Raw genomic sequence first — 72089 nt, 5'->3', positions numbered from 1 at the left:
TTATCTAATCTACAAGATAGTCAGGAGGAGCAAAAGAATGTGTAAAAAGGCACTTTGAATATAATTAACTATAGTCACTTCTCGAAAGTGAATATGCTTTTAAAGGAAGAATTGCAGAAAAATTATACCTTGGTAGACCAAAACTCATTGGATTCTTTGAATGAATTGAGGGTTCTCATGACCCCATGGCTGAATAAAATAGAACTCAATGTGAGGCAGGTCCTTATTACATGCTGGAAGACCTTAAATAGCTAATAGTCTCAAATGACCCACATTCCCATACTACAGTGTGTGTGTCCTTTCACTGGCATTCTACACTAAAATAGTAGTGGTAAAAGCCACTACCTTTTTCTTTTAGTTTAAAGCTAAATCCAGACAAGAGAACTATACAATTAAATACTAGATAGGTGCACAAAAACTATTTAAGTGTGACAAGTGAAATGAGAAATAGAAAGACAGCAATGTTGCAACATATGGTCATTCAATAATCTCAGTTAATGCCAGACTAGAGTGAATAAAAAAATCTGACTTATTCATTGGCAACCTTATTTAAAATAATACTGCTTCCTTCCCCATCACACTCGCTATTCCATATCCTGCTTTGTTTCCTTCATAGTATGTGTTCCTACCTGTTTATCTCCCCATTAGAATGCAGACTCATGAAGGCAGGGATTTACTGTTTACTGCTGTATCCTTTAGCGCCTAGGATCACACTTGCGTGACACATAGTAGATGCTTGATATATTACTTATTAGATGCAGTGGGCAGGTAGACTATTACATGGAATATTAGTATATCTTTTTGGCCACTACTTAGAAAAGGAAAACTTGTGCTTCTGAAATTCTTTATCTAGGTTCCCTGGAATATAGATCCTGTGACAAAATTTAGGCATGTTAGTTTACTGGGGGGAGATGTGTGCAAGACTAGGGCAACAAGAGTGAGGGGATAAAAGGTGGGGCAGGAGAAGGAACACAAATACAAGGTTTTAGGCGACTTGAGCTGATCACAGCTTTATGAGAATACACACAGCTGCTTGTGTTGTCATGCAGGCCAAATGAAAACATCATATTAAAACATTTTGTGGAAGGGAATATATTTTAAATTTCTTATTGTAATGGTGGACTGCTCAATTCTCCTTAATTTCTCAATTAAGTTAAATGTAAACTTTAGCTTAAGCCTAATTGTCTAATAACTTTATTTCTGGTGACTTGAAGCTTGTTAAAGTTTGATAATGACTTCATCTCAAATAATCATCTAGTCTTGATTTTTAACTATTCTAGCTATTTTGTTGATACTTTCCTAGCATCTACTTTTCCATCTTTTACTTTAAAGTGACACACTTAAAACTGAAGGTGTCAGAAATTTAAATATCATATACAAGCATTTAAAAACTCCAGGCCTGAAAATCTTGTTCTTTAACTATAAGTCTTAGAAATCACTAGGTAGTGTCAATCTACCATCTTATTTTGTGCTTTCTTTTCTGCTTTAACTCTGCTTTCCCTGAGTTTTGGAAGAAGGGAAAGCAAAAAGGTGCTATGTTACCAAACCGGTCATGCTCTCATTGATCACGTAGGACCGCTCTCACAGCTTGGGTTCTCTTGAAGTCATTGCTGAGAAGGAGTTTCCGGTACAAGGTGTCTATAAGGGATCTCCACCTGTGAAAAGAAGGAGGAGGAGGAAGGACTAGCCAGAGAGAAATTGAAATGTGCTGCAGAGTGGACAAAGCCTTGACCAATTGGTGGGGAGCGCTGGAGCTAATATTGCTCATCAGTGTTTTACATCAGGCCACAGTGGTCAGACACCAGATGCAGGCTGCCCTGGGAGGGTGTGACTTTAGGCAAATGAGTTCTCTGCAGCTGTCACTTAGGGGCTGCTTTCTAATAGTGCTTCCTCAGCTTAGAAGCAAGACCTTCCTTGAAGGGGAGCTGGTTGCAGAATTTCCATGTCTACCACAATGTCTGTGGTTTCTAAAGTATGACGGTTTCTTGTGGCTGGTCTAGAGGGATGGAGGGTGAATAATCTGTCAGCTTCCACTTTCCACTCATTTCCTATTGGCATCAAATCCTCTGCACTTCCAGGTTGTCATTTAGCCCCTCCAGGCAGCTGCTGGAAAAGCCAGATCTCATTCCCCATGGTGCCTGGTGTTCTGCCTGAGTCACAAGTGATAAAGGGAGCTGTAGCCTCTGAGTCCTCTCAGGTTGGCCTTGAGTTCCTGTGACTCCTGGAATGCAGGCACTATGCACAGTGTCAGAGTCCAGCCTTCTTGCTGGGGAAGGGAGGATGGCTGAAAAGCCAGCGATGAGATGGTGATGGAAGTTAGATCTTTCTAATGAGCATGCAGCCAAGGACCAAGAGGCAGGTAGGGTTGAACAAATTTGAGAAGTGTATCAATTTGGCCTGATAGATCTGTGAAACATAACTTTCACTGGCTCTTAAAGCTCACAGGCTAAAGTTTAGATAATATACACAATAATGGCTACCATGGATCTTGTTCTAGACTACTTCTCATAAATAAAACAAAAACAAACGAATAGTCTTTTCAACATTAGCATCTTCTAACAAAGAACTCATATTTGTACTTTCATATTAAATATTATATGTAGGCATAATTATCATATTAGCTTAACATTTAAAAATATCTGCAACTATAGCAAGGCAAATCACTGCTTATTTTCCATCTCTAAAAATGTCACTATTATAGAAGACACATATTGATTACAGCAAAGTCTGACAGAAAAGCAGTGAGAACAATAAAGCAGTATAAGAATAAATATTTCTGAGGACTAATGTTAGCTCTTTAAGGTCACAAATTATATAAAGAAGGGTTATTTGGAAAATTTTCTTTTTTTCCAAAGAATTGCCTTGATATACTGTGACACTCAAAACTGGCTGCAGGAATTAATCTACATCTTGAGTTGGGTCAAATTTCAGTGTATGTTCGTGATTGGTGGTGACTGTTCACTATTGAACAAAAATCCCAGGGCAGAAAACAGAAAGCAGGAAAGAGAACTTAAAATTATTTCTCCTCAAAAGGAGACCTTTGACACATACATGTATCTGCTAAGACATTAATAGCATCTCATCTATCTCTTCTAGCTGTTCAGATATACTCTTAATCAGTCAACATACATATGAATTATTACTTTGAACATAATCGGATACAGCAATTGAAATATTCACAAATCCTGTTCATAAAGACTTTGTGAGGATGATCAGGGTCCCAGAAGGAATGGAACACATTCTGCAAAGACTTAGAGGGGAATACTTGCAGAGGTGGGCATAGGGTTACCTTAATAAGGATGTTAAAGCATTGAGGCACTAGTGCACTCGAAGCCATTGCCACTGTAGAAATGCAAGTGCAGTGGGCAGGAATGGTGTAAACAGAACTGGCTAAAAGGGGGTGTTATGGAAGGTGGCTGCTCGCCAGGAGCTGTGGTCATAAAAGAATGCAGCTACTAAATGTACTGAAGCACTGAGGTAGATAGGCAATGTGGGGATTAACATGCCCACTACTCTCTTCAGCTACTTTCTATTGTCTAACCCCGGAGAAAGCGAGGAGTCAAGGGACCACATGTGATGCAGTTTGTAAAGAACCAGCCCAAGCAGACATGGAACAGAGCAAAAAAGGATTGAAAATGTTTGTGGAGGGAAGCAAGTACAGAAAGATGGGCTTGTTCTATTTTGAATGGATATATCATCTCCCTGTACATAAGAACCAGCTTGTCAATTTTATTTTTAAAAGCCTCCTGGGATTTTGATTGGGATTGCTTCCATCTATTGATCAGTTGGGGGAGAATTTTGGAATCTTAGCAATAGTGAATTTTCTGACCCTTGGATAAAGTATAGTGTTCCATTTATGTAGGTCTTTAATTTTGGCAATGTTTTATGGATTTTTAACATAGAAATCTTGTACAAATCTTGTTAGACTTATTTGTAATATTTCATTTTTTATGCTATTGCAAATGTCAATTTTTACCTATTCATTATTGCAATATAGAATAATTAACTATAGAAATATAAAAATAATACTTTTGCACATTAATCTTGTATTCTGTGGCCTTACTTACTGGATCTAGTATATCTTTTGGATTGTCTGGGAATGTCTATGTAGATGATTATTGTGCCAATGAATAATGATAGTTTTACTTCTTTACCAAACTAGCAAGGACCTCCAGTACAATATTAAATTACTAGATTTGGTTAACTTTTGGGTTAGATTTTGTTTAGAATTTTTGCATTTGTGATCATAAGGGAGATTGGCTTGTGTGATTTTGTAATACTTTTGTCTTCTTTTGCTATCAGAGTAATGTTGGCCTCATAGAATGAGTTGTGAAGTACTTCCTTCTCTTAAATTTTCTTTAAGACTTTGTATAGAATTGGTTTTGTTTCTTAGATGTTAGAATTCCTCAGTGAATCCATCTGGGCCTAGAGTTTCCTTGTGGCAGAGTTTAACTACATTCAATTTATTTAGTAGGTAAAGGACTATCAGGTTATCTATTTCTAGAGTGAGCTTGGCTAGAGTATCTATCAAGAAATTGGTCTATTTCATCTAAGTTGCTAAATTTATTAGCATAAAATTTCGCGTAGCATTTCCTTTCCATCTGTGGAATCTGGAGTGGTCACCTCTCTCGTTCTTGATGTTAGTAATTTGTGCCTTTTTTGACTTTTTCCTCATCAGTCTGGCTAAAAGAGGGGTTGGCCAACTGTGGCCTGTGGGCCTCCTCTTCAACCTGTGCTCTGACAAAGGTGAAACCATTCAAGGAGAGAGGACATATGGAAGGCCCTGTCATTCTTTGGAATTGAGATTACCTCGCTGTCTTGCAATCTCAGCTCTTGGACTTCAAGAAGAGTTATGGTCTTGTAGATTACTTGGCTTTTTCTCATTGTTAGGATGGGGAAAACATTCCCTTAGGCCTTTCTACATCCTAAGGGAAAGGAAAACTTCTGCCTTACTTTAAAACTTTTTGTTTGGATGTTAGAGCTTTGAACACAAAGTTTATTGAAACAAAAAGCCAACAAATAGGGGGAAAGATTGATATGGGAAAACAAAACCATAATTCAGCCTTTTTGTTAATTTAAAATTAATTTTTTACCTTTTGACCTCTATTTAACCATTAATTTTTTTATTGAGGTATAATTGACATATAGCATTATATTAGTTTCAGGTGTACAGCATAATGATTTGATATACACAGTGAAATGATCACAATAACTCTAGTTACCATGGGTCACCATACAAGTTATAAATTTTTTTTCTTGAAATGAGACCTTTTAAGATTTATTCTTGCCACCTTTCAAATGTATACTACAATATTATTGACTACAGTCACTATGCTTTACATTATATCCCTATGACATTTTATAACTGGAAATGGTACCTCTTGACCATCTTCACCTATTTCGCCTACTCCCAAACCCCTTCCCCTCTGGCAACCACTATTCTGTTCTCTATATCTGTGAGTTTTGGTTTTTTGTTTTGTTTATTCATTTGTTTTGTTTATTAGATTCCATATAGACAAATACTGTATGATTTCATTTATATCTGACTTATTTCACTTAGCATAATACCATAAAGGTCCATACTTGTCACAAATGGCAAGACTTCATTCTTTTTATGCCTGAGTGGTATTCCATTGTGTATCTGTATACCACAGTTTCTTTACCCATTCATTCATCCACCAATGGACACTTAGGTTGTTTCCATAACTTAGCTATTGTAAGTAAATGCTGCAATGAACATAGGAGTGCAAATATCTCTTTGAATTAGTGCTTTTGTGTTCCTTTGGATATTTACTCAACAGTGGAATTGCTGGATCATATGGTAGTTCTGTCTTTCATTTTTTGAGGAACCTCCATACTGTTTTCCACAGTGGCTGCACCAATTTACATTCCCACCAAAAGCGCACGAAGTTTCCCATTTCTCCACATCCTCACGAACACTTGTTATTTCTTATCTTTTTGATAATGGCAATTCTAACAGGTGTGAGGCAATATCTCATTGTGGTTTTGATTTGCATTTCACTGATTAATGATGTTGACCATCTTTTCATAGGCCTGTTGGCCATCTATATGTCATGTCTGGGAAAAATGTCTATTCAGATCCTCTGCCCATTTTTTATATTTTGTATATATTGGATATTATTTTATATATTTTGGATATTAACTCCTTATCAGATATGTGATTTACCAGTATTTTCTCCCATTCAGTTGGTTACTTTTTCATTTTGTTGATGGTTTCCTTTGCTGTGCAGAAGATTTTTAGTTTGATGTAGTCCTACTTGTTGTTCTTGCTTTTCTAGCCTTTGCTTTTGGAGTCAGATAAAAAAAAAATCATCGCCAAGACCAATGTCAAGGAGCATACCATCTATGTTTTCTTCAAGGAGTTGTGTGGTTTCAGGTCTTACCTTCAAGTCTTTAATCCATTTTGAGTTGATTTTTGTATATGGTATAAGACAGTAGTCTAGTTTCACTCTTTTGTATGTGGCTGTCCAGTTTTTCCAACACCACTTATTGAAAAGAGTGTCTTTTCCCCATTGTATATTCTTGCCTCTTTTGTTGTAAATTAATTGACCATGTATTCATGGGTTTATTTATGGGCTTTCAATTCTGTTCCATTGATCTATGTGTCTGCTTTTATGCCAAATACCATAATGTTTTGATTACTGTAGAAGTCAGGAAGCGTGATGCCTCCAGCTTCCTTTTTTCTCAAGGTTGCTTTGGCTATTGTGGGTCTTTTGTGGTTCCATGCAAATTTCAGAATTGTTTGTTCTATTTCTGTGAAAAATGTGATTGGAATTTTGGTAGGAATTGCATTGACTCTGTAGATTACTTTGGGTAATATGGACATTTTAACAATATTAATTCTTGCAATCCATAGCATGGAATATATTTCCATTTATTTGTGTCTTCCTCAATTTTTTTCATGAGTATCCTACAGTTTTCAGTATACAAGTCATTAACCTCCTTGGTTAAAGTTATTCCTAGGTATTCTTTTTGATGCAATTGTAAATGAGATTCTTTTCTTAATGTCTTTTTCTGATAGTTTGTTGTTAATGTATAGTATGCTCCAACTTTAATGGATTCATTTATTCTAATAGTTTTTTGATTGTCTAAGTTTTCTATATATGGTACCATGTCATCTGCAAATAGTGACAATTTTACTTCTTCCATTCCAATTTGGATGCTTTTATTTCTTTTTTTCTGCCTAAGTGCTCTGTCTAGGACTTCCAATACTATGTTGAATAAATGTGGTGAGAGTGGAAATTCTAGCCTTGTTCCTGATCTTGGAGGAAAAGCTTTCAGCTTTTCACCATTGAGTATGATGTTAGCTGTGGGCTTGTCATATATGACCTATATTACGTTGAGGTACATCCCCTCTATAACCACTTTGTTGAGAGTTTTTGTCATGAATGGATGTTGAATTTTGTCAAGTGCTGTTTCTGTATCTATTAAAACGATCAAATAATTTTTATCCTTCATTTTGTTAACGTTGATTGATTTGCAGATGTTAAACCATCCTTGCATCCCTGAAATAAAGCCCACTTAATTGTGGTGTATGATCCTTTTAATGTATTGTTGAATTCAGTTCACTAATATTTTGTTGAGGATTTTTGCATCTATGTTCGTTAGGGAAATTTGTAATTTAATTTTTTTTGTGGTGTTCTTGTCTGGTTTTGTTATCAGGGCATTATTATTATCATTAAAGTTAGTTCATTTATGTGAGATTTTTCTTGTTTCTTGAGGTAGGGCTGTATTGGTATGAACTTTCCTCTTAGAACTGATTTTGCTGCATCCAATAGATTTTTGTATCTTGTATTTTCATTTATCTCAAGGTATTTTTTTATTTCTCCTTTGATTTCTTTGACCCATTTGTTGTTCAGTAGCATATTGTTTAATCTCTACATAACTGAACTTTCTAGTTTTTTTTCTTGTAATTGATTTCTAGTTTCACCCTATTGTGGTCATAAAAGACGCTTGATATGATTTCAATCTTAAATTTATTGAGACTTGTTTTGTGGCCTAACATGATCTATCCTGGAGAATGTGCCATGTGCACTTGAGAAGAATGTTAATTCTGCTTTTGGAAGGAATGTTCTGTATATATCTATTAAATGCATCGGGTCTAATGTGTCACTTAAGGCTGATGTTTCCTTATTGATTTTCTGTCTGGATGATTTATCCATTGATGTAAATGAGGTATTGATGTCCCCTACTATTATTGTATTGCTGTCAATTTCTCCCTTGAAGTATGTTAACATTTGTTTTATATATTTAGGTGTTCCTATGTTGGGTGCACAAGTGTTTATAAATGTTATATATTTTTGCTGGATTGACACCTTTTATTGTTACATCCTGCCCTTCCCTTTCTTTTATTACAGTCTTTGTTTTAAAGTCTGTTTTGTCTGATATAGCTACTTCAGCTTTCTTTTGGTTTCCATTTACATAGGACATCTTTTCCATTTCTTCACTTTCAGTCTGTGTGTTATTACATCCGAAGTGTCTTGTAGGCAGCATAAGATGAGTTTTATTTATCCATTCAGCCACTCTGTCTTTTGATGGGAGAATTTAGTCCAATTACATTTAAAGTAATTATTGATAGGAATGTACTTATTGCCATTTTAAATATTATTTTCTGGGTGTTTTATAGTACCTCTCTGTTTCTTTCTTTCTCTCTTGTTCTCTTGTGTGGTCTGACTTCCTTTAATGTTATGCTTTAAATTTTCTCATTATCTTTTGTGTATCTACTAGTGAGATTTATACTCTCATATGTTTTCTTGTTGCCAATTAGGGCCCATTCTTTTCAGTTTAAAGAAGTCCCTTTAACATTGCTTGTAAGGTTGGTTTAGTGGTAATGAACTCCTTTAGTTTTTGCCTGTCTGGAAACTCCTTCTCTCTCCTTCAATACTGAATGATAACCTTGCCAAGTAGAGTATTCTTTGTTGGACGTTTTTCCTTTACTTAGCATTTTGAATATATCATGCCACTCCTTCTGGCCTGCAAAGTTTCTGCTGAAAAGTCTGCTCATAGTCTTGTGAGGGTTTTCTTGTACGTAACAAGTTGTTTTTCTTTTGATGCTTTTAAGCTTCCTCTTTTAACTTTTTGACATTTTAATTATAATGTGATGTGGTGTAGATCTCTTTGGGTTCATCTTATTTGGAACTCTCTGGGCTTCCTGGATCTGAATAACTATTTCCTTCCCTAGGTTAGGAAAATTTTCAGCCATTATTTCTTCAAATAAGTTTTCTGCTCCTTTCTCTCTCTCCTCATTATGGAGCCTCTATAATGTGAATGTCATTCCACTTGATGTTGTCCCTGATGTTCCTTAAGCATCTTCACTTTAAAATTCTTTTTTTTTGCTGTTTTGTTTGGATGAATTCCACTGCCCTGTCTTCTACATCACTGATCCTTTCTTCTATTCTTCTACTTCATCTAGTTTGCTGTTGCACTCCTCTAGTGTATTTTTCAGTTCAGTTACTGTATTCTTTAGCTCTGACTTATATTTAGTACTTTCTTATGTTTTGTTTGTTGAAATTCTCAGTGTTCATTCTTCTCCCTAGTTCAGTGAGCAGCTTGATGACTATTACTTTGATTCTTTATCAAATAAATTACTTGTCTGTTTCATTATGTTTTTTCCTGAGATTTTAACTTGTTCTTTTACTTGGAACATATTCCTTTGTTTCCTCATTTTGCTTTACTGTTTCTATGTATCAGGTAAAATAGCTACCTCTCCCAGTCTTGAAGGAGTGGCTTTGTGTAGGAGATGAAACTTATTGTTCACCCTTACCCTAGCTCTTGGTTGTCTCTCAAACTTTTGTTATTATCTAAGCAGCCTGATTTATTCTTGATAGGCCTCTGTTGTTGAGTGTGTGCAAAGACCTATCAATGTTCCAAAGGCAGAGATCTGTCAGCACCTAGTTTCAGGCTGGTTGGAAACTAGATACTCAGGTAGCCCCTTTTAAAATATGCAAAAATATACAATCCTGTAGGACCACAATTGTAAACTCTGCTGGCCTCCAGACCAGTGATCTGGAGGCGTCTCCTGGGCAGCATTTGCAAAAATAGGAGCTCTAGAAGAGTGTATACCCTCCTTTCTGAGAGGTACCAGCAAGATGTAGTGAGACTTAAGGAGAGCACAAAGATGGCATCCTCTGGCCTACTTTCCCTGAGGGAACCTCTGTAGTCTCTACATGTGTGGCAAACCTGAAGCTTGCCCCTCAGGCTGAAGCTCAAGGACAAGTAAATAGGCCTTTTTCACAGAAAGACTGGGGTTGTGTTTCAGTCTACTCTCTATGCAGGGCCCTCGGGGTGTAGCCTGCCAAGAACTGTCTCTCTGATTGTTATAGTCCCATAGTACCCAGGAATCCAAACCTCCCTGGCCACAAGAGCCAAGTGATCAAGGGGTGCCCCCTGTTTGAATTGCACATGACAGCCAGCTTTAACAAGGCAGTGGAAGAGCACAGGGCTGGGGCATGCCTGCTGGCTTTAGTGAGGCAGCAAAACAGCACAGGGCCAGGATGCACATGCCATCATCCATTTAATTTTTAAGGAAAGCTCCATATACTGCTAGTGAATCCCATTGAATTACAGTGGAAAATTTTTACTACTTAGTAAATTCTGCCAACTTCAGACACATGAAGAATTTAAGGTGGCAGAACTTGAATGTGAGATTACTCCTCAGTGCTGGGGTGGGATAGTTGTTTTTGGTGCCCAGATATTCACCTTATCTTCTAATTTCTGAGGTGGAACTTTTGGGTAAAGTCTCATCCACTCCGTGTACATACTGCTTCTCCTCTAAGTAATCCCTCTGGTGTATACTAAGATTTGACTTTTTTCTGAATCCTCACCCACACTTTCTCCACACATGACTTGTCCTTTGAGCATGTTCTTTGGTGTAGGATGAGGTGTCATAACTATACTTGTGTGTGGATAACCACAGGCTTGTGAGGGCTGGGTAAGGCCATGTATTTTTGCTGCTCATGAAATGAGAGATGCATGTTCTCAACCTAAGACTGAATCCTAGGGAGTATGCACAGCTTCATTAAGGATATGCAGACAAGGAGCCCCTGTTCCACTGCTCACACCTCTGTGCAGGCTTAATACAACCTCTGTTACTTTTAGATGAACTATGTTTTAATTGAGGTTTAGATAGGGTTCCATAGATAAGCAGCTAGGAAGAAAAACCAATACATGAAGGCTTTCATGGCTGGGGAGGATAGAGCTGGGTGGCAGCTTAGAAGGAGAGGGCAAGGGATGCTGATGTGGAAGGGGGCAAATCATGCTCTCTACGGCTGCATTCTTACTGATCCAGCTACGTTCATTTAATTTGTTTCCTCAACAAAATTCAGCCATGATTCTCTAGACTTTCCTTCTTATTTCTGCTCATTGTTTCCTTATCAATATGCATCTCTTGTTACTTAAGACCTCAGTACTAAAAGGTCAGAAACCCTGATGTTGCGAGTTTCAACCAAGAGGTATTTCAGTTATCTCTTCCTAGCTTGTTGCATTGGGAACAAATTTTCCACCTAGACTCTGAATTATATATGCCAGACAGATGAATGGAAACAAACTATTGGAAGAGGCAACTGGTGATGAGCCCTGAGAAGCAATCCATTATGGGCCTTAAGTGTTCCTACACACACCTCTTGGGTATACCAAGAATGCAAGGCCCTGATCCTTCTTGACCTGGGCCAATTCTCATGATTGTGTTTTCAGTGAGCAACTCTGAAGCATGAACTAATGTCTCCCTCCAGGAAAAGAGCAGGTTTATTTACTGCTTGCTATAAAATGGTGGGTTCCCCACGTTAAGTGTTCCTTGGCTGCAATGCAAACCCACTCCCTGTAAGATCTACCTAGGCCCTGCCACATCTGTCTCATGGGACTTAGGGAGGCATGGGGACATGTCACCAACATGATGCTCATGTGGCTTGCTGTGCTATGAGTAATAAAATTCTTTATCTCTCACCTAGGATTCTTGTCTCCTGCCAGCATCCATGAAACAGTAACAGGCTAGCTTATTAGTTTGCAAGTACAGTAAAATTCCAAACCCTGACACAAACATGCCTGAATTTAGGGAAGTGTGGTATCCAACATAAAATAGGAAATATGTTTGTTGTAAGATAAGTACTGACAAGAGAAAATGACATACATAGAATAATGTGAGAAACTGATCTGACATTAGAAAAGGAAATGTTTTTCACAGAAACGAGATAAGAGGTACAAAAATGAATCTTAGAATTTGCAAACATTGTGCTTTGTGAGAGGGGAGGTCTATGGACATTTCTTGACTCTAAGTTCAGTGGTGGTAATTGAAAAAAAACATCAGGACAGAGTTACCTTCTACCCTAGGTTTATGGTGAGCTCAGAAGTGTGGATCAAATGTCTGTAACAGAAGTCCTTGAACTTTGGACATTGGTTCTCAACTTAAGGTCCTTTATCTTTCAGGGATTGGAAAAGGTACGAATGGGGGTTTGTAAGTCATGTTTTTAATATTTCAAAATGGCTAAATGTACTCATTTTCCTACATAGCTTGTTGACATGTAAATTCAAATATCAAGTTTCCTTGCTTTTGATTGGGATATTACTTGATAGATGTGAGACCATTGATTCTCGCGCATCAATCAGAAGTTCCAATTGGCAGTAAAAATGTTTCTATCCTTTCCCACTTTGATGTTTTAATGTTGATGGCTGATATAAACTTGCGGTATAAAGAGATAGTGAATAAATACAAGAGGTCCCTGAATTGTGAGGAATTATTGCTTTGGAATTGGTCTGACTGTGATGTGACATGCCTGATCCATGCTTGACTTCACTTTGCTATTTTATGGAGAGGTCTATGCAGCTTGGTCAGTAATCTATGCTCTTGGTCTCTGTAATAAGGATAACATCTTGTCTTCATGAATCTTGCTTTTGGCCTCTTTGTGTTTCAAGGCACTCAATGAAGTAACTTCAAGTTACGGACACAGTGTGTAAATAGGGGTATGGCCATGAGAACTATGAATAGAAATCAGAGGGCTATCACGATCTACGGCCATGGGTTGTCAACCTTGTTCTGAAATGGCCAGGGGGTAAACTCTTCAGGATTTTTAGGTCATACAATCTTTGTCTCAACTACTCAACTCCATTGTAGTGTGAAAGCAGCCATAGACAACACAAAAGCAAATGAGTGTAGCTGTATTCCAGGATTTGGTCCATGGGTGTTAATTTGCCAACTGTTGCTATGGATAGCTCCACCACATGATATTTCAGATCTTTAACTGCCTCCTTCTCTTGGTATATCTCAGGTTAAATATATGAAGTCTGATCAAGCTCACCTTCTTGTGCCAGGGTGTAGTAGTTTACTGACCATTCTATTAACCAATCACCCTAGGTTTAGCTTCAGACAAGATTTAATGCAGTGAACAGAAAATGTTCAAGTTAATTCAAGCAGGAATGTAATACAAGGAATTATTATGTCTTTAAAAAGTGTTTAGAAGAGCCCCTGGAACTTTAAATGAGGGGGCTAGCAATGGACTATTTTCAAAGCTGTACCACCATAGCAATGATCCAGAGCCAGAAGCAGTTGCTATGTCAGGGATACAGCCCTGTTTCTCATTCATAATCAAGGATATTACAGGCATGTGATAAAGGAACTCATTTAAAAAGTATAATGCAATTTGTATTATATCCCATATTTGTAGGGGCCCAGTCAGGAAAACAGAAACCATACCAGTCATTTTAACAGAACTTAATTAAAGGAATTGGTCTAAATAGTACTGATGGACTTAAAAGACAACAGAAAACTATGAAATTAATATTGATATAGTAACTGCAGGAAATATCTTTTGCCTCTAGGGTAGGCCTCTGAATATTTATGGGGTTTGTCATCTACCCTCTAGTGCACATGTGATTTACCAGGGCATCAAGAGTACTTGACACTTCTCTCAGCTCCAGTTAGCATAATAGTACCAGAGGACCAATGTCATGTTCAGTAGAATGTCTAGATGATCTAGGTTCCTTCAGCTATACTGTGACAGCAGGAGCACTGATATAGTCATGGGGCAAGACCATCAGTGTATAATCCTGTTTACCCCAAGTGAATCAAACTGCTTCCACTATCCCTTCCTCATGCAGATTTTGAAGAATACATTCACCAGAGCAATAACTTTATACCAAATATTAGAGGTTATGCTGATCTCTTTTAGTAAACATACCATATCTGGCACAGTGGTTGTGATTTGGGACTGTCATTGATTAAGGTTACAGTAGTTTACTATCATTCATGATATAGCTAGGTCTCGTACTGGCTATGGTTTGAATTAAGGAATGCAGAGATAATGGCCCTCAATTAAGTGCTTGAGGATATGGCACTAACCTCTGCCATTCTGCCCAGATGTGTTGTTGTTGCTGATTTACTATTTTGGCCGTGGTGAGACAGTTTTGAAGACTTTCCCATGCAAGTGGCACAACCCTTACCTTGGTTCCTTGATGCATATATCCATTCTAATTTGGTACTTGGGAATTGATGGATGACATGAGGTAGATTTTAGTTCCACTGGATCCTCTGAGTCAGACTTGGATAAGGATTCCATTTACCACATAGCCTCTGTGATCCCTCCCTCTGTCAGGGAGGTTGTGGTGGCATTTTCGGTCTCCTGATAACATCACTCAGATCCTCTAACAACCATCTTCAAATGGTCTTGGTATTTTCTTTTTCTCAGGGTACAGTTACACTGGTTAATTTTTTTTTGTACCATTTACAAGGACCTCACACCACAGCAAGTATATAGGCATTCCCTCAATCCTTTGCCAGAGTTGGTATCTGGTTACTAACGGACTCCAGGTTGACAACAAGCTTGAGTCTGGAAAATGGGCAAGAGCAGATGACATTAGTATTTTACTTCCCTGATCTTGATCATTTTGATTATATAGGTCCAGCAATTCTCTCATTGGCTGTCCAGCTATTTCATCCTTAGTGACGCTGCCATTGCCAGAGATCCTGTGGGTCAGGGCCCTGATAGCCATTGCATCTCTGCTGCCTCTCATAGTAATTACATGCACCTTGCTTCTTCCAGTTAAATGCTGACCTATTGCTGCTGCTATTCTAGGACCCTACATTACCCACTAGTAGGAGAGCCAGTTCTACAGTACTGTTCTCTTTTGTCATCAACCTTGGTCTACATAGGACCACCAATGCCAAACTTATCAAAGATTCCAGTACTCCCCTTGCTAGTACAATTCTTATTGTGTCAGAGAAGGGTGTATCTTCCAGGCTGTCCTGGGGAACATAATTGCATGGTGGATTTGCTGGTCTTATATAATCTATTCTAGTTTATAGAAATCTGAGCCATTTGACTATTTCCTTGATATTCAGCCTGCAGTAAATAAGGTGGAAATAACCAGAAATACTTTGGCAATCTTTTTTCATGGTCGTATGGTTCCAATCTTAATTCTTTGTTAGGATGGCTCCTTTATCTCGGATAGGATGTCCAGATTTCCCTTTAAGGAATGACTTCTCCAGGCTGCTGGGGGGTGCTGTCAGTATATGGTCTCCAGCTGTCTGTTCTTTCAAAGTTTGCCTCAGCTGCAAAGACACTTCTCAAAGGTATGCTCTTACACATCTAATGATCAATTATATTGGAAGTATGAAGGCCCAGGCATTTTGATCCACTGTGGGACAACTCTGATGAGTTGTTTATCCTCTGGCACTCTCTGTGGAATTGGCTGAGGTTTCTTTCAGGTCTCCATTGCAGTTTGACTTTTCCCTCTGAGAAACTTTAACACCTATCACTCCCTTCTACAAGTGTTCATCCCTAATAAATACCCTTCATAAAAAATTCTTTCTCAACATCTGCTTCTAGAGAACCCAACCTGAGAGTTAGTGCCAGGAGTATTCCAAGAAACCAGATAATAATATAGTGTTAAATTTAGGCTGGATTACTTGCTGTCCAGCTGGCCATAAGGACTTTATCATTGGTGGTAGATGGAGCACAGACAGCCTTGCCACAAGATGGTGTTTCAATTGTTAATTGGTCTCCCTGGTGGTGAATTAGGGTGGTATACTGGTAGAGGGAATGTATTAGGTAATGCAATACATCATATATTTGAGAGTTGTCAGAGAAAGATAGTCCTTATTCTTGCTAAGTCCCATTGACATTGGAGATCCACAGTGTCATCATAGTCCCCTGGTAGTGTATTGACATATTGGGGCTAGGTTATAAATATAGTCCTGGCCAAGGCTCACTTTATTATGGATGTTCAGTGACCCTGAACCAGCCCAGTGGTCATGTCCCTAGCCCCTGAATATATTGAAATTGACACTTGGCATTTGGAGCAACCCCCACATAGAGTTCTGATAGACCTTACCTATAGGCCAGGTAAAAGATGCTGAAACACTCCCAATGAAGGGGATGGTGAAAATAAATGCCACTCTTAAGGATCTAAATGATTCAGGGTTGGTAGTCCCCATCATAGCTCCATTTAATTCACTAGCCTGGCCCCTGCAGAACTCACCTGAATCCTACCAGATCAGGCAACTGTAAACTCAACCAAGTGGTAGTCTGAAATGTAGCCACTGTTCCAGATGTGGTATCTTTACTAGAGCAGATTAATCCTTAGGTACACGGTGCAGCTGTTGATTTTGCAAATGCATTTTTTTCTATTCTGATTAGAAAAGAGTACCAAAAACAGCTTGCATTCATGTACAATATAAAATGATATTCAGGGACAGTTTGTGCTTGGGCTGTTAACCCTCCTGTGTGTCATAATATAGTCTGAAGAGATTTGGACCACCTGACATCCCACAGAACATCACACTGATCTGTTAGGTCAATGACATCATGAATGATTAGACAGGAAAAGCAAGAGGTGGCTAGGATCCTGGAGGCCATTGTAAAATACATGTGCATCAGATGGTGAGAGAGAAACCCTAGGAAGATTCAGGGACCTGCCCCTTCTGTGAAGTTTTTAAGGTTCAGTATGTCTCTCTCCCATCTTAGAGCATCTTGATCCCATGCTGCCCTCTAGCTATTGTTAGTTTCCTCCTTTCTGACCCAAACCCCAAAAGTGGTATACTTCTTTCTCTATTTCCTTCCCACTTACTTCTTGCCCTCTACAATCTGGCTCAACACCATACCACAAATTAAAGACCTTCAACTTGTCCAGTCAAGAATGGATGCATATTCATGTAGTATTGGAAAGAGTGATTATTCCCTGATTACTCCTCTATGATGGTGATTTTTATGTGCTAACCTGACTAGGCTATTGTCCCCAGTTATTCAATCAAACACTAATCTAGGTGTTGCTGTAAAGGTAATATATTGATGTGATTAAGTCCATAATCAGTTGATTTTAAGTAAGGGACATTATCATGGGCAGTCTGATGAGCCTAATTTAATTAGTTGAAAGACTCTAAGAGCAGAGCTGAGGCCTCTCTGGTGAAGAAGACATTCTACCCATGGACAGCAGTTTGAGCAATACCTGAGAGTTCCAGCCTGCCCTTCTTGAGAGCCTTCCCTATGGATTTGGAACTTGCCCAGCCAGCCCCTACGATGGCAAACTAGAACCATTGTACACTCTTTATGAAATAGATATAGAAGGTGAGGTTCTGTATGAGCATGTATTTGCTACTATAACACGCTTATGTCAAATTGAGAAGTGTAATTGGGTTGGCTGGACGCTCCTGACCACCCTGAGGAAAGGGGAAACAAAATGATGTGCTCATCGACTCAAATTCCCAACCAAAGCTCTGTATAAAAAAGCTGAAAACTTTCATATCTCTTGAAAGCTTCATCTATTGTAGCCACAGGGCCAAGACTTCTGAAAACCAAACCTAGAGTCATCCTGTGAGTGGCTGAATCCCTATGCAGATTGAATCCTCTGTTTCATAGTGTATCTTCTGTTAGAGTACATTGATAAGGAATGGGATCCTGAATGTTGGAATGGAGATATTAAGACAAATGTCAACAATGGGGACATCACATCCCTAAATTCTGCTGAGTCATCTTTGCTACTAGAAGAAACCCTTCCACCCCTGCCTGAGCAGGTCAGTGCTTATTTGCTTAAAATAGTCACCTTGCTAGGCACTGCTGATTCTCCTTAGAACCTAGCCCTACCGCCTTTTTTTCTTCTAAACCTAAAAACAGGTTAGACTCAAGTGCCAGGAGCTCCCAAAGGGTGAGGTACGAAGTGTGACCCATGAGGAGGTATACTACACACAAACAAGACTGCATGATTTTTCCATTTGCTACTCTAAGGAGTATGTAGGAATGGCTCTTAAGGGTGTAGGATCATGACGGAAAGAACATAAAGATGGATCAAGCTGAACCTATTGATATGGCTGACTAAGCACAGATTCTTGGTTCAATGTTTTAACTTGAGGAATTAGAAAGAGTTCTAACAGTTTATCTAAAACATAGACCAAAAGGTGGCCCACACTAAATGAAGTTGAAATGCTAGAATTGCTTTGTTATACTATAGAGGAAGGTATCCAAAAGCTTACGGGAATTGGAATGTTAGAGTATATTTATCATGTAAGACATGCGCACCCACCCCAACAGGGTCCAGAGGACACAATTTTCACCACAATTGTGAGACATTGTGAGGGAAGCCCCAGCATCCTTGAAGAGCTTTGAAGTCACTCTTCTCTGTAAACCAGAAATTACAATGGTGATGACTATCATAGAATTGGTATCTCTAGATGAAATAGGGATAATGGGATCCTAGCGGGGGAGAAGCTAAATGATGGCACTTAATCACCAAAGACAAGGTGGGCATAGTCACTGTCATGGACAGGAGAGCCAAAGCAGTAATCAGAATAGTCTGACTTGCAGAGATCTGTGATGTTGATTAGATGATCTTGATGTCCCTAGACAAGAAATAGATGAGCAGTCTAGTAAATTTTTCATCTGTTATAAGAGGAAGGTCTATTAAATGGTAAAGTCTTAACTCGAATCCTCAAAAGAAAAAAATGAGTAGTGGCGTCTCAATTCCCAGGATTGAGCCAGTTTACAGACCCAGAATCCCATGAATGAAGGGGAGTCTTGGTCCCTTCAAGACATGACCCTACTACACTGCCAAAATTGTATAGTTTTAATCTTTTCCCCAGCATTCCTCAAATGGACCTATGACCATTTCAGTGTGACTGTACATTGGAGAGAAGGAAACAATCAGACTTCTCAGGGATTACTGGACACTGGCTCTGAACTGACAGTAATTCCTAGAGAACCAAAATGTCGCTGTGGTCTACTAGTCATAGTAGGGGCTTATGGAGATGAGGTATTAGGATTTTAGCTCAGCTACATCTCACAGTGGGTCTAGTGGGCCCCAAACCCATCCTGTAGTTATTTCTTCAGTTCCAGAGTGCATAACTGGAATACTTGGCAATGGGCAGAATCCCCACATTGGTTTCCTGACTGTGGAATGAGGGTTTTTATGGTAGAAAAGGCCAAATGGAAGCAGCTAGTATTGCCTTTACCTACAAAAACAGTAAACCAAAAGCAATGCCACATTCTAGAGATTACTAAAACTATCAAAGACGACAGTCCAGGATTATTATAAACTTAGATGGTAACTCCAAATGCAGCTACTGTTACAGATATAATTTCATTGTTTGAACAAACTAACACATCCTCTAGTACTTGATATGCAGCTATTGACCTGGAAAATGCATTTTACTCTGTATACTTGTTAGTTAAAATCACCAGAAGCAGTTTGCTTTCAGGTAGCAAGGCCAGCAATACATCTTCTACCTTAAGGTCTCAACTCTATATGTATTAGCTCTATATAATAACTTAGTTCACAGGGACTTTGATCATCTTTTCCTTCCATGAGACTTCATGCTGGTTCATTACATTAAAGCTATTATGCTGATTGGACCTGGTCATCAGGAAGTAGTAACTACTCTAGACATGTTGGTAATACATTTGCATATTAGAGAGTAGGAAACAAATGCTACAAAAATTCAAGGGCTTCCATTTAAGTGAAATTTCTAGGGGTTCAGTGGTATTGGGTATGCAGGGATATGTCTAAGGTGAAAAAAGTGGTCACACCGGCCCTTCTACCATGAAAAAAGAGGCACAGTGCCTAATGGGGGCCTTTCTGGATTTGGGCAGCAGCATATTCCTTGTTGGCGTATGCTACTCCAGCCCATTTATCTAGTGACCTGAAAAGCTGCTAGTTTGTGGGGATGGGGCAGAACAAGAGAAGGCTTTGCAACTGGTCTAAACTTTTCTACCATTGGACATAGGATCCAGCAGATCCAATTGATTGAAGCGATCGAAGTGTCACTGGCATATAGAGATCCCTTCTGGAGACTTTGATAGACCCTTACAGGTGAAAAACAGCACAGACTCAGGATTTTGGAGCAAAGCTCTGCCATTCTCTGTGGATAATTAATCTCATTTTGAGAAACAGCTCTAGATTTGCTAGTGGGCCCTAGAAGAGACTCAATGCTTAACCATTAGCCGCTAAGTTACCGTACGAGCTCAGCTGCCCGTCATAAACTGGGTGTTGTCGAACCCACCATGCCTTGAAGGTGGGCATTCACAGCAACACTCCATTAACAGTTTTATATAAGAGATCAGGCTTGAACAGACCCTGATGACACAAGTAACTGGTTTAAGGAATTGGTCTAAATATCCAGGGCTCCCACTCCTGCTACACTACCTTCTTTCTCCCAGGCATACCTATGGTCTAATGGAGATTTCCCCATGATCAATTGACTGAGGAAGAGACTTCAGGGCTGACTGACAGATAGTCCTGCATGATATGTAGGCACCAAAGGTGGACAGCTGCAGCACTACAGCTCCTTTCTGGGACATTCTCAAGGGATAGTGATGAAGGAAAATCCTCCCAGTGAGCAGAACTTCGATCAGGGCACCTGGTGGTTCAGTTTGTTTGGAAGGAGAAATGACTAGAGGTAAGCATCAATAGCAATTTATAAGCTATGGCCAATTATTTGACTGGTTGGTCAGAGCTATGGAAGGAATAAAGATTAGAAAACTGGAAACAAAAAAGTCTTGTGAAGAGGTATGTGAATAGGCCTCTCAAGGGGCAAAAATGTGGAATGGTCTTCTGAAGACTCAGGTTACATCACCAGCTGGTGGCAATACATTCCAGGTCTGAGGAAATGTGTTTCAGAATGCTAAATACACTCTACATCAGTGTTCAATATATGTTGCTGTTTCTCCTGTAGCCAGGTTTCATGAGTCCAGAAATCAAGGGGTAGAAATAGGAGTGCCTCTATTTACTGTTACCCCTAATGATCCTCTATTAAAATGTTTGTTACTCATCCCTGTGAATGTAGGCTCTGCTGGTCTATATGTTGTAGTTCTAAAATGAAGAATGATTCCACCAGGAAACATGAGTCCATCGAACCGAAAGTTGAGACTGCCGCCTGGCCACTTTAGGCTCTTCATGCCTCCTCATGAATTAACAGACAAAGAAGTACTGTACTGGCTCAGGTGACTGTTCCTGATTACCGAGGGGAAACTCATATTGCTACTACACAACAGAGGTGAGGAAGAATATGTCTGGAATACAGGAGATCTCTTTAGGATGTCTCTTCATACTACCCTGTCCTGTAATTAAAGTCAATGGAATACTACAAAAACTCAATTCAGACAGCACAGGTAATGGCAGTGCAAGGTTTATTTCTGGGTTCTCAATTCTGTTCAATTGGTCTACATGTCTATTTTTATGCCAGTACGATACTGTTTTGATTACTCTAGCTTTGTAGTATAGTTTAGATTCAGAAAGTGTGATGCCCCTGGCTTTGTTTGTATTTGTCTGAATTGCTTTGGCTATTCAAGGCCATCTGTAGTTCCATACAAATTTGAGGGTTTTTTCTATTTCTGTGAAAAATGCCACTGAAATTTTGATAGGGATTGTATTGACTCTATAGATGTCTTCAGGTAGTATGACCTTTTTTTTAATGCTGCGTACAAGATGCTCACTTTAGATTTTTTTTATTGAGTTTATAATAGTTTACATCTTTGTGAAATTTCACTTGTACGTTATTTCTTGTCCATCACCATATAAGTGCTCTCCTTCAGCCCCTGTGCCCACCCCCCAACCCCCTTCCCCTGGTAACCACTGAACTGTTCTCTTTGTCTATGTGTTTGTTTATATTCCACATATGAATGAAATCATAGGTGTTTGTCTTTCTTAGTCTGGCTTATTTTGCTTAATATAATACCCTCCATGTCCATCCATGTTGTTGTAAATGGGATGATTTTGTCTTTTTTATGGCTGAGTAGTATTCCATTGTGTGTGTGTGTGTGTGTGTGTGTGTGTATCATAACTTCTTTAATAATCAGTTGATGGGCACTTGGATTGTTTCCATGTCTTGGCTATTGTGAATAGGGGTACATATGTCACTTTGGATTGTTGATTTCAAGTTGTTTGCTAGATACCCAGTAGTGGGATAGCTGGGTCATATCGTATTGCTATTTAGTTTTTTGAGGAATCTCCATACTGTTTTCCATAGTGGCTGCACCAGTTTACATTCCCATCAGCAGTGTATGAGGGTGCCCTTTTTTCCACACCCTCTCCAACGTTTGTTATTTTTAGTCTTAGTGATTATAGCTGTTTTAACAGGTGTCAGATGGTGTCACAGTGTAGTTTTGATTTTCATTTCCCTGATTAGTGATGTTGAACATCTTTTCATGTGTTCATTGGCCATCTGTATATCTTCTTTGGAAAAATGTCTGTTCACATCCTCTACCCATTTTTTGATCAGGCTGTTCCTTTTTTTGTTGATCAGTTGTGTAAATTCCTTATATATTATGGAGATTAACTCCTTGTCAGATATATGATTTGCAAATATTTTCTCCCAATTGGTGGGTTGTCTCTTTGTTTTGATCCTAGTTTCTTTCACCTTGAAGAAGCTCTTTAGTCTCATGAAGTCCCATTTATTTATTTTTTCTTTGTTTCCCTTGTCTGAGAAGACATGGTATTCAAAAAGATCCTTTTAAGTTCCATGTCAAAGAGTGTGCTACCTATATTATCTTCGAGGAGCTCTTATGGTTTCAGGACTTATCTTCAAGTCTTTGATCCATTTTGAGTTTATTTTTGTGTATGGTTGAGATAATAGTCTACTTTCATTCTTTTGCAAGTGGCTGTCCAAATTTATTGACGAGACTGTCTTTTCTCCATGGTATGTTCTTGGCACCTTTGTTGAAGATTAGCTGTCCATAGATGTGTGGTTTTATTTCTGGGCTTTCAGTTCTGTTCCATTGATCTGGGTGCCTGTCTTTGTACCAGTACCATGCTGTTTACTATGGCTTTGTAGTACATTTTGAAGTGAGAGATTGCGATGCCTCCAGCTTTGTTCTTTTTTTCTCAGGATTGCTTTAGCAATTCGGGGTATTTGGTTGCCCCATATGAAGTTTAAGATTCCTTGTTCTATTTCTGTGAAGAATGTCATTGGGATTCCAATTGGGATGTCATTGAATCTGTAGATTGCTTTGAGTAGTATGGACATTTTAACTATGTTTATTCTTCCAATCCATGTGCATGCTATCTCTTTCCATCTCTTTATGTCATCATCTCTTTCTTTGAATAATGTCTCATAGATTTCATTGTATAAGTCCTTCACCTCCTGGGTTAAATTTGTTCCCAGATATTTTATTCTTTTTGTTGTGATTGTAAATAGAATTGTATGCTTGAGTTCTCTTTCTGTAAGTTCATTATTAGAGAATAGAAATGCAACTGATTTTTCTGAGTTGATTTTGTACCCTACAACTTTACTGTAGTTTTTAATTATTTCTAATAGTTTTCCAATGGATTATTTAGGGTTTTCTATATATAAGATCATGTCATCTGCAAACAGTGAGAGTTTCACTTCTTCACTCCCTATTTAGATTCCTTATATTCCTTTCTCTTGCCTAATTGCTCTGGCCCAAACCTCCAGTACTATGTTGAATAAGAGTGGTGATGGTGGGTGTCTTTGTCTTGTTCTTGTTCTCAGTGGGATGGTGTTCAGTTTTTCCCCACTGAGTATGATGTTGGCTTGGGTTTGTCACATATGGCCTTTATTATGTTGAGGTACTTTCCTTCTATACCCATTTTGTTAAAAGCTTTTTATCATAAATGGCTGTTGGATCTTGTAAAATGCTTTCTCTGCATCTATTGAGATGACCATGTGGTTTTTATTCCTCATTTTGTTAATGTAGTATATTTCATTGATTTGCAGATGTCGAACCATCCCTGTGTCCCTGGTATAAATTTATAAGAAATACAGATGTATTTCTGTATTCATATTGCCAATATTTTGAGGATTTTTGTATATATGTTCATCAGCAATATTGGCCTATAGTTTTCCTTTTTTTGATGTCCTTGTCAGGCTTTGGTGTCAGAGTGATGTTGGCCTCATAGAATGTGTTAGGAAGTGTTCCATCTTCCCTGATTTTTTGGAATAGCTTGAGAAGGATAGGTATTAAATCCTCTCTGAAAGTTTGGTAGAATTCTCCAGGGAAGCCATCTGGTCCTGGGCTTTTATTCTTTGGGATGCTTTTGATTACTATTTCAATCTCTTTACTTATGATTGCTCTATTTATCTATTTCTTCTTGATTCAGCTTTGGGAGGTTGTAAGTGTCTAAGAATTTATCCATTTCTTCTAGATTGTCCATTTTGTTGGCGTATGCTCTTCAGAGTATTCTCTTATAATTCTTGTATTTCTGTGGTATCCATTGTTATTTCTCCTCTTTCATTTCTAATTTTATTTATTTGAGCTTTCTGTCCTTTTTGTAAGTCTGGCTAGGGGTTTGTCAATTTTATCTTAACCTGTTCTTGGTTTCACTTATCCTTCCTACTGCCTTTTTTGTTTCAATTGCATTTATTTCTGCTCTGATTTTCATTGTTTCCCCCCCTCTGCTGACTTTGGGCTTGGTTTGTTCTTTTATCTACTTTAATTAGGTGTAGTTTGTGATTGCTTATTTGGGATTTTTCTTGTTTGTTAAGGTGAGCCTGTATTGCGATGCGTTTCCCTCTTAGTACTGCTTTTGCTGCATCCCATTTGAGTCGGTATGGTATGTCTTTATTTTCATTTATCTCCAGATATTTTTTTATTTCTCCTTTAATTTCTTCAATGATCCCACTGGTTGTTCAATAGCATGTTGTTTAGTCTCCACATCTTTCTCCCTTTCTCAGCTTTTTTCTTGTTATTTCTAGCTTCATACCATTGTGGTCAGAAAAGATGCTTGTTATTATTTCAATTTTCACAAATTTATTGAGGTTTGCCTTGTTTCCCAACATACGGTCTATCCTTGAGAATGTTCCATGTGCACTTGAGAAGAATGTGTATTCTGCTGTTTTTGGATGGAGTGTTCTAGATATGTCTATTAAGTCCAGCTGGTCTAGCTTTTCATTTAACTCCACTGTTTCCTTGTTGATTTTCTGTCTGGATGGTCTATCCTTTGATGTAAGTGGAGTGTTGAGGTCCTCTACTATTATTCTGTTATTATTAGTATCTCCTTTTAGGTTTGTTAATAGTTGCTTTACGTGCTTTGGTGCTCCTGTGTTGGGTGCATAGATATCTGTAAGTGTTATGTCTTCTTGGTGGAGTGTCCCTTTAATCATTATATACTGCCCCTCTTTGTGTCTCTTTAGCGGTCCTATCTTGAAGTCTACTTTATTTGATATAAGTATCGTGACATATGCTTTCTTTTGTTTGCCATTAGCTTGGAGTATTGTCTTCCATCCCTTCACTCTGAGCCTGTGTTTGTCATTAGAGCTGAGATGTGTTTCCTGGAGGCAGCATATTGTTGGATCTCATTCTTTAATTCATCTCACCACTCTGTATCTTTTTATTGGAGAATTCAGTCCATTTACATTTAGGGTGATTATCAATATATGAGGGCTCAATGCTGCCATTTTATCACTTGTTTTCTGGTTCCCCTGTGTTTCCTTTGTTTCTTGTCCTGTGTGTTTCGGTCTACCAATTGAGTTATGTAGTTCTTTATGTTGGGTTTCTTTGTTTTCTCCTTATTTATTATTTGCGTCTCTGTTCTGCGTTTTTTTTAGTGGTTACCATGAGGTTTGTATGCAAAATCTTGTAGATAAGATAGTCCATTTTCTGATGCCTCTTATTTCCTTAGACTAAACTAATTCAGTCCCCCTCCTCTTCCCCTCCTATGTTGTTTTTGTCACATCTTATTCCATCTTGTATTGTTTGTGGTTAAAATGACAAGATTATCTTTGTTTTTGATGTTTTCCTTGCCTTTGTCTTTAATGTTATACTTGAATATTTGCTAACCTTTTCTGATGTATAGCTATGATTTTCTGATTTTGTCTACCTATTTATCTCCTTACTTCATGCTTTGTAACCCCTTTCTCCCCGTTTTTGTTTTGTTTTGTTTTAGGTATGAGGGCCTTCTTGAGGATTTCTTGTGGGGGGTGGTCTTGTGACTATGAACTCCCTTAGCTTTTGTTGATCTGGGAAAGTTTTTATTTCTCCATCATATCTGAAGGATATTTTCCCTGGGTAGAGTATTCTTGGCTGAAAGTTTTTGTCCTTCAAAGATTTGAATATGTCATTCCAGTCTTTCCTAGCCTGTAAGGTTTCTGTAGAGAAATCTGCTAAAAGCCTAATAGGGGTTCCTTTGTAGGTTATTTTCTTCTGCCTTACTTCCTTTAGTACTTTTTCTTTGTCATTCACTTTTGCCAGTTTCACTACTATATGTCTTGCAGTAGGTCTTTTTACATTGACATATTTAGGAGATCCTATAGGATCTTTCGCATGGATTCTCATCTGCTTCCCCAGGTTTGGGAAGTTCTCTGCTATTATTTCTTTGAATAAGCTTTCTGTTCCATTCTCCTCTTCTCCCTCTTGAATACCTATAATTCTTATGTTGTAATTCCTAATTGAGTCAGATATTTCTCAGAGACTTTCTTCATTTCTTTTTAGTCTTAGTTGTCTCCCCTCCTCTATCTGGAGCATTTCAATATGCCTATCCTCGATTATGCTGATTCGCTCCTCTATGATGTCTGCTAAAACATTCAGGAAAACTATATTTTGTTTTGTCTCATCCATTGTGTCTTTCATCTCCAATATTTCTGATTGGTTCTTCTTTATACTTTCAATCTCTTTTGTGAAGTAGCTCCTGAACTCATTGTTTCTCTACATTCTCGTTCAACTCATTGAATTTTTTGATGATAGCTACTTTGAATTCTCTGTCATTTAGATTATATATTTCTGTGTCTTGAGGACTGATTTCCGGGTACTTGTCATTTTCTCTCTGGTCTGGAGATTTAATATTTTTGGTACTGCTAGAGGGCGTGGCTCTGTTTTTCTGCATCCTGGTATTATTGACCACCTTTACTACCTATTACCACTGGGTGGGGGTCAAGAGCTGCTTATTCTGAGCCCTCTGCATTCCATTAGGATCGCAAGTGCTGGAGCCAGCATTGGGAAGGTAAGGGGAGGGGTGTTTTCTTTGTGCTCTCATGGGCTTACTCGCTCTGCCCTCACTATCTGTTCTCCTGGGGTGTTGGCTTGATGATGTTACCCCTGCAATACTTTTCACCTTGGTAGGGGGCTTTCCCCTAGGCTGCAAGGGACCTCAGGGGTCTTTGATGTTCCCACTAATGGGCACTCCCTCCCCCATTCCTTCCCTCTCGGAGGCCACGCACAGTCCCAGATTGCAGTCTTTTGGGGAGGGAGCAAAGTTTTCTCTTACCCCGTTCTGCCGCCTCCAAGGGGGCTCCAGCCTCTGCAACCTCCAATGTATGGCTGTGTGGGTCTCTCAGATGTCTTTTGTGTTGCATGGATGTCCTCTGTTGGAGTATGAATGTCTTTTTCGTTGTACCATGGAGAGGAGAGATCACTGGTAGAGCTCACTCTGCCATGATGCTGATGTCACTCTCAGTATGAACATTTTAATAACTCTTCTGGTCCATGAACATGGGATGTCTTTCCATTTGTTTGTGTTGTCTCCAATTTCTTTCATCAGGGTCTTGTAGTTTTCAATGTATAAATCTTTTACTTCCTTGGCTAAATTTATTCCTAAATATCTTATTATTTTGGTGCTTTTGTGAATGGGATTGTTTTCTTTCTTTTTCAGATATTTTTATTGTTAGTGTATGGAAATGCAGCTGTATTCTGTATGTTGACTTTGTATCCTGCAACTTTAATGAATTGCTGGTTAGTGCTAGCAGTTTTTTGGTGGTGTTTAGGATTTTATACATATGAGATCATATCATCTGCAATCAAAGACAATTTTACTTCTTCCTTTCTGATTTGGATTTTTTTTTCTTTTTCCTGCATTATTTCTTTGGCTAGGACTTCCAGTAGTATGCTGAATAAGAGAGGTGAGAATGGGCACTCTTGTCCTGTTCCTGATCTTAGGGGAAAAGTGTTCAGCTTTTCACCATTGTGTATAATGTTTGCTGTGGCTCTCTTGTGTATGGCCTTTATTGTGTTGAAGTATGTTCCTTCTAAACACAAGTCGTGGAGTGTTTTTATCATGAAGGAAAGTTGTATTTTGTCAAATGCTTTTTCTGCATCTATTGAGAAGATCATATGATTCTATTCTTTCATTCTATTAATGTGCTGTATCACATTGATCTTGCTGTGTTGAATCATTATCGCATCTCAGGAATAAATCTCACTTGATCATGGTAAATGATCCCTTTAATGTGCTCTTGAATTCGGTTTGCTAACATTTTCTTGAGGACTTTAAAATCAATATTCATCAAGGATACTGATCTGTGTTTTTCTTTTCTTGTATTGCCCTTATCTGGCTTTGGTATCAGGGTAATGCTGGCCTTGTAAAATGAGTCTAGGAGCATTCCTTCCTCTTCAAATTTTTGGAGGAGTTGGAGAAAGACTGGCATTAAGTCTCCCTTAAATGTTTAGTAGAATTCACCCATGAAACCATCTGGTCCTGGGCTTTTCTGTGTTGGGAGGTTTGTGATTACTCATCTCCTTACTTGTTATTAGTCTGTTCATATTTTCTATTTCTTCCTGATTCAGACTTGGTAGTTGTATGTTTCTAGGAATTGATCCATTTCTTCTATGTTATCCAGTTTGTTGGCATATGATTGTTCATAGAACTCTCCCATGATCCTTTGTATTTCTCTGGTATCAGTTGGAATGTTTCCTTTCATTTGATTTTTAGTCGTCTTTTTTTTCTGAATTGGTCTAGGTAAAGGTTTTTCATTTTTTATCTTTTCAAAAAACCAGCTCTTACTTCCATTGATCTTTTCTATTGTCTTTTTAGTCTCTACTTCATTTATTTCTACTCTGATCTTTATTTCCCTCACTCTGCTAACTTTGGGCTTAGTTTGTTCTTTTTCTAGTTCCTTGAAGTATAAAGAGGTTCATTTGAGATCTTTCTTTTAATATAGGCATTTATCACTATGAACTTCTTAGAACTGCTTTTACAGCCTCCCACAGGTTTTGATATGATGTGCTTCCATTTGTTTCAAAATATTTCTTGATTTCCCATTTGATTTCTCCTTTGACACATTGGTTGTTCAGGAGTGTGTTGTTTAATCTTAACATTTATGGATTTTCCAGCTTTCCTCCAGTTATCGATTTCTAGCTTCATACCATTGTGGTCAGAAAAGATACTTGATATGCTTTCAATCTTCTTAAATTTTCTAAGACTCGTTTTGTTACCTATCAATCATGTGATCTATCCCAGAGAATTTTCCATGTTGACTTGAAGAATGTATATCTGCTTCTGTTGGATGGAATGTTTTGTATATGTCCACTGGGTCCATTTGGTCTAAAGTATGGTTCAAGTCCAATGTTTCCTTGTGATATTCTCTCTGGATAATCTATCCATTGTTGAAAGTGGGGTATTGAAGTCCCCTGCTACTATTTTATTATCTATTTCTCCCTTCAGATCTGTTAGTATTTGCTTAATATATTTATACATGCTCTGATGTCAGTTGCATGTATGTTTGATTTATCTTCTTGATGAATTGACCTCCTGATCATTATATAACGACCATCTTTGTCTCTGGTTACTGTTTTTGGCTTAAAATCTATTTTGTCTGATAGCTACTCCTGCTCTTTTGATTTCTGCTTGCATGGAATATGTTTTGCCATCTCTTCACTTTGAGCCTGTGTGTGTCCTTAAAACTGGTCTCTTATAGGCAGCATATAGTTGGGTCTTGTTTTTTTATCCATCCAACCACCCTTTGTCTTTTACTTGGAGAATTCAGCCCATTACCGTTTAGAGTAATTATTGATAGGTAAGGACTTACTAATGCCATCTTATTGTTTTCTGGCTGTATTATAGTTCTACTTTTCCTTTCTTGCTGCCTTCCTTTGATCATTTTTAATAGTGATATGCCTTGATCCATTCTCTTTTTCTTTTGTGTATCTAGTGTAGATATTTACTTTGTGGTTGACTGAGGCCCACATAAAACCTCATATATATGATAATACATTTTATGCTGATAAAAATTTAACCTTGATCACATATAAAACGTCTATCCTTTTACTCCCCCCTTATGTTTTTGATGTCAGATCTTTTCATATTGTGTATCCATTAACAAATTGTTGAAGCTATAGCTACCTTTAATACTTTTGTCCTTTAGTCTTTATACTAGAGTTAAGTAGTTAACACATCACTGGGTTACAGTATTAGGGTGTTCTGAATCTGACTGTATACTTAGCTTTACCAATGTGATGCATATTTTCATATGTTTCCATATCACTAGTTAGTGTCCTTTTGTTTTATCTTGAAGAATTCCATTCAGCATTTCTTGTAAGACAGGTAGAGTAGTCATGAACTCCTTCAGCTTTAGCTAGGAAAGCTTTACCTGGCTTTTATTTCTAAAGGACAACTTTGCTGGGTAAAGTATATTGTTTTGCATTTTCTTTCTTTTAGCGCTTTGAATATATCATCCCATTCTCTCCTGTCCTGTAAGGTCTCTGCTGAGAAATCCACTGATAGCCTTGTGGGCATTTCCTTGTATTTTTTTTTTCTTGCTGTTTTAAAAATTCTTTGTGTTTGGTTTTAGGCAGTTTTATTATACTATGTCTTGGAGGAGATCGTTTTGGATTGAAATGTTGAGATGAGCTATTAGCTTCATGAGCTTGGACGTCCAAATATCTCCCTGGATTGGGGAAGTTCTCAGTCATTATTTATATAAGCTTTCTACCCTTTTCTCCCTCTGGGATTCCAATGATATGTATATTATGTCCTTTGATGGTTCCTATAAGTCTCATAGGTTTTCTTCATTCCTTTTAATTCTTTCTTTTTGTCCCTCTGATTGGATAATTTTAACTGAATTGTCTTCTAGCTCACTAATACTTTCTCCTACTTGTTTAAGTCTGCCTTGAAGTTTCCTATTGAATTCTTCACTTCAGTCATAGTATTCTTCATCTCCAAAATTTGTTTAGTTCTTTTACATTTTCTCTTTGAAGTTTCAACTTGTTCTTGTATTATTTTCTTAATATCATTAAATTGTTTGTTCTTTTGCAGTTCTCTGAGCATCTGTAGAATAATTATTTTGAATTCCTTGTCTGCTAATTCCTGGGTCTTCATTTTTTGGGGGCCAGTTACTAGAAGTTTACTATATTTCTTTGGTGGAGACATGTTTCCCCAATTCTTTGTGATCCCTGTAGCCTTGAATAGGTGTCTGTGCATTTGAAGACACAGCCACTTCTTCCAGACTTTGATTTCAGTAAGGGAAGCCTTTCACCTGCATGCAGTGTACACAGAAACTTGCTGTGATGCTGGGTCTAGTAGTGCAGTGCACCAAGTGAAAGGGTGTGTGGTGGCACAAGGTCTGGGGGGCTGTGATGTCTCTTTGGCTCAGGCTACTGGGATCCACAACATTAACAACTGTGAGGTCCTTAGCATGCACTGCAGGGGATCTACAGTGGCTGAAAGGCTGTTGGGGTCCTAAGTGACACCTCCAGGTCTGGTAGCTAGGGACCAGAGCAGGCAGTGGTGGTGGGTGGAGCCAGTGGTTAGCACGTTCTCAGCTATGGGGGCCAGATGCAGGTGCCTGTGTAGTGGCAGAGGCCAGTTCAGGCATTTATAGTGATGAAGGCTAGGGCAGGTAGTGAGGGCCAGGCCAGTTATGGGTTCACTGGAAGCTGCAGGGGCCCTGGCTGCTGGCATGCTCTCTTGTGGCTGCATGATCTCCCCCTGAGGCATGCACACTGTAGTGGATGTTGGTGATTGGGGTTTGACTGGGGATATGTACAACTGGAAGCCTTAACTACAGGTGGATGTGGTAGTGCCTGCCAGTGACAAAACGCAGGACCTTAGCCAGAGACCCCTCACAGCTTCCTGGGGTCCCAGATATCAGTGCACTCACCTGTGGCTGCATACTCTCCTACCTGGGCATGTGCTCAGCAGTGGATGCTGATGATGTGACATCAGGCTGGTGGCATTCAGGTGCATAGCTGAAGTAGCTAGCCCTGAGTGTGGGCATGGTGGTAGGGGTCAGCCTGGGGGACCTGGATTGGCTTCTTGCACTCACAGAACTGTAGAAGCTGGAGCTGGCTGTGAGGGTGGCTGCTGGATTCTGTTGAGGGTGGGGAGGAACTCAGGTGGCTGGCATTTTACACTTGTGTGGCTGCTGGTATGGATCCTGGGCTCCAGAGGGGGAGCAGGAGGAGCAGGGATGGATTTAGGTGGCAAGCATGAGGGAACAAGAATACCTGTGGGGCAAAAGGTGAAATCTGCAGGGGATCTGTGACAGTTGCTGGCCATTAGTTTCTTCAGTTGTGAAATTCACTGCATTTGTCTGCAGAGCAGGTCACTGGGAACTGCGATTGCTCCTACTGCATCTCTGCTCCTGGTAGCCTCTCTTTGTTGTCTTGGTGTTTTTCCAGCTCTATACTTCTCAGCTTGCTGCTCTGAGTAGTACAGAACTGAAGCAAGACCTTCATTCAGTGGCCCAAAGGCTGGAGAAGCTAGTTATTCACCCATCTCTCCTTTCCCAGCAAGGAGAACTCTTTCTAGCTGAGGAGTTCCCTCTTAGTGCTGAGCAATGCCTGCTTGGAGAATGGGATGATGGAGGCACCCTTCTCTTGTTGTGTGATTATCCTCAGGTTTTTGGCTCTACTATGTTACTAAAGTTTCTTAAGTGAACTCCAGAACTCTCCCAGAGCTGTTTCTCTTCATGAATAGCTGCCTAATTGTTGATCTTTTTCAGGGGACAGAGACTGAGGTCTCCTATGTTGCCATTTTGGTGATGTCACTTGAGATTAAGTATGGTTTTAGTGATGTATTTGGGGGCCAAGTTGACAACAGGTGGACTGTGGTGGTCTTTTGATGTGTCAACTTGGCCAGGCTATGGTCCCCAGCTATTCAATCAAAAATTAGAATAGGTGTTTCTTTGAAGATACTTTGTAGATGTAATTAAAGTCTATAATTAGTTGTCTTTAAGTAAGGGAGATTATTGTAGATAATCTCATGGGCCTGATTCAGTCAGTTTAAAGAATTTAAGAGCAGAGCTCAGGCTTCACTGAAGATGAAACTCTGCCTGTGGACAAGTTTCAACTGTGTCTAATAGTTCCAGCCTACCCTTTCCAACAGCCTGCCTTACAGATTTTGGATTTGCCTTTCCAGCCCCTACCATTACATAACCCACTTCCTTATAATCATTATCTTAATATACATCTCTTCCTGGTTCTGTTTCTCTGGTTGAAACTTGACTGACACATCCTTCCATTAAGTATGTGATATAACTTTCGAAAATTAAAAAAATGTTTCCAACAACAGTAGTTCCAACCACACAGAGGGTGAATGAGAATGACAGATAATCTTACAGATCTGAGCGTACATTGTCAGCTGTCCCATGATTTATCCTCTTCTGCCATCTTGTGGGGATCCTTATAAGTTTACAGTGATGACTGCTCAAGGAATGCTCCTCAAAATCTTAAGCAATTCTGAGTCACCAACTCATAAGAAAACAGAACTGTGCCAAGACTACAACCAGGTGAATTGCATTTCTCTATGTCTCCAATAACTGGAGGTGAGTACCTAAACACCCAACGTGTTGCCTTCGAGCTGAAAACATATTTTTGAATCTGAACATTTGTGGTAACAGTCAGAATAAATCTTTGTCTTTATATCAAAAATTTAGAATTAGAAAAACAATATCTTGCCTGTAGAAAAGCTTTATATATTTCTCTCAGGGTTCAAAGTCAAAGTTCCTCCTTTCTCATTAGTACCACCCCTTCCCCCTCCAACAGGTGTTCACTGTCAAAAGGTCACCTAAGGTCATGCTTCAGAATGCTGAACAAATACAAATGAACATAAAGGTTTATAGAAGCACAAGGATTAGTTTTGCAAAAATTTGATCATAATGTACATGTTTTGTGCAATTTCTTCATACTCAATATATCATGGTCATTCTTCAGTAAAGATCTACTGATTCCTTAATGCATGCCCAGCATTCTATACTATGAAAGAACAATGACTTATTTAATCTTCTCCTTACTGATAGATAGGCTTGTCCAGTTTTTCGGCAATGAAAAATGATGCAATGAACAAACTTACAACTCTAGCCTTGCTCTCTGTGCCAGTATTTTTGTTGGGTAGATAATCAGAACAGCAACAACCCCTTTTCAAAACTGATGCTGAGTAACATGTCTGATTCTAGAGTTAACAAATCTAGCCTAGGATGGGCCTTCTGTTTTATCTTATATCCCTGTATACCTTTCAGCTTATACAAAGAAAAGTGTGGCCATAGAAGTATTCTGCATGGATCTCCCTTCGAGGAAGAACTTTCCATTCAGCTGTTAAGAGTACAGATGGTAGACAGTTGCCAGCCATTGGTCCTTCAGGATCCCCCTCAGCTTTTGAGCACAGGCATGGTCTTTCTGGGCAGCTGCCAGCCAATGACTGAGCATGGCAGGTATAACTAGGACCTATTTCTGCCCAAATGTGTGACACTGCTAACAGCAGTCTTTAATCTGGAGCTTCCTATTGGGTTGACTGAAACTTTGGGCAAGGAGAGCCTCCACCATAATGCAGATATGGCAGTCATCTCCCTGCTTTCCTTTTACACATGCCAGATTTGCATAGCCACCTGAAGGCTTTCCTCACTGTGGTGGGCAGAGTGATACCCTCCAAACATGTCTACATCCTAATCTTGTGAACCTGTGAATGTTACCTTACATGCCAAAGGGGATTTGCAGATGTGATTAAGCTGAGGATTTTGAGATAGGAAGATTATCCTGGATTATCTGGGTATCCAATGTAGTCACATGAGTTCTTGTAAGGGAAAGAAGGAAATAGGTCAGAAGGAGAAGCAGTAGAGGTCAGAGTGATATGAGGCCACAAGCCGAGGAACTTAGGCAGCCTCTGAGAAGCTAGATAAAGTAAGGAAAAGGATGGCCCCCTAGAACCTGCAGAAGGAATGCAGCCTGCTGAGACCTTGATTTTTAGCCCAATGAAACCATTTTGTATTTATAACCTCCAGAACTGTACGATGACAAATTTGTCTTGAGCCATTAAGTTTGTGGTAATTTGTTACAGCAGCAATAGGAAATTAATACTCTTGTTCAACCTTGTGCTTTCACATGAATTACCCTCAAGAAATCTCTCACACTGCAAACTCCATCTTGGTTTTTGCTTCCCAGAGGTCCTAACTAACTCAAAAGGTCTTAATGTTATCAACTTTTGATCAATGCCTTTCTGCAGCAAAATTCATAAAGCCTGGGTAATCGTCATCATGGCTCAGAGGTTTAAAAACAACATTAAGATGGTAAAAGGGAAAATCTTGGAAGAAGAGAGTGTAGAATGATGACAAATGACCAGCAGCTTCTCAGAAGCTGCTGTGTGTGTTGATTCTGTGAGTCCAGATGGCTCTAAAGCAGAGAATTCAACTGGGAGGATAAGATTTGCTCAGTGGAGGCCCCTGTGGCTGGTGTTTAGAACCACATTTCTTCAACAGTGCTGGTGACTTTAATAGGCATCATTTGAGTGTATCAGTATGTTATGCTAGATTAAGAGGATTCAGCTCAAGGAACTCTGTTTAATAGGAGAGACATGTAAATACATGCCATAAAATGTCTAAACATTTTACATGTATGCTATGTATCACATACATAAACTCAACTAATTTTCATGACAACTCAATAAACTAGACACTATCATTCTCACATTCAGAAAGACACTTAATCAGCACCCCTTCTAGGAAGCTTCTCAATACTGACTTTGCCGTTGGCAAACACTTTGGCTAGTTGCATAGCCTGTCTGTGCCTCAAAGGAGTACAGAGATACAAAGGAGGGCAAACAGGGAGAAAGGGGAAGATTAAATCTTTAGTCCCATTAAAACATAGGTTGCAAATGAAATACAGGATGTCCCATTAAATTTGAATTTTAGGTTAATAAAATCAGGGAACCATACCACCCATCTGTTGGTTGTCACTCTGTGGCACCTGTGTGTTGCTGTGATACTGAAAGCTATGCCACTGGTATTGCAAATAGCAGCAGGGTCTCCCATGGTGGACAGGTTTCAGCAGAGCTTCCAGTCTAAGACAGGGTAGGAAGAAGGACCTGGCCACCCATTTCTGAAAAAGTTGGCCATGAAAACCCTATGAATAACAGCAGAGCATTCTCTGATATAGCGCCAGAAGATGAGAGGATGGTGCAAAGACTGGGCAGAAAAAAAACGTCTGGTCAGCGTTCGACTCTGCTGTACACAGTGGCACTAGGAGTTGGAATTGACTCTGGTACTAACAACGAAAGGTGGTTTCAGTGGGTATATTTACACCAGAGAGTTGCCCCTCTTTCTATGGGCCCACACTGACAGCAATCATTGATAAGGGCCAGCACAAGGGGATGCAAACTCTCAGGCCCACCCAGATCCAGAGACCAATGTCTATCAGAAAGAAACAGGTGTGGGCTACCGGAAGCCAAAACATACTGAAGTCAGGGAAGAGACATACAGAAATGAGAAAAAGGATCCAACTGAAACTGGGTGGAGTGCCAATAGTGTCTGCTGGAGTCCAACCATCCTGGAGCTGTGATAGGTTGGAATATTTTTAAAGTGAGACTCAAATAGATGTGAAGTGCGTGAGGTGGTCACGATTTCTGAGGGAAAGCCATAAGAGTTAGTGGGATTAGCCATAGCCCCCATTGCTACACCTGATCTTGAGGCCATAAATAACTTTCATTATTTTTACTCCTTTCCTACCCATTCTGGATAACTATCACCATTGGCTAATATTTTTGCTGAATCAGCTAGCTTGCCTGGTGTCCCAGACCTTTATCTCGGAGAGGTCTGAGTCCCTGGTTACCAGGGAGGACCACCACCCCTATGGATATATGAACCTAGTCCTGTCGTCACTTCTACTGTCAGCTCTGGCCTGCGGAAGAGAGCCACAAATGACTCTCAAACAAAATCACATATTGCAACAGATGGAACTTCTCAGTGATGTTGGTGTCTCATGCATCATTGCATTTCTGAGGGCCTTGATTATATAGTCCTTTAGTGGGAAGCACTAGTTCTTACAAGGGAAGTGATATCTTTTCAATATCCTGTTTTCATTTCCCTTGGATCTATACCCAGAAGTGGGATTGCTGGATCATATGAGTTTATTTTTTGAGTAATCTCCACACTGTTTTCCATAGTGGCTGCACCAATTTACATTTCTATCAACAGTGCACAGGTGTTCTGTTTTCTCCACATCCTTGTCAACACTTATGTCTTGTTGTCTTGATGTTAGCCATTTTAACAGGTGTGAGGTGACAGCCTGTGGTTATTAAAAATTTTAAGTTTTTTTATTGATATAACTGACATATAATGTATTAGTTTCTATATTGCCTGATTTTGATTTGCATTTCTCTGATGATGAGTGATGTTGAGCATCACTTCCTTTTGTATTAGCCATTGTATGTCCTCTTTGGAAAAATGTCTATTCAAGTACTCTGCTCATTTATTGTTCAGATTTTTAAAATCAAGTTGTGTGTGTTCTTTATATATTTTGGATATTAACCCATCTGATAAATGAATTGTGGATTTTTGGTTTTGTTGCTTATGCTGTTGGTGTCACATCCAAAAAATCATTACCAGGACCAATGTCAAGGGGTTTTTCGCCTATCTTTTCTTCTAGGAATTTTATGCTATCAGACCTTATGTTTAAATCTTTCATCCATTTCTAGTTGATATTTGTGTATGATGTATGATAGGGGTCCAATTTTATCTTTCTGCATGTGGTTATTCAGTTTTCCCAATACCATGTGCTGAAGAGGTTTGAAATCAGCTTGATGCCTCCAGGTTTGTTCTTCTTTCTGAGGATTGCTTTGGCTACTTGGGGTCTTTTGTGGTTCCATACAAACTTAAGATTGTTTTTCCTGTTGCTGTGAAAAATGCCATTGGAATTTTGATAGGGATTACATTGAATCTACAGATGGCTTTGAGTAGTATGGACATTTTAACTATGTTAATTCTTCTGGTCTGTGAACATAGTATACCTTTCTATTTGTTTGTGTCTTCCATTCCTTTCATCAGTCTTGTTCTCACTGTATACATCTTTCACTTCCTTGGTTAAATTTACTCCTAAGTATTCTATTGTTTTTTATACTACTGTGAGTGTGATGGTTTTCTTTATTTCTTTTTCAGATGTTTTGTTGTTTGTGTATAGAAACGCAACAACTTTGTATGCTGATTTTGTATCCTGCAATTTTACTGAATTCATTGATTAGTTCCAACCATTTTTCAGTTGAGTCTTTAAGATTTTTTATATATACGATAATATCTGCAAATAATGACAACTTTACTTCTTCCTTTCTGACTTGGATGCCTTTTGTTTGTCTTGCCTAATTGCTCTAGCTAGGACTTCTAGTACTATGTTGAATAGAGTGATGAAAGTAGGCACTCTTGTCTTGTTCCTGATCTTAGAGGAAAAGCTTTCACTATTGAGTATGATGTTAGCTATGGGTTTGTTATATATGGTTTTTATTATGTTGAGGTATGTTCCTTCTATACCCAATTTTTTGAGAGGTCTTATCTTGAAAGGTTGCATTTTATCAAATTCTTTTTCTACATCTATTGAGATGATCATATGATTTTTCTCTCTCGTTGTATTAATGTGCTGTGTCACACTTATTGATTTGCATATGTTGAACCATCCTTGCATCCTAGGGATAAATCCCACTTGGTTATGGTGTATGATCCTTTTAATGTGCTCTTGAATTTGGTTTACAAATACTTTGAGGATTTTTGCATTTATATTCATCAGCGATATTGGTCTATAGTTTTCTCTTCTGGGAGTATCCTTAGTATCAGGGTAATGTTGGCCTTGTAAAATGAGTCTGGGAGTATTTCCTCCTTTTCAATTTTTTTGGAAGAGTTTGAAAAGGATTGGCATTAATTCTTCTTTAAATGTTTGGGAGAATTCACCCATGAAGCCATCTGTTCCTAGCATTTCTATAGTATCAGTTGTAATATCTCCTCTTTAATTTCTGATCTTATTTATTTGAATCTTCTTTTTTTTCTTAGTCTAGGTAAAGGTTTGGCAGTTTTCTCTTCAAAAAACCAGCCCTTGATTCATTGATAATTTCTTTCTTTTTTTTTTTTTTTTGTCTCTATTTCATTTATTTTCACTCTGATCTTTATTTCCCTCCTTCTCCTTGCTCTGGGCTTAGTTTCTTCTTGTCTTTCTACATCCTTGAGGAGTAAAGTTAAGTTGTTTGAGGTCTTTCTTTTTTCTTAATGTAGGCATTTATCACTCTAAACTTCCCTCCTAGAACTACTTTTGCTGCATCCAATAAATTTTGGTACGTTGTGTTTCTATTTTCATTTGTTTCAATATTTCTTGCTCTTTCCATTTGATTTCTCCTTTGACCCATTGGTTGTTCAGGAGTGGCTTTTTGTTGTTGTTATTTTTTACTTCTGTTATTGATTTCTAGCTTCATGCCACTGTGGTCAGAAAAGATGCTTGGGATGATTTTAATCTTCTTAAATTTGCGGGGATTTGTTTTGTGACCTATCATATGACCTGTCCCAAAGAATATTTCACGTCCACTTGAGAAGAATGTGTATGTTGCTGCCATGGAGTGGAATGTTCCATAAATGTCTGTTAGATCCATTTGGGCTACAGTATACTTCAAGTCCAATGTTTCCTTGTTGATTATCTCTCTGGTTGATCCATGCACTGTTGAAAGTGGGGTGTTAGGCAACAAGATAATAATAATAGGGGAGTTTATTTCTTCCTTCAGATCTGTTAGTGTTTGCAAAATGTATTGAGGTGCTCTGATGTTGGGTGCATATATATTTATGATTTTTATATCTTGATGAGTTGATCCCTTTATCATTATATAATGAACTTCTTTGTCTCTTGTTACAATTTTGGCTTAAAGTCTGTTTTGTTTGATATAAGTATGGCTACCCCTGCCCTTTCTGTTTCCACTTTCATGGAATATCTTTTTCAATCCTTTCACTTTAAGCCTGTGTATGTCCTTGAAGTTGAAGTGAGTCTTCTGTGGGCAGCATATAGTTGGGTCTTATTTTTATTTATCCTGCTCCTCTGTGCCTTTTGATTGGAGAATTTAATCCACTACATTTAATGTAATTATTGGTAGGTAAGGACTTACTACTGCCGTCTTGTTAATCATTTCTTCACTTTTGTAGTTCTTTTGTTCCTCTCTTGCTGTCTTCCTTTGTGAATTGATTATTTTACATAGTGGTATACTTTGATTCTCTTCTCTTTAACAGTCTTATGCTGATAAGTTTGTGTACAAAAACTCTACCCTTTACTCCCTCCAATGCATTTTGTTTTGCATATCACAACTTACATCTTTTTATATTGTATATCCGTTAAAAAATTATATAGCTATAGCTATTTTTAATACTTTGTGCTTTAACATTTACCCTAGAGTTAAGTGGTTAACCAACCACCATGTTACAGTATTAGAGTATTCAGAATCTGACTATACATTTACCTTTACTAGTGTAATGGATATTTCCATGATAGTAGTTATCATCTTTTTATTTTAATTTGAACTCCTTTCAGCCTTTCTTACAAGGCAGCTATGATGGTGAAGAACTGCCTCAGGTTTTGTTAGGGAAGCTTTATATCACCTTCATTTCTGAAGGACAACTTTGCTGTGTAAAGTATTCTTCATTGGCAGTTTCTATGTGACCATGCTGGCTCCTGGATCTTAGACTTTGCAGCTTCCGGAACTGTGAGAAATAAACTTCTACTGTGTATAAGCTACTCAGTCTGTGGTATTTTGTTATAGTAGCCTGAAAGGACTGAGACACTGTCCTTAAAAGAATATGTAAATCAAAAATGGAGTTGTTTATTGAAATTCTTTTTCTCTTCTCTTCTTCCCCACCCTACTTCACTCTGGTTTTGGTGATTGTTCCCATAACCATTTTTTATGCACGAATATGTAAATATTTATATTTTTTTCCAAAACTCTCAATAAAATCATAATTGCACATGTTGCTCAACATTCTTTTCCTACAAAATAGGACATAGGTTTCCAAGTCAGTATGTATATTTCTGGTTCCATATTTTTAAAATACTGTATAAAATTGGATGGTGTGGACATCACTTGATTTTTTTTAAACCTTTCCTATGTAACGAAAATTTCAGTTGTGCCCAGTTTTTAGCTCTTATAAGCCTCTTCATTTGAAAAATTACAAAACTGTATAAGGATATATGCATAAGTATTTCTATAAGAAAGATTCCTAGCAGTGAAATGCAATCCTTTTAATTCAAATAGCTGAGATCCAGAGGGCAAGAAAATTTATCTAAGGCCAGATTCAAACCATGACTGACGCCAGTGATAATGAAATTTCCATGATACCTTGCCAGCCTTTCAGCTTATATAGTTAATAAAGAAGAAAGGACTCTTCCTTTATTAATGTGATTGATAGGTTTCTTGAGAATAATGTTTGAAAGCCTAGGCAGTAATTGTCATGCATTTTCGTCTTGTCACTCTTTTTCTAAGTATGGTTTCTAAACCTCAGGGACATTTTTGGCAGGATGAACATTTCTAATTTTTTTGTAGACTAGAGAATTGGGCCCCTGGGACTTCAGTTTTTTGGGATTTTGCTGTTCCTCCAAGGCTGTGTACAAATATAACTTGAGTACTCTGGTATAATAGCCTATGACATGGAGATATAGAACTATGAACAATGGGAAAGGCAACAAGGACATCAATGCTGTACAGTAGAGCTAGGGTTAAATAGACAGGGCTTGAAGAGAAGGTGAAAGGTCAGCTCTACTTGGAGATTGACATAGTGGGTGATGCTTGAGTTGATAAATGTCTACTCATCCTTCAATTCTCAAGTGGGGAGGACATTCTAATCATAGGGGACAGCATGTGCAAGTGCTCAATGTTCTGGAAATAATTGGTATGATCAGGCAAATGTCTATTTTCTATCCTGGGATTGGCAGGAGTTTTAGTGGGAAGTAAGCAGGAACCAAATCACAGAAGGCCTGTCTCCTGTTATAAACTTGGTCTCTCTGACTCCAATCTTGTCTTAAGTTGTTGTAATCCTCTAGATGAGGGCCTAAACTATGGAATGAGATATGATAGATTTGTGAGATTTAAAGATTGAATAGATGCCAGCTGAAACTTATCCAGGGTCCTTGTTCTGTTGAGCCTCAAACTAACTGGGAAACAACTGGCAGCCAAGAGATGGGAAAATTGGCAGTTATCCAATTCTTCTCTGATTCAAGATTTCCTGAGTTATTCGAGATCCATATCCAAGGCACTTTTTTGGGGACAAGAGAAGGCATTTAAGCACACTGATAATACTTAGTCTGCAAATCAAAATTCTGGGCTTGATTCTCTTTGCAGGCCAGTGTGAGAGCAGTCAAAATGTATAAACAACAAACCTAAGGGAGTAATGGGTTAAGAATGGACTTCAAATCTTAAATCCCGGTCATTCCCAATGTAAAAGTTTGCTAGGAGTTGAGTTTTGGTACAATTCATTTCCAATGCAAAGGTACACAAATGATCTCTTTTGATTGTACTATTTCATAGTAATTGATATACCAAGCTAATTTATTTGCTTATATTTCAAAGGCAAATTGTGTAGTGCTACATTAATATCACACTCACTTCTAAAATTCTCCGACCTTCTTTCTTTGTAACTTCACCAATGTGACAGTTTGGACTGTCCACACCAGCAGATTCCTGGCTAACTTATTTCAAAGGTTGTCTAAATTAATGGCACTCAACTTAAAATGGCCAACTGGCCCCCTGTAAATAGAAAATAAACTTAATGACAAGATAGTTGGCAGCTCATAGAATTATCAGGAGCCAGAGAATTGGGCTCAGAAAAATGTGTAAATAGAGGCAGAACTGAAAACTCACAAGAATCAACTGAAGATAGAGGCATCAGTACTAGGACCTCATGCAGCTGAGAATGCCACTGTTAATGAATCTGGAGCAAGCAACACCAAGAAACGAGGACACTGGAGAATTATGACACTTTAGTTAGTGGATGCAGCAGCACTCAAAGGCCCATATTCAAGAATTTGATTACCTGAGTCCAGGTCACGTGCCCATGCCCAGCCACCCAGATGACAAGCGAAAGTTGAATGTACTTTTGGACTTGTAGTTTTGTAGCAGGAGGCAAGCTGTGTTACATGCTAAGACTCACATAGGACACAGTAAGAAGTTTCATGCTGGGTACATATTATCTATTGCCACACTAATGCTCCATTAGAAACCAACCCAGGGGCCGGTCCAGTGGCACAGCAGTTAAGTTCACAAATTCTGCTTCAGCAGCCCAGTGTTCGTCGGTTCAGATCCTGGGTGCAGGCCTACACACCAGTTGTTAAGCCATGCTGTGTCAGGCATCCCACATATAAAGTAGAGGAAGATGGGCATGGATGTTAACTCAGGGCCAGTAGGGGAGGAATGGCAGCAGATGTTAGCTCAGGGGTAATCTTATTCAAAAAAAAAAGCCACCCCAAAATTCTCACAAGACTATGGGTCTGCTGAGTGGTTCTGCTGGGTTTAACTGGGGAGTTTGTTTGGTGTTGGCTGCCTAGCTGTTGGCTAGTCTAAGACGATCTCAGCTGCGATTATTGGTTCTATTTCATGTATTTCATCTTCCAACCTGATTCCCAGGGTATGTTCCCATAGCAATTGCAAGAGTCTAATACCTAGGCTTGAAACTGTCACACCGTCAATTCTACTACATTCAATTGGCCAAAGTCAAGATTCAAGGGATGGGGAAATTGTGGTTCTTCCCATGAAGGAATAGAATCTAAGACTGATTCCAAAAATAGCCTCAATTCTCCACCTCTCTTGTATCTATACTCTTTTTACTTTTAGGATGATAGACAAAGTCTCTTGCCTACCCTTTCACCTAGCCACCCAGCTTCTTTTCAACTCTCAGATGTTATCAGTCATTATAGGCACAAATATATGCACTTTTCTTTTTACACAAATGGTTGCATATTTCACAAAATTCTGCACTTGATTATTTGCATTTCATGTAACTTGAAGATTATCCCATATGTATAAGTGTGTACATCTGTAACATCAATTCCTAAAAGTGGAATTACTGGGTGAAATCATGTATGCATATTAAAATTTGATAGTGACAAACAGGTCTCCATAAGAAAGTACTTATATACCTTCCTACCCAGAAATCTATGATTACTTATTTTTCCAACCCCTTGCCAAAATGCCAATAAAACCATTTTATATTATAAATGTATGGGTTTTTTTAAATGTCTTGGTGAATTTTTTAAATTTATCTAAAAATTTCAAACTTACCAAAAACTTGCAAGAACAGTAAACTACTACCATAACACTTTCACCAAGATTCCCCAATTATTAATAATTTAACATAGTTCTCTGTTACCCCCGCTCTATATAAATATCCATTGTGATTATTTTCTGAACTACTTGAAAACAAGTTGCTAACATGATGCCCTTTCACCCTTAAAACCCCAGCATGTATTTCTGGAACACAAAGACTCTCTCTTACTTACAAAGCCACAATGCAACAATCCAAAACAGGATATCAACACTGGTAGAACACTACTGTGCAGAAATGATGCTGGGCTCTTCTCAGTGCATCACATCAAGAGGCACATGACATCGCCCAACTCCACCACTGTTAAGTAATCTCAATCACCCACTCAAGTTGCTGTCTGGTGATTTTACAGGTAGAGAAGCCTTCCATTTTCCCCTTTGTAATTGAGAAGTATTTTTTGGAAAGATCTCTGATGAGATGTGGGATATTGGCCTAGTCTCAAACTTCTACCTGCCAGCCTCAGCGTCCGTTGATGACACCCACTTGAACCAATCACCACTGTAATGGTTGCCAAATGGTGGCGGTATTTTCCCCATTCTTTCTACATTTATTAGTTGACATTCAATTGTAAGGCAAAGTATTTCCTTTGCTCTAATATGTTTATACCAGCATGTACTTGTGCAATTTTATTCAATGAATTATAATCCAGTATTGTCCTTTATATCAATGCTCAAATTGTCCCAGATTTGGTCAGCAGAAGCCCCTTAAAGCTGGATCCTATGTCCTTTGAGCATCTTCTTACTTTCTGGCCAAGATACTCCAGGCTCGTCTTGTACTTTCCCTGACCCAGCCCTGGAATTATCCATTTCTCCAAGGAGCCCTGGTTTCTTTCAGTCAGAAGTCAGCAAATATTTTCTGAAAAGGTCTGGATAGTAAGTAATTTAGGCTTTGTGGGCCACAGGGCTTTGTCATCATACTTAACTCTGCTGTGGTGGCCAGCCCCAGTTTGGTGGCCCAGGTTTGGTTCTCGGGCACAGACCTACACCACTCCTCCATTAGCGGCTGTGCTGTGGCAGTGGCTCACATACGAAAAAAAGAGGAAGATTGGCAGTGGATGTTAGCTCAGGGCAGTTCTTCCTCAGCAAAAAAAAAAAAAAAAGAAAACCAAAACTAGGCAGTGGGCCAGATTGGGCCTACAAGCCATAGTTTGCTGATACCCCTTTTTGGTAAAGAATGGTATTTAATTTTTAAAACTAAGATATAATTGACATTTAACACTTGTATTAGTTTTAGGTGTACAATATAACGATTTGATATATGTGTATATATTGTGAAGTGATTACTACAATAAGTTAACATCCTTCCCCTTACATAGTTAAAAATTATTTTTCTTGTGATGAGAACCTGTAAGATCTACTTTTAGCAACTTTCAAATATAGAATACATTGTTAATATAGTCACCATGCTGTACATTACATCCCTAGGACTTATTTATCTTATATGTGGAAGTTTGTATATTTTGAGAATGGTATTTAGAAACCAAGATCTGGATATTTAGTATACTCATTGCTCCTGGGATATCTTGCTTCTAGGTTATTGCAAGAAACAGAGATAGGGAATACAGTTGTGTGTGTGCATGTGTGTACATACAAATATATCTATTTCTTTATGCTATAAAACTACAAGTTCACACTGTTACCTCCAACCCCAATCCAACACCTCAGGGATCTTTCTCCTCTCCCTCTCCTTCCATATTTGTAAATCCCTTTTTTAGCTCTCTTGTTGCTCAGTCTCTCTGTATGCAACCAATAGCCTGAAGTTCTTGGCTTCCTGCCACCTCTCCAGCCCCACCTTCTTGTCCCTACCAATTCCTTGGCTTCATATTTGCCACCTCCAGGGAAAGTCAGGGGAAGAGCTCAGTGTAATTTGCATTCATTTATAAGTGAAGGTGACCAACTTCTGGTGTAGTTAAGAGCCATTGCTTTTTCTGAACTGTCTGTTTGTCTGCTTTTCCCAGTTTTTCTACTGGATTGCTCTCAGTTCATAATCTTTGCTGATTTTCCTTTGGATCACTCATCTTTTTCTTATTACTCTATAAGAGCTCTTGATTTTTTGTTTTTTCTTTTTGATAAATGCTGAGTAGTATATATTTAATTCCTCACAGTGGAAACAGACTACCTCATAGGAAACAAAGGCTGAGAACAACCCATAAAGAAAAATAGAAATTACGAACTAATAAACCTAGTTATTAACTGCAGTGAAAATGGCTTTCAATTTAATAATTATCAAATTCTAAATCTCAGTGAAACTTTTCAACTTATAATGAAATTTCCTTTGACAAAATAACTCAAATGTAGTAGTGGGTAACAGATCTTTAGAGAACAGAGAAAGTAAAGTTAATGTTGTAGCAGCTCCTTATATGGGGGAAATTAGCCCTTTGGAAGTATATTTTTATGTAATCAAGTTTATAAGCTCTTACTGACCTTGCTCCTTTTGCCAGCTAGCTTAGTTGTGGAGGTGTTAGGTGCCCTGTGTACTCTCAATACCCATGAAAACCAATTTCACTGGTATTGATTATGACAGAAACAGTTTGGCTCTCTAGCCAGCAATTGTAGTGACTACTACAAAAATAAGCAGGCAACATCCAATTTATAGCTTTCTGATTATATGCAGCTTCTGTAGCAACTCAGTTCCATAGTGTGGGCTGACCGTAAACTTTTCCAGAGACATTAGAAGGCAGGCCCTATCTTTGTGCTCTCCCTCTGCCACATCTCATAACACCAGCATTTCTTCAAAGAGAGCTTTCATATGTGTCTGGTGCCCCAGTTTTTACATCTGGCTCCCTGTTTTAGTGGCTGTTGCCAAGGAGATGACCCTTGATTGCCTGGCTCTGGTGGCCAAGGGGGCTTGTGTTCCTGAGTCCTATGGGGCTGTAACAGAGAGACAGTTTTCACCGGGCTACCACCCTCAGGCCAAAATTCCAGGACAAGCAAGTAGATCTCTTTCACGGAAATACTGGGGGTGTGCTTCAGTATGCTGTCTGTGAAGTGCCCTGAGGGGCAGGCTTCAATTTTGGCACATATCTAGAGGCCTACTGAGCTGTTCTCAGGAGTATCGGCCAGGGGACACTCTTTGTGCTCTCCCTCTGCCTTGCTACAGCTTGCAGGTATCTCCCAGAAAGGGCTTACACACTTGATTGGAGCCCAGATTTTTGCAACTGCTGCCTAGGGGATACCTCCTGATCACATGGCTCAAATGGCCAGTGGGGTTTACACTTGTAGTCCCACAGGACTGCATATGTGTGTATTCTTTAAAAGCTGCCACCTGAGGATCTGGCTTCCAATCAGCCTGAATCTAAGTGCTAATTGAGATCCTCGCCTGTCTGACAATGACTGACTTGGGCACACCTTCAACTACTTGGAACTATTAAAAATAAAATAGGCTGTTTGGACAATCACAAAGGTTTGAGAGACAACCAAGAACTAGGGAAGGGTTAAATGATAAGGTTCATCTCCTACACAGGGCCAACCCTTCAAGGCTGGGAAAGATGGCTGTTTACCTAACACATAGAAACAAACAGAGTTAAGCAAAATGAAGTACCAAAGAAATATGTTCCAAGTGAAAGAACAAGATAAACTTCAGAAAAAAAACACTTAATGAACAGAGATAAGTAATTTACCTGATAAAGAGCTAAAAGTAGTGATCATAAAGATATTCACCCAACTCAGGAGAAGAATGGATGAACACAGTAAGAACTTTAACAAAGAGATGAAAAATATAAGAAAGTACTAAATAGAAGTCACAGAGCAGAATAATCGAACAATAACTGAATTGAAAAACACACTAGAAGGGTTCAACAGCAGGCTAGATAAAGCAGAAGAAAAGATCAATGAACTCAAAGACAAGGCAGTGAAACTCACCCAATCAGAGAAGCAAAAAGAAAAAAGAATGAAAAAAAGTGAGGATAGCTTAGGGGACTTACGGGACAACATCAAATAGACTGACATTTGCATTATAGGAATCCCAGAAAAAGAAGAGAAAGAAACGGGGGCAGGAAAGTTGTTTAAAGAAATAATGGCTGAAAACTTCCCTAACCTGAGGAAGGTAACAGACATCCAGATCCAGGAAACCCAGAGAGTTTCAAATAAGAGGAACTCAAAGAGATGCACACCAAGACAGATTATAATGAAAATGTCAAAATTAAAGACAAGGAGAGAATCTTAAAAGCATCAAGAGAAAAACAACTTGTTACATACAAGAAAACCCCATAAGATTATCAGCAGATTTTTCAGCAGAAACTTCTCAGGCCAGAAGGGAGTGGCATGATATATTCAAAATGCTGAAATAAAAAAAGTCCAACCAAGAATACCTGGCAAAATTATTCAGAATTAAAGGAGAGATAAAGAGTTTAAGACAAGCAAAAGCTAAAGGAGTTCATCACTGACAAACTAGCCTTGTAAGAAGTGTTAAAGGGACTACTTTAATAATTTTCGTGTTACTAACTAGTGCTCTTTCTTTTCAAATTAAAGTATAAATCTCACTGGTAAAGGTAAATAGACGTTGTTAATCTGCTACCTTTACTATAAACCTAGTATGAAGATTAAAAGACAAAAGTAGTAAAATATAATGATACATAATTAGTTAAGGGATACATAAGATAAAAAGATGTACATTATAATATCAAAATTATAAAACATGGAGGGGAGAGTAAAAATAGAGCTTTAGAATGCATTCAAACAAGTTGTTATAAACATAAAATAGACTGTTCTAAAAGTAAATTGTTATATGTAAGCCTCATAGTAACCACAAAGCAAAAACCTATAGTAGATAAAAAGATAATTAGAAAGGAATCTAAGCATACCACTAAAAGTCATCAAACCACAAAAGAAGAGAGCAAGAGAAGAAGAAAGGAGCAGAGGAACTAAAAACAACCAGAAAACAATTAACAAAATGGCAATAAATACATACCTATCAATAATTACTTTAATGTAAGTGGACTAAATTCTCCAATCAAAAGACATAAAGTAGCTGAGTAGATAAAAAACAAAGACCCATCTATATAGTACCCACAAGAGACTCGCTTCAGACTTAAGGACACATAGAGACTAAAAGTGAAGGGATGGAAGAAAATATTCCATGCAAATGCAAACCAAAAGAAAGTTGGGTAGCTTATAATTATATCAGACAATATAGACTTTACAACAAAGACTGTAATAAGAGACAAGGAAGGGCATTAAATAACAATAAAAGGATCAACCCAACAAGAAGATATAACATTTGTAAATATTTATGCACCCAATATATCAGCACCTAAATATACAAAGCAAATATTAACAGACCTAAAGAGAGAAATAGACTGCAGTAAAATAATAGCAGAGGACTTTAATACCCCACTTACATCAATGGATAGATCCTCCAGACAGAAAATCGGTTAGAAATATCAGCCTTAAATGACATGTTAGACCATATGGATTTAAAGATATATACAGAACATTATCCAAAAGCAACTGGATACATATTCTTCTTGAATACACATGGAACATTCTTCTGGATAAATCATATGTTAGGCCACATAACAAGCCTCAATAAATTTTAAAAGCTTGAAATCATACCAAACATCTTTACCAACCACAATGGAATGAAACTAGAAATCAATTACAAGAAGAAACACTGGAATATTCACAATTATGTGGAGACTAAATAGCATGCTACTGAACAACCAATGGGTCAACAAAGAAATCAAAATAGAAATCAAAAAATACCTTAAGACAAATGAAAACAGAAGCACAACATACCAGAAGTTATGGGATGCAGCAAAGCAGTTCAAAGGTGGAAGTTCATGGCAGTAAATGGCTACCTGAAGAAACTAGAAAAATCTCAAACAACATAACTTTACACCTAAAGGAACTAAAAAAAGAAGAAAAAACAAAGCCCAAAGTTAGTAGAAGGAAGGAAATAACAAAGAACAGAGTGGAAATAAATGAAATAGACTAAAAAAGACAATAGAAAAGATCAATGAAACTAAGAGCTTGCTTTTTGAAAAGATAAACCAAACTGACAAACTTTAGCTAGACTCAACAAGAAAAAAAGAGAGAGGACTCAAATAAATAAAATTAGAAATAAAAGAGTAGATGTTACAACTGATACCACAGAAATACAAAAGACTATAAGAGACTACTATGAAAAATTATATGCCAACAAATTGGAAAACCCAGAAAAAAATGGATAAATTCCTGAAACATACAATCTTTCAAGACTGAATCATAATGATATAGGAAATCTGAATAGACTGATTGCTAGTAAGGAGATTGAATCAGTGATCAAAAAACTCCCAACAACTGATGAGATCTCATCAAGATGGTGGCATAAGCAGACTCTGAACTCATCTCCTCCCATAAACACAACCAGGTTACAACTATTTTTGGAAAAATTACCAGGGATAGATAACTGAAAACTGCATAAAAAGAACACCCACAACAAGGGAGAGTCCTGACAAAGGCAGAAGGGGCAGAAATTCCTGCTGGAGAGAAAAAAAGTCACCTTCAGGAGCAGTGGAGTTTCTCCGCCAGCCATGCAGGAGCCACCCTAAGGTACGCAGCCCTCCCTGGAGGAGTGAGGTCTGGAGTAGGGGCCAATACTGCTATAAGGATCCTTCAGACTCAGCACAATAGAGACGAGGGTCTTACTATCTGGCTTTGCTGGCTAGTGACTGCAGCGGGGAATACCCCCAGAAAAGCTATCGCATGAAACCAAAAAGACATGGGTCTTAAAGGGCCCAAGCACAAACTCACCCATCTCAGCAACCTAAAATCACCAGAGAGAAGGCTGATGGTCCTTTGGTGAAAAGAGACTCAACTGGTGGACACTGGGGGCATCTCAGTGAGAGGAAGGACCTCTCTGGAGACTGAGACTTTAGTAGTGGCCATTGTTCTGACCTGGTCCAGGCATGCTAGACACAGACCCCACCACTGAGGTTCTTCCCCTGGCCTGTTAGCCCAAGGGCTGTCACACCCACTAGAGCCCAGATGTAATCCAGTTCAGCCAGGACAGGCAGCCCACCCTAGGGACCCACCCTGCCCAACAGCAAGCCCACAGGCTTCTTGTCAGCCTGCATTGACTGGGTGCTTTGATTCTCTACAGACAGGCAAGTGTGTCCAATTCTGTGGGGCAGGGCCTGTGTGAGGACCAGGTGAACTGTGGGGGGCATTGGTGGAGAGGTGGGGGCCTTTGCAGTGGGGTGTAAGGGTATGCTCCAGGGGGTTTGGAAGTGTGCATGGAACAGGACTGTGTTGATGGTATGTGTGGTCCTGTGGGGGGTGAGGTTTATCAGTGACAGAAGACCTTTGCTTCACAAATAGCCATAAAAAGGATCAGCCCCACCTTCCAAAGCCTGAAACAATTGAGTGCTACCTGCCTAGGGCCAGCCCCACTCAGCTGCACTCCTAAGAGAACTGACAACAGGTTTGTAGGCCTGAGACCTATAGCAACTGTAAGCCCCTGAGCCTAGCAACCAGCTACACTGTGTACCTACCCAATTAACAGGAAAACTGTGTGCTGTTAAACCTTGCAGGCAATGGTGTTGAGGCTCCCCAAACTGGATTTACAAACAGCTGGCCAGGGAAGGAAAGACTAGACTCCCTGGGTACCTGCATTAAGAGCAACCCTGCCACAGCAGAAGGATACAAATAGCCCACAAAGGAGTCACTCCTGAATCTTTTGGACTGGTGACAAGAGGGAAGCACACTGCTGGGCCTCAAAAGGCATCTCCTACATAAGGCCACTTCTCCAAGATCAGGAGACATAGCCGGCTCACCTAATACACAGATATAAGCACAGAGAAAGAGGCATAATAAAGAGAAAGGAATACATCTCAAGCAAGGGAACAGGACAAAAATCCCAGAAAAAGGATTAAATGAAATGGAAATAAGCGACCTACCCAACAAAGAGTCCAAACAAAATCTCATAAGGATGCTCATAGATATTAGGAGAAGACTGGATGGACACAGCTCATCAACAAAGCACTGGAAAATATAAAAAAGAACCAATCAGAAATGAAGAATACAATACTGGAAATGAAAAATTCACTAGAGGGACTCAATAGCAGAGTAGAGGATGCAGAAAAGGGATCAGCAAGCTAGATGAAAGATCGAGGAAATCATCCAAGCAGAACAGAAAAAACAAATAATAATTAGACAGAATGAGAACAGTCTAAGGGAACTCTGGGACAATATCAAGCATGCTAACATTTGGATTATAGGTGTCCCAGAAGGAGAAGAGAGAGACAAAGGGGAAGAAAATTTATTTGAAGAAATAATAGATGAAAAATTTCCTAATCTAAGGAAGGAAACAGACATTCAAGCACAGGAATCACAGGGAGCTCCAAACAAGATAAGCCCAAAGAGGTCCACACCAAGACACATTATAATTAAAATGTCCAAAATTAAGATAAAGAGAGAATCCTAAAAGCAGCAAGAGAAAAGCCACAAGTGACATATAAAGGGAAGCCCATCAGCCTATCAGCAGACTTCTCAGCCAAGACCCTACAGGCAAGAAGAGAATGGCACAAAGTATTTAAAGTGCTAAAAGGAAAAAACCTACAGCCAAGAATACTCTACCCATCAAGGTTGTCATTCAGATTGGAAGGAGAGATAAAGAGCTTCCCAGACAAGCAAAAATTAAAGGAGTTTATCACCAAGAAACCAGTTCTACAAGAAATGCTGAAGGGACTTACTTAAGTGGGAAAGTGATGACCACAAATAGGGATAAAAGAATTATCAAAAAAAAACCCCCCAAAAAACACCAGGCAATAAAATCACTGGTAAAGGTAAAAACATAGTAAAGGTAGCGGATCAACCACCTGTGAAGATAAGATGAAGTTTAAAAGACAAAAGTACTAAGATTATCTATTTCAGTGATAAGAGGGTAATGGATAGACACACACAAAACAAGATTATATATGATTTCAAAAACAATGTGGGAAGAGGGGAGTGAAAAAGTATAGCCTTTAGAAAGAGGTTTAGCTAAAGTGTCTATCGACTCAATATACACTGTTATAAACAGAATATTATATAGGTTCCTCATGGTAATCACAAATCAAACCTATAATAAGTAAGCAAATAAGTAAGACAAAAGAAATCAAACATATTGCTAAAGAAAGCCATCAAACCACAAGGGAAGAGAGCAAGAGAAAGAGAAAGGAACAGAGAAGAACTACTAAAACACCTAGGAAAAAAAGAAACAAAATAGCAATAAGTACATATTTATCGATAGCTACTTTAAATGTCAATGGGCTAAATGCTCTAATCAAATGCCATAGAGTGGCCAATTGGATAAAAAAACAAGACCCATGTATATGCTGCATAGAAGAGACACATTTCAGACCTACAGACTCACAAACTGAAAGTGAAAGGATGGAAAAAGATATTCCATGCAAATGGCAAAGAAAAGAAAGCAGGGGTAGCAATACTTATCAGACAAAACAGACTTTAAAACAAAAACTGTAACAAGAGACAAAGAAGGGCACTACATAATGATAAAGGGAACAATCCAACAAGAAGATATAACATTTGTAAATATCTATGCATCCAACAGAGGAGCACCTAAACATATAAAGCAATTATTAACAGGCATAAAAGGAGACACAATAATAGTAGGGGATTTTAACAGTCCACTTACACCAAAGGATAGATCATCCAAACAGAATATCAATAAGGAAACACTGGCCTTAAACCACATATTTGACCAGATGGACTTAGTGGATATATATAGAACATTCCATCCAAAAACCACAGAATATACATTCTTTTCAAATGCATGTGGAACATTCTCCAGGATTGATCACATATTAGGCCACAAAAAAAGTCTCAATAAATTTAAGAAGATCACAATAATACCATGCATCTTTTATGACCACAAAGTTATGAAACTAGAAATCAACTACAGGAAGAAAACCAGAAAAGCCACAAAAATGTGGAGATTAAACAAAGTGCTACTGAACAATGATGGGGCCAATGAAGAATCAAAGGAGAAATAAAAAAATTCCTGGAGACAAATGAAAATGAAAATATGACATTCCAAAATCTATGGGATACAGCAAAAGTGGTTCTAAGAGGGAAGTTTATAGAAATTCAGGCCTACTGCAACAAAGAAGAAAAATCCCAAATAAACAATCTAACAGCACATCTAAGGGTACTGGAAAAAGAGAACAAACAAAGCCCAAAATCAGCAGAAGGAAGGAATTAATAAAAATCAGGGCAGAAATGAACGAAACAGAGACTAAAAAAACAATAGAAAAAACATTAATGAAACTAAGAGCTGGTTCTTTGAAAAGATAAACAAAATTGACAAACCCTTAGCTAGACTCACCAAGAAAAAAAGAGAGAGGCTCAAATAAATAAAATCAGAAATGAAAGAGGAGAAATTACAACGGACACCTCAGAAATACAAAATATTATAACAGAATACTACTGAAAGCTATACTCCAACAAATCGAATAATCTAGAAGAAATGGATAAATTCTTAGAAACATACAACCTTCCAAAACTGGACCAAGAAGCATCAGAGAATTTGAGTAGACCAATCAACAGTAAGGAGATCAAAACAGCAATCAAAAACCTCCAAAAAAAAAAAAAAAGTCCAGGACCAGATGGCTTCCCTGGTGAATTCTACCAAACGGTCAAAGAAGACTTAATACCTATCCTTCTCAAACTCTTCCAAAAAATTGAAGAGGAGGGGAGTCTTCCTAACTCCTTCTATGAAGCCAACATAATCCTGATACCAAAACCAGAGAAGGACAACATAAAAAAAGAAAATTACAGGCCAATATCACTGATGAACATTGATGCAAAAATCCTCAACAAAATACTAGCAAATCAAATACAACAATACATTAAAAAGTTCATACATCATGATCAAGTGGGTTTCATTTCAGGGATGCAGGGGTGGTTCAACATCTGCAAATCTATCAACATGATACACCACATTAACAAAGTGAAGAATAAAAATCAGATGATCATCTCAATAGATGCAGGGAAAGCATTTGACAAGATACAGCATCCATTTATGATAAAAACTCTAAATACAATGGGTATAGAAGGAAAATACCTCAACATAATAAAGGCCATATATGACAAACCCACAGCTAATATCATTCTCCATGGAGAAAAACTGAAAGCTATCCCTCTAAGAACGGGAACCAGACAAGAATGCACACTGTCTCCACTCTCATTTAACATAGAATTGGAAGTCCTAGCCAGAGCAATCAGACAAAATAAAAGAAATAAAAGGGATCCATATTGGAAAAGAAGAAGTGAAACTGTCACTCTTTGCAGATGACATGATTTTATATCTAGAAAACCCTAAAGAGTCCACTAAAAAACTTTTAGAAATAAATGAATACAGGCAAGTCTCAGGATATAAACTCAACATAGAAATATCGGTTGCGCTTCTATACACTAACAACGAATTAGCAGAAAGAGAAATTAAGAATACAATCCCATTTACAATTGCAACAAAAAGAATAAAATACCTAGGAATAAACTTAACCAAAGAGATGAAAGATCTGTACACCGAAAACTATAAAACATTGTTGAAAGAAATCGAAGAAGACACAAAGAAATGGAAAGATATTCCATGCTCTTGGATTGGAAGTATTAACATAGTTAAAATATCCCTACTTCCTAAAGCAATGTACAGGTTCAACACAATCCCTATCAAAGTTCCAACATTTTCACAGAAATAGAACAAAGTATCCTAAAATTTATATGGAACAAGAAAAGACCCCGAATAGCCAAAGGATTCCTGAGAAAAAAGAACAAAGCTGGAGGTATCACACTCCCTGATTTCAAATTATACTACAAAGCCATAGTAACCAAAACAGCATGGTACTGGCACAAAAACAGACACACAGATCAATGGAACAGAATCAAGATCCCAGAAATAAACCCACACATTTATGGACAGCCAATATTCGACAAGGGAGCCAAGAGCATACGATGGAGAAAGGAGAGTCTCTTTAATAAACTGTTTGGGAAAACTGGACAGGCACATGCAAAAGAATGAAAGACCATTCCCTTACACCATGCACAAAAATAAACTTGAAATGGATTAAAGACTTGAATGTAAGACCCAAAACCATGAAACTTCTAGAAGAAAACATAGGCAGTACACTCTTTGACATCGGTCTGAGCAGCATATTTTCAAGTACTGTGTCTGACAGGGCAAGGGAAACAAAAGAAAAAAGGAAGAAATGGGACTACATCAAACTAAAAAGCTTTTGCACAGCAAAAGAACCCATCAACAAAACAAAAAGACAACCTAATAATTGGGAGAAGATATTTGTGAACCATATATCAGATAAGGGGTTAATATCCAAAATATGTAAAGAACTCATACATCTCAACAACAAAAAACCAACAACTCAATTAAAAAATGGGCAAAGGGTCTGAAAGGAGATTTCTCCAAAGAAGATATACAGATGGCCAACAGGCATATGAAAAGATGCTCAACATCATTAGCTATCAGGGAAATGCAAATCAAAATGACAATGAGGTATCACCTCACTCTGGTCAGAATGGCTATAATTAAGACTGGAAACAGCAAGTGTTGGAGAGAATGTGGAGAGAAGGGAAGCCTCGTACACTGCTGGTGGGAGTGCAAAGTGGTACAGCCACTATGGAAAGCAGTATGGAGTACCCTCAGAAAATTAAGAATAGATCTACCATATGATCCAGCTATTCCACTGCTGGGTGTTTATCCAAAGCACTAGAAAACGCAAATGCATAAAGACACAGCACCCCTATGTTCATTGCAGCATTATTCACAATAGCCAAGACTTGGAAGCAATCTAGGTGCCCATCAAGGGACAAATGGATAAAGAAGATGTGGTATATGTACACAGTGGAATACCACTCAGCCATAAGAAATGAAATCTGGCCATTTGTGACAACATGGGTGGACCTTGAGGGTATTATGCTGAGTGAAATAAATCAGAGGGAGAAAGTCAAATACCATATGATCTTACTCATAAGTAGAAGATAAAAACAATGACAAACAAACACATAGCAATGGACAGTGGACTGGTGGTTACCATAGTGGGAGAGGGGAGAGGGGAGGGCAAAAGGGGTGATTAGGCTCACATGTGAGGGGATGGACTATAATTAGTTTTCAGGTGGAGAACATGATGCAATCTACATAGAATTCAAAATATTACGATGTACATCTGAAAGCTATATAATGTGATAATCCAACGTTACTGCAATAAAACAAAAAAACCTCCCATCAAATAAAAGCCCAGGACCAGATAGCTTTGCAGGTAAAGTATACAACACATTCAAAGAAGAATTACTACCAATCTTTCTCAAACTTTTCCAAAAAAATAGAAGAGGAGGGAACATTTTCAAAGTCATTTTACTGGGGCAACATTACCCTAATACCAAATTCAGACAAGGACAACACAAGAAAATAAAATTACAGGCCAATTTCCCTGATAAATATAGATGTAAAAATTCTCAACAAAATATTGGCCAACCAAATTCAAAATAACATTAAAAGGATCATACACCATCATCCACTGGGATTTATTCCGGGGATGCAAGGATGGTTCAAAACCTGCAAATCTATCAATGTGATGCACCACATTAAGAAAATGAAGGATAAAAATCATATGATCATCTCAATTGATGCAGAGAAAGCATTTGAAAAATTAAACATCCATTTGATAAAAAAAATCAACAAACTAGGTACTGAGGGAATGTACCTCAACATACTAAAGATCACATATGACAAGTCCACAGCTTACATCATACACAATGGTGAAAAGCTGAAAGTTTCCTCTAAGATCAGGGACAAGACAAGTATGCCAACTTTTGCCACTTTTATTCAACACAGTATTAGAAGTCCTAGCCAGAGAAATTAGGCAGGAAAAAGAAATAAAGGGCATCCAAATTGAAAAGGAAGAAGTAAAACTGTCTCAATTTGAAGAAGACATGATATTTATATATAAAACCCTAAAGACTCTACCAAAAAACTGTTGAAACTAATTAACAAATTCTGTGAATTTGCAGGATACAAAAACAATAAATAAAAATTAGTTGCTTTTCTGTACACTGACCAACAAACTATCAGAAAGAGAAATTAAGAAAGGAATCTCATTTACAATTGCATCACAAAGAATAAAATTCCTAGGAATAAATTTAAGCAGGTCAAAGACCTGTACACTGAAAACTATTAGACATTGATGAAAGAAATTGAAGACAACACAAATAAATGGAAAGATATTCTGTGCTCAGGGATTGGAAGAATTAATGCGGTTAAAATGTCCATACTCACCAAAGCAATCTACAGATTCAATGCAATGCCTATCAAAATTCCAATGGTATTTTTCACAGAAATAGAAAAAAATCATAAAATGTAAATGGAACCACAAAATACCCAGAATTGCAAAAGCAATCTTGAGAAAGAACAGAACTGGTGACATCACACTTCTTGAATTAAAACTGTTTTACAAACTTATAGTAATCAAGACAGTATGATATTAGCATAAAAACAAACACATAGATCAACAGAACATAGTAGAGAACCAAGAAAAAAAACCCATGCATATATAGTCAATTAATTTATGGCAAAAGAGCCAAGAACATAAAATGGGAAAGAACAGTCTCTTCAATAAATGGTGTTTGAAAAGCTAAATAGCCCCATGCAAATGAATGAAACTGGACTGCCTCCTTATACCAAACACAAGAATTAACTCAAAGTAGACTAAAGAAATAACTGTTTCTACCAAACATTCAAAGAAGACTTAATACCTATGCTTGTTAAACTCTTCCAAAAAATTGAAGAGGAGGGGAGGCTTCCTAACTCCTTCTACGAAGCCAACATTATCCTGATACCAAAACCAGAGAAGGACAACACAAAAAAAGAAAATTACAGGCCAATATCACTGGTGAACATCGATGCAAAAATCCTCAACAAAATACTAGCAAATCAAATACAACAATACATTAAAAAGATCATACATCATGATCAAGTGGGTTTCATTCCAGGGATGCAGGGATGGTTCAACATCTGCAAATCTATCAACGTGATACACCACATTAACAAAATGAAGAATAAAAATCACATGATCATCTCAATAGATGCAGAGAAAGCATTTGACAAGATACAGCATCCATTTATGATAAAAACTCTAAATAAATTGGGTATAGAAGGAAAATACCTCAACATAATAAAGGCGATATATGACAAACCCACAGCAAATATCATTCTCAATGGAGAAAAACTGAAAGCTATCCCTCTAAGAACGGGAACCAGACAAGGATGCCCACTGTCGCCACTCTTATTTAACATAGTATCGGAAGTCCTAGCCAGAGCAATCAGGCAAGAAAAAGAAATAAAAGGGATCCATATTGGAAAAGAAGAAGTGAAACTGTCACTCTTTGCAGATGACATGATTTTATATCTAGAAAACCCTAAAGAGTCCACTAAAAAACTTTTAGAAATAATAAAGGAATACAGTCAAGTTGCGGGATACAAAATCAATGTACAACAATCCGTTGCGTTTCTATACACTAACAATGAAGTAGCAGAAAGAGAAATTAAGAATACAATCCCATTTACAATTGCAACAAAAAGAATAAAATACCTAGGAATAAACTTAACGAAAGAGGTGAAAGATCTGTACACCGAAAACTATAAAACATTGTTGAAAGAAATCGAAGAAGACACAAAGAAATGGAAAGATTGGATTGGATTGGAAGTATTAACATAGTTAAAATGTCCATGCTTCCTAAAGCAATCTATAGATTCAACACAATCCCCATCAAAGTTCCAATAACATTTTTTACAGAAATAGAACAAAGAATCCTAAAATTTATATGGAAGAACAAAAGACCCCGAATGGCCAAAGGATTCCTGAGAAAAAAGAACAAAGCTGGAGGTATCACACTCCCTGATTTCAAATTATACTACAAAGCCATAGTAACCAAAACAGCATGGTACTGGCACAAAAACAGACACACAGATCAATGGAACAAAACTGAGAGCCCAGAAGTAAACTCACACGTTTATGGACAGCTAATATTCGACAAGGGAGCCAAGAGTATACGATGGAGAAAGGAGAGTCTCTTCAATAAATGGTGTTGGGAAAACTGGACAGCCACATGCAAAAGAATGAGAGTAGACCATTCCCTTACACCATGCACAAAAATAAACTCAAAATGGATTAAAGACTTGAATGTAAGACCCAAAACCATGAGACTTCTAGAAGAAAACATAGGCAGTACGCTCTATGACATTGGTCTGAGCAGCATATTTTCAAGTCCCATGTCTGACCGAGCAAGGGAAACAAAAGAAAAAATGAACAAATGGGACTACATCAAACTAAAAAGTTTCTGCACAGCAAAGGAAACCATCAACAAAATGAAAAGACAACCTAACAATTGAGAGAAGATATTTGCAAACCACATACCAGATAAGAGGTTAATATCCAAAATATACAAAGAACTCATACAGCTCAACAAAAAAACCCCAACAATCCAATTAGAAAATGGGCAAAAGATCAGAACAGAGATTTCTCCAAAGAAGAAATACAGATGGCCAACAGGCATATGAAAAGATGCTCAACATCATTAGCTATCAGGGAAATGCAAATCAAAACGACAACGAGGTATCACCTCACTCCAGTCAGAATGGCTATAATTAACAAGACAGGAAACAACAAATGCTGGAGAGGGTGTGGAGAGAAGGGGACCCTTGTTCACTGCTGGTGGCAGTGCAAACTGGTGCAGCCACTATGGAAAGCAGTTTGGAGAATCCTCAGAAAATTAAGGATAGATCTACCATATGATCCAGCTATTCCACTGCTGGGTATTTATCCAAAGAACTTGAAAACACAAAGGCATAAAGATACTTGCACCCCTATGTTCAATGCGGCATTATACACAATAGCCAAGACTTGGAAGCAATCTAGGTGCCCATCAAGGGACGAATGGATAAAGAAGATGTGGTATTTATACAGGATGGAATACTACTCAGCCATAAGAAATGACGAAATCCAGCCATTTGTGACAACATGGATGGACCTTGAGGGTATTATGCTGAGTGAAATAAGTCAGAGGGAGAAAGTCAAATACCATATGATCTCACTAATAAGTAGAAGATAAAAACGACAAAAAAAACCCCACATAGCATTGGAGATTGGACTGGTGGTTACCATTGGGGGAGTGGGGAGGGCAAAAGGGGTGATTAGGGTCACATGTGAGGGGATGCACTATAATTAGTGTTCGGGTGGTGAACATGATGTAATGTATCCAGAATTTGAAATATGATGTACATCCAAAAAAAATAAAAATTAAAAAAAAAATAAAAAAAAAAGGGGAAAAAAAAAAAAGAATTAACTGTAAGACATGAAACCATGAAACTCCTAAAAGAAAAAATAGGGTGTAAGCTCCTTGACATTGGTTTTGGACATGAGTTTTTTGATTTGACACCAAAAGCAAAGGCAACAAAAGCAAAAATAAACAAGTGGGACTATAGCAAACTAAAAAGCTTCTGCACAGCAAAGGAAACCATCAACAAAATGAAAAGGCAACCTACTTAATAGGAAAAATATGTACAAATCATATATCTTATAAGGTGTTAATATCTAAAATATATAACAATAGCAACTCAATACCAAAAAAAAATGAACAGTTTAATTAAAAAACGGGCAGAGGATCTGAACAGACATTTTTCCGAGGAAGACATACAGATGGCCAACAGGCACATAAAAAGATGCTCAACATTACCAATCATCAGGGAAATGCAAATCAAAGCCACAATGAGATATCACCTCACAACTGTTAGAACGGCTGTCATCAAAAAGACAAGAAATAACAAGTGTTGGTAAGGATGTAGAGAAAAGGGAACCCCTGTGCACTGTTGGTGAGAATGTAAATTGGTGCAACCACTATGGAAAATTGTATGGAGGGTCCTCAAAAACTAAAAATAGAACTACCATATGATCTATTAATTCCACTTCTGGGTATTTATCTGTAGAAAATGAAAACACTAATTCAAAAAGATATATCCTCCCCTTTGTTCATTGCAGCATTATTTACAATAGCTAAGACATGGAAACAACTTCAATGTCCATCAAAACATGAATGGATAAAGAAAAAAATATATATATATACATACACCCACACAAGGGAATATTATTCAGCCATAAAAATAATGAAATCTTGCCATTTGCAACAACGTGGATGGACTTTGAAGCCATTAAGCTAAGTGAAATAAGTCAGACAGAAAAAGATAAATACCATACAATCTCACTTATATGCAGAAAATAATAACAAAAGCTGTGCTCATGGATATAGAGGATAGCTTGGTGGTTGACTTACATGGGGATGTGGGGTGGGCAAAAAGGGTGAAGGTGGTCAAAAGGTACAAATTTCCCATGGTAGAATGAATAAGTCATGGAGATGTCATGTACAGCATGGTGACTATAGTTAATAATACTGCATTGCATATTTGCAAGTAGCTAGGAGAGTGGTTCTTGAAGGTTCTCATCACAAGAAAAAGTTTTTCTAACTATATATGGTGATGGATGTTAACTGGACTATTGTATTGATCATTTTGCAGTATATACAAATATTGAATCATTATGTTGTATACGTGAAACCAACATAACGTTATATGTCAACAGTATCTCATTAAAAAAAATTCCTTTGGTGTGGCTTTAGGAGTCATACCTGGAAGCTCACTCAAGAGTCTGTTTCTTCCATCAGTTCTATAAACATTTGACACTCTTTTAAGTCCCTTTCTGCTTTAATGCACAGGAGTAGTCTCAATTGTCTGTACTTGAACGCTGAATGGATGCACGTTATTATTGTTGGATTGAGATGCCTCTTTTTTTTCATTTTCACTTCCTAAACTCCAAAATGTTGCTATAGTGAAAGTGTTTAACTTCACTAATACTGATCATGTTGGAGTTTGAGGGAGGGCCCTATGAATAGTAACTACTTTTCTTCACCTGAGGTCAGAACAGATTGCAACTTATGGTAAGAGTTGGTGATGTGGAGATCAAAAGACCTCGGGTTTTTGTTTTCTGTTTGTTTCGTTTTTTAGCTGATAAAGCTGTTGGGAGAAATGTAATTTAGATTTTTGGTCAAAAAGACTTGCAAATACTGCATCCAAAATTAAATTTACGCACTAGTACATGCAGGGCTGGAAACTGGCAAGTCTCTCCAACAAGGTCTAGTTCCTGAAAACTTTGTCATAGAGGAGCAGAACAGAGGTGCTTTCTGTATAGATGGGCAGATCAGAGAGAGAGAGGAGCTGAAGCATCGCCCACATCCTTCCCTAAACTCATCAATCACCCTCTAGTTTTCTGGTGGGGCAGCTTCCACTTCAGGTGAGTGTTCCCTCCACCTGTCAAAGGGTATGTCTCATAACTCCCCTTCAGTCATCTCATGCAATTCAGATTTATTTCTTATCAAGGGTTTTTATGCTTTATTTTTTCTCTGATTTACATTTTTAGGAATGAAAACAATGGCTCATCTAAAAGTTTTATAAAAATAAATTAATTTTTGGTCTTGATCAATGATAGGTATAGTGGATAGTGTCCTGTGTCATCCAAGAAGAGACCACAGAGCCTGCGGAACTGATACAGAGAAGAAGGCCATGTGAAGACAGAGGCGGACTGGAGTGATGCTGCCACAAGCCAAGGAACACCTGGAGTCACTAGTAGCCGGAAGAGGCAAGGATTCTTTCCTATAGGCTTCAGAGGGACTATGACCCTGCTGACACCTTGGTTTTGGACTTCTAGCCTCCATAATTATGAAAGAATAAATTTACGTTGTTTTAAACCATTCAGTTTGTGGTAATTTGCTACAGCAGCTCTAGGAAACTACTGTAGGCCCCATCACTGATGATAACTGAATTCTGATACTTCTGGCACATGGTTAAATCATTAAAAGGTTAAAATTGTTAAAATGTTCACTGATAGTGAAGTGGAAGGACATGAACTAGCGGGTGCACTGTATCAGGCATTTGAGCAATATAGAGAAGTGCTAACCATAAATACAGTGGAAATAGGTGGTTCTTGCTAAGCGCAATTGGCTCTTTGGAAAAATAACAAAAAGTTGACAGTGTATAATCAGTAATTAAAAGCTGAGTGTGAACGCCGGAGGCCTTCTTGATAACCTTTAAAGAGGTGCTGTGTCCTTCAGCCAGAGAGCAGAGAAAACATGCCAAGGTCAGGGTCATGGTTGGGACAGAACAGGGTCATTTTCAAATCTCCAGCTCCCCCAGAACCCATGAGCCTGCAGAACTGATCCAGCCTTCCCTATTGAAGATTAGTGGTCCCCTCATTCACGACAGTGCAAAACCCCAACTCCCCTCCACATCTACACTCAGTTGATAACTAGATTTCAATCACAACATATCCCAGCTTGGGATGTGCTAGGCCAATTAGGGAGGAAAGGGAAAGAACCGCAAAGGAGCTCTGGAGTTTTCTTGGGTGAGAAAGATGCCACGTGGAGTTTACATAAGCCTCAACAGGAGAATCACAATGCAGACTGCTAGAGTTCTGGAGCAAGGTCATTTGCAGCAGAGAATTATATACTGTTTGAAAAACAGCTTCTGGCTTGCTATTAGACCTTGTTGCAGATGGAGAATGTGAACATGGTATACCAAATGAGTGCGCAGCCAACACTACCCATAGATTAGGTTAAATCAGAACCCACAAATGGTTAGACCAGGTGGGCCCAGCAATAATCCACTGTTACATGGAATGGTACATCGAGGATCAAGCATGAGCAGGGCTGGAGGACAAAGCAGCAAAGCAGATAGCCCAGACCTCCAGGTCATTCATCACTGTTGTACTTGAATCTTTCCCTCAGGTCACACCCAAGGCACCACTGGGGTCTCTTCTGACCAGATGATGAAATGGGAGAAAAAGGATGTCAATCCTTTGAAGAGTTCCAGCCAGCCTAAACTGCTCCACAAGATGGCATGGAGGAGACAATGTCTACCAAAGCAACAAGTAATGTGCTGATGAGAGGGGTATCAGCATCGTTAAGAAGTTCAGTGGTGGCTGCCCTCTGTAAGCCAGAACTGACACTAGGAGATGCCATTACAGAACTGGGACTGCTGAGAGAAAAGCGGACAATCAGATTCTGAAACAGTAAGGCAGGTGATGATGCAAACCATCAGAAGCCAAGTGATACAATTATTATAATCAGAAGAGTGGTCAGAGTGGCAGCCAGAGGGTTGCAATCTGGCTCGAAGAGATCTGAACCATGAGGACATTTTGTGGAATGTAACATGGGTCCACTATATAGATGACATCATGGTAATCTGGCTAGATGAGCAAAAAGTGGCTGACACTTTGGAGGCCTTCTTAAGGCACATGTATATGGGTAAGGGTAAGAAAGAATCTCTGATGATTCGCAGGTCCACTGCATCAATGAAATGTTTAGGGCTTCAGGGGTATTGGGTATTCCAGCATGCCCACTTCCCCTACATTCTATATTCCTTCCTCTACCCTCTAGCTGGGCAACTCAGGCTTTTCCCACTTCACTGGGTGCTGCCCACCATCTTTTCTAGGCTTCTAGTTGCAATCTTAGCAGCGAGTTTGCTCCATGCCCTGGGGTCCTTGCCAATGTCTTAAATTCAATGTCTTGAGAAAGTGCCCTGAAATCAATGAGTTTTTCATTTTACAGGCTTGTATTTTAGCCCCCCTTGATTAGGCACCCTCAAAATCCAAACCGAAGTGTACTCCCCTGATTCTTCATGGCACATGCTAGTTAATTCTTGCAACAGCTGTAGAGTTTTCCCTTCACTTATCAGTCCCAGCACCTCCTCAGCTGGGTTATGCTGAGATTTAACTCTAGTTATCAGCCTAGAATCCAGGAAAGGAAGTGGCGGTAGCTCTGGGGTGCAGTTTAGGGCAGCTGTTGTCTTGTGAAGGAGAGACCTCTGCAGCATCTTCCAGCACAGGGAAAATGCTAGCTCTTCCTAGGGAAAGTGGGTGACCTCTACAAACCCAGAGGGTCTTGTAGGGTCAGCATCTTCAGAGGCATCCATCCAGATGTCCAGATTCCATGTTTTAAGGTCCCAGGTTTGCCCCACTAGGGCCTTGACCTTTGCATAACAAAAATACCTTGGCTGAGCATTCCAATGGCTCTGAAGCTCTGTGACTCTGACAATTTAGGTTTGCAGACTATTGCACATCTGTGTCTGCCCTTCCACCTCAGGAGATCCAGGCCTCTTTGTAAGCTACCACAGACACCCTATGACTCACATTTACCCATTAACTGCTTAATAACAGCTCTCAGTCTTTCCTTCTCCTGCTGCAGGGCATCAGTACAGCTTTACAGTAAGTAGTCAACTCTGCTGTTTTTGTAGGCTTTCTCCCTCTGTATCTTTCGAAAGCCTGTATCATTGCACTTGCAGCACCACCCGTTACCAGGGCATTTTTCAGGCTTCTTTTGGTGAAATCTTTATCAGTTGAGTCAGCATCTTATAACAGATTCTATCCATGCCCCATTGACCAAGGATGGAGTCCTCTTTGCCCACTGGGCAGTGGGTGAGCCCATTCCAAATCCCCCTATTATACTTTTTCTCAGATCATTTCTAGTATTGCATGAGAAGCAGATGATAAGACAGACAGGATTAAACATGCAAGAAATATACTAGAGAAAATGCCTATCAGAGAAAATGGAGGGGGATCTGGGTAAGGCTGAGAGAGTTGTCAGGTTGCAATGCATGTCTAAGCTCCTGTGGCAGGAAGGAAGGTTGCATGGAAGCTTCTCAGACTGAGTGCAATTCTAAGGACAGTTTGCCAAGACCATCGCAGAGCCCTTGAGCCACTTTACTTCCCTGCTTGTCCTGCTGAAGTACCCAGTGTGAGGAAGACTAAGGGTTATTTGTCCCAGATAGTGGTGACAAGACGACAGCTCCACTAGTGACTTGGCTTTGGGAGAATTCCAATTCCATGCCCATGTATTTCGAGAGCAAATTAACCTGGTTATGGAATTCATCAAACAGTGGGGGTTGCTTTTGTTAATCACCATCTGCCATTTCTTTAAATGTAGTGGCTTCTTTGGGATTTAATCAGCAAATAACAAAATGTGATAAAAATCACAGGTTATTGTTTTATATTATGTAACTGAGACATTAGAGTGATTCCAGATAAACTAAAGTTGAGCTGCATTCTTCTTTTGGATGAACACTATTAATCAAGTATATTTTATAATTATTGTTTATTTAATCATTAAGCCGTGAGGGTAAGTTAAAGAAGATTTTAATTTTCTGGGAAATGTATACCAAAGCATGAAGTCAGGAAAACTGCTATAAAAGTCAAAGGATATCTAAAATGATGGTGCTACCACAGCTGGCTAGTTCATAAATAATATTTGTATAATTTTATAGGCTGGTTGCCAATATTTTTGTCAGTCATTCCTGCTAAGGAAATCTCTCCTTCCAAGATATTAAAGTTAGGCCTTACTGCAGAAAATCCATAAATTTATAAGATTTTAATAAAAACTCATTAATCAAATTGTATAGACATGGGACATCTTTGAAAGGATACCCTCTGATGGGGGGATCATGGCAGTCAAGACCATGAGGCAGATTGATACTGCTTGTTCTTGTGTTATAATTTGTTTATTATGTAAATGTATAAATATAAAAATTATAATCAAAATCAAAGCTATAAATTGTAGTTGGTACAATCATCACTTTAAAATCACGTAGTGTTTTGACACTATGATATGTTTACTGTAGGAAGTATTAACTTGGATTTACATATGAACATATTTACCTACTATGGGTTCTGTTTTGTTAAAATCCTGACCCAACCCTTGGAGACCTATTCTAGGATAACAACCTGACCATAGCCAATGTGGAATGACCCAGGTTTGGGGAAATATACCACTAACACCACAAGAGCACACGATAGTAATCCGATGAGAACACACCATGAGTCCTGGGAATTGGGGAAAGACATTTCCACATTAACTCTTGGGTAAGAAATGAGATATGTTTTTGGACTAGGAAGAGTGTGGAGGCTTGGAGTAGTTCTGCTGGTGGGGGTGAGCTCCACATGGAGACAGATAGGAGTGAGAAGGAACACCCAATCTCCTCCTGGTGCAACAGTGGCATTGGAGAACCACCCCTTCCTGAGAAGGTGGGATCCTGGGCTGCAGCCTCTAACATGGGTCTTCAAACTCAAGGGGGAAGGTGTGAGTTCTGCTACTGAGTGGGAAGACTGACATTTTGGACTTGTAATTATCAGTCTTGCCTTTCTGAATTTGAGAGGGTGACATCAGTGGGGATCACCACTAGAGAGAGCTCTGTTCAGCAGAGTGACAAGTGATGAGTTCATCAGGATCAGTAACAGAAATGACTAGGTGAGGAGGTTGGAGTAGAAAAACCTGAGATAGTCATTCCATTCCCTATTCGACAAAAAAGCCAATGGGGACTAGGCCAATAACTTGGCCTTTAAAGGAAGTATAACAATAGCTACAAGCTAGGGGCCTCAATGGATGACCCTGTATCAGCCCCAAGTTCAGTAACTTCATAGGCTGGCAGGGAAAGCTTCATCCAAAAAAATCTCTGCCGGCCACTTAGTTCAGAAGCCTCATGGACTAAAATCTCATTCTGGGCAGCCCAGAACAGGATGTTTTAGCCTCCTGGGTCTGGGGTCTCCTCCCCCATCTAGGAAACAACCTCTTCAGTGCTAGATGAGCCATGTCCTCCCATTGTAACCTGAATCTCTGACCTTTAAAGAAGGCTTTAAATTCCTGATAGGCAAAGTATCAGAAGAGACAGTTACTATACTCTTATCATCTGAGGAAAAATTATGTCTCTTACTCAAGGGATGCAAAGCCTTTCCTAGCAGGCAACTTTGTCAGAAAATTTTCGTGAGGGTCTTTCTAGAGCAAGAGCTGAGGGATGAGGTGGGCAATGTCTTCCATGTTCGTAGAACAAAGAGAATTATGGATTTCATTAGCCAGATTTTTTTAAAGCATCCCTTGATGAAAGCTGAAGGCATAACACAGCAAACGTGATTGTGTGTGACGCCAAGAAAATATTGTCCAAGTACATGAGGGTCCTGTTCAATCTGAGGATGGAATGTAGAATAACAAGAATTGGATGTGCTGCATGACCTCCAATCAATTCTTCATAAGCATCACTTCTTTTAATTAGTCTTTTGGAATGAGGCAGCAGCAGATTTGAAATTAATCTCTAGTAAGGGTGTAAAGAAGAATCATTTTGCTTATTCAAACTTTATCTAATACTTAAAAAATCAAATCAGCATGGGGTAACATTAACATCTAACATTATAGTGATTAAGCAGCTTAACCAAGGCATCTGATCCATATGAATCTCCATCTCTCTTTTGTTTGGAGTAGCCTTGGAGGTCCACATAGGCAAAGTTAGAAATTTTTAATGTTCCAAGTCTACTGAATACTCAGTTATAGAATGGAGCCACGTTCCTACACATTTAGACTTTTAGGCTACAGGCTCTTTTTACCCATTTCAAGAAACCTATCTCTGGCAGTTTCTTTAAGTTCTTGAAGGCCTACTTGGATTCATGGACTATGCTTGCCCTCTTGTATCCAGGTACTTCTGGCCAGAGGATCAGAGATCTTTCCCTTTTGTGATCCTGAGAGAATTCCTAAAACAGAGCTGATGATTCCATAGGTCCTGGCAAATATTGCAGGCAAGAGCCAGCTCCACCCAAGTGGATCCTGTGTGCCATTAGGGTCTGGGAATGAGGAATGGGACAGGATATCTATAGGGTCAGCTGGCTTAGAACTTAGACTCGAATGGATGATTAGCATGTTTGGTCTCAGCTCCTCAGCTTTGATAGAAATATTGAATATATCATTTGGCCAGTTTCTCTTTGGGAACATAGGCTCTATATGCCTGCTGGAGTTCATCTACTAAACAGACTAGCAACACAACAGGAGACTTTTATATTTACGTGGAATCATCCTTTAGAAATCTAACTCCAATGGCTACTGTATGGAAACCCAACCTAACCTTGGGTACTAGGAGAGACTGCTTAGAAGTCCACATGGAGGGGGTTCAAGATGGTGGTATAGGGAGATCCTGAATTCACCTCCCCCTATGGATACAACAAATTTATAGCTACGTATGGAATAATTTTCCTCTGAAAACTAGATGAACAGTGCTTACACAACAAAATACAAAAGAGATGCATCAAGAAGCATAGGAGAGGCAGAGACATGGCCTTCCTCAGGCCCCCAAAATCATGAGGGATCCCCAAAATAAGGAACTCTTCCTTGAGGAGTGAAAGGATTGTGCCCCATTGTAGGTACTCTGCCTCTAGGGACCAGTGTCAGAAAGATGAGCCCCCAAAACATCTGGGTTTGAAAAACAATGGGAATTAAGACCCAGGATTATGAATGAGAGAATCATAGAACTGTAGGGAATGGAGATTCTACTCTTAAAGGGCTCATGCTCAAACCCACTCACCCTGAGATCCAGCGCAAAAGCAACAGATTGAAAAGCCCAGACTATAAGTGAAAGAGACTCACTTACTAATTTTAAAGCAGCTATCAGAGAGGCAGGACCTGCAGGGACTTTATCAGGGATTGAAGCACTGACAGAGACCATTTTTGCAATATCATCCTAACTTGCTGGTGATAGAAATGATGGGCACCATTTTTTTGTGCTCTCCCTCTAGCCTGCTAGTACTGGAGGGCATGCTATGCCCTATGCCATAACTGGACAGGGCAAGCCCTCCAGCCCTGCCCATCTTGTGCAGAGACCTATCTTCAAATGGGATGGGTGAGAATCCCAATCCCCATCCTCCTCATTGAAGCAGCTGAGTTGCAGCCAGGCTGGGTGAGTACCCTGAGCCCCACACACCCTGGGAAGAGCTGGGACACCCAAGTGCCCTGAGCCCCACTCTTCCCATGTAGCAGTCAAGCTGAAATTTGGCAAGACAAGTGCCCCAAGATCTGTCCAACCCACACAGCAGCTGACCCACAACCATGCTGGGCTAGTACCCCAAGCCCCCTCCACCCTATGTAGAGACCTAGCCACAACCAGGCCCAATGAGTGTGCTGAGCCCTACCAACCCTGTGCAGCAGCCATGGCCTGGTCACAGCCGGTGGGCACACACAGCCTACACAAGGGACACCTATAGAGTGCCTGGCTCTGGTGGCTGGGGGAGATTGCACTTCTGGGCCAGATGGAACACCTCCTACATAAGACCACTCCTTCATGACTCAGGGAGATAGCCGTTTTGCATAGTACATATAGACAAACACAGAGAGACGGGCAAAATAAGGACACAAAGGCATATGTTCCAAACCAAAGAACAAGGAAAATCTCCAGATAAAGGCCTTGATGAAGCAACCTATCTGATAAAGGGTTCAAAGTAATGGTCATAAACACGCTCACCAATCTCAGAAGAAGACTAGATAAACACAGTGAG

The sequence above is a fragment of the Equus quagga genome, chromosome 3 (assembly GCF_021613505.1).
Source record: "Equus quagga isolate Etosha38 chromosome 3, UCLA_HA_Equagga_1.0, whole genome shotgun sequence".
NCBI lineage: Eukaryota > Metazoa > Chordata > Mammalia > Perissodactyla > Equidae > Equus > Equus quagga.
Note: the sequence above shows the minus strand (reverse complement) of the source record.